This window comes from Sceloporus occidentalis, unplaced genomic scaffold (genome assembly GCF_023333645.1).
Source record: "Sceloporus occidentalis isolate IW3139 unplaced genomic scaffold, rSceOcc1.0.p SCAF_2, whole genome shotgun sequence".
NCBI classification, from domain to species: Eukaryota; Metazoa; Chordata; class Lepidosauria; order Squamata; family Phrynosomatidae; genus Sceloporus; species Sceloporus occidentalis.
Genome location: NW_028316982.1, coordinates 62241428 through 62313516, shown reverse-complemented (window position 1 = coordinate 62313516; position 72089 = coordinate 62241428). Strand labels below are relative to the sequence as shown.

Below are 72089 nucleotides of genomic sequence, written 5' to 3'. Positions count from 1 at the left end.
TAAAACAAGCAATAATAAAAATTAATGAAATAAAATAAAAACAAGCAATAATAAAAATTAATAAAATAAAATAAAAACAAGCAACAATAAAAATTAATAAAATAAAATAAAAACAAGCAATAATAAAAATTAATAAAATAAAATAAAAACAAGCAACAATAAAAATTAATAAAATAAAATAAAAACAAGCAATAATAAAAATTAATAAAATAAAAAATAAAAAGCAATAATAAAAATTAATAAAATAAAATAAGTATTTTATATTTTTAAAAATAATTTAAAAAACCCAAAAAACCAAGGCAGACCTAATGGCCACTGACTCAGCTTTCCTCCAACTCCTCCTCCTCCTCCTCCTCCTCCTCCTCTGCCCCAATTCTGCCCTTCAAGGCACCCTTCCTCCTCCTTCTTCTCCTCCTCCTCAAGGCTATGGAATCCTGGGAACTGTAGCTCTGTGGACTATTCAGCCTCCTTTTGTCAAGAAAGCTCTGGTGCCACAAGAAACTGCAATTCCCAGAATCCCATAGCATTGAGCCATGGATGTTTAAGGGGGGGGGGTCAAACTATTTCTGCAGCCTTTTGCTACCCCAAAGCCCTTCCTATTTACAAGCAAGGCAAAATCTCTTTCTTCCGAGCCATTGAAAACCAACCCAAGTGGAGGGCTGATTGCTTCTTTCTCATTGGTCAGCTTCGGGAGAAATTTGCATATTACCAGTAAAGGTGTTTAGGGCCTCAAAAACAATCCTGTGATAAAGAATTACAAGAATACTGAGGCAGTATACATTTAAAAGATGAGCCATTTAGACTCCCAGTGAAACATCAACGATTTATGGCCTTTTTTTTCCCTCACTGTAACCTGGAAAGTAAGGCCTTTTGCAAGACATATATACCAAGTGGGCTGGCAATAGCTCTGAGTGGCAGGTCTCCTGAAGACCTGCTGTCTAGGCTAAGCCAGGCAGGGAGGCAGGGAGGGTGGCACACAGCCATGGGGAGGGAGGGGTGGAGCTGCCTCCAGGGCCTCGCTGGGGGGGGGGGGGAGTCCTGGGGGCGGGGCCAAACTGGGGCAGGACTGTGTGGCCCTGCCCCAAACTGGGAAAGTCCCGCCCCCAGGCAGGATATGGCAACCCTATCCACAAACAACAGTCCCTCATCAATGGATTGAACAAAGACAATGGTTTCCTGACACACTAGACACACTTCAACACCATCTGACCCTATCTTCATGGGGGTGCTCTACATTCATCTAATCCCCTCACCACAAGCTAGTCCCATTGCAAAACTGGATCTGCCAGTTCATCTTCATGCACAAAGACCAGTTTCCTATGTCTTTGTGCACTACCATCGTTAAAACTGGACCTGCAACTCCATTACCATACAAAAAGGATTTGTAATTTGAATTGATATCCTCACATACCAATGGCATATATATGTCTGTACCTGGCTTCCACTTCACCAAATGCATCTGAGGAAGTAGACAGAAGTCTACAAAAGGTCATGCTGCCAATATCTTCCTTTCAGTTAGACTCAAAGATAAGGTGCTACAAGGTCTCTCTACCTACTGTTTCCACTGTTGTCTAGTATGCTAAAACCAGGGAGTTCCTTCTGACCAGTTCCTTGGGTTCTTTGCTGTTGTTGTGTGCCTTCAAGTCATTTCTGACTTAGGGTGACCCTAATGTGAACCTATAATAGGGTCTGATTTTCAGAGTCCTAGTCCTACACTCAAACCACTACACTAAGCTGGTTTGTTAGCCCTAGTTTAGATTTAATAACATTCATATAGGGGGAAATCTTCATAGCTAATCCATGGAACAATCAGGGATTTTTCTTGTAGCATATGTTTGCGGGCATACTCTAATATAGGATAGCCATGTGTCCTCTTTTACATGGACAGTCTTCTGTTTTGAAAGGCTGCAAGCAGTCAGTCCTGCTTTTTTAAGGTACCCTCTGTCTAAAGGACTTTCTCATCCAAGTCTCATTTAAAGATAAAGAGCCCCAATGAGGGAGATCAGGGACCTTTAAGCTGCCCAGCCACAGGTATCACATGGACAGATAACCCAGAAGACATCCAGTTTACCTGAACACAGTTTTACCATTGAGATGTTATTCTGTTTAAATTATAACAATAATTTCTAGTTTTGCATATTTTGTGTGAATCCTCTCTCTTTTTCTGGTGATGTTTTACTCTTTCTTTAGACAATGTGCAAGTGCTTACCCTGCTTTCCATGTTTCCAGCAACTGCTATGACCACAGAGTCCTGGCAGGGCTCATTGCTGCTGACAACTACCTTCCCCTTGCCTGCATAGTTGAGCTTGGAGACAGCCATCTTTGATTCCTACTATGCTCCAGTGTGGTGCTTTGTCAGAGGCAATTTATCAAAATGGTTGGCTACTACTAACATGCCAGCCTGTAGCCAGGAACACAACAAAGAGCTAAAGGTCCCAATAAACCTGGAAACAACACTGAACTGCTTGTATGAAGCGGGCCTCAAACTCATATAATCCCAGTTGAAAGATGTGTTTGCACAATGAGGTACATGTATGGTACACACAAGTAATCAGACATTAGGATTATAGCACCATCAATGGATATGACACTTTACAGCAGTGTTTCCCAACCTTCCTAATGCCGTGACCCTTTAATTCAGTTCCTCATGTTGTGGTGACCCAAACCCTTGAAATTATTTTCGTTGCTACTTCATAACTGTAATTAAATAGGTGTTTTCCAATGGTCTTAGGCAATCCTCATGAAAGGGTCATTCGACCCCCCCAAAGGGGTCCCGACCCACAGGTTGGGAACCACTGCTTTACAGAGTTTTAGGTTCTGCTTAACATCATTGTGTAAATATATATATCCCACAGATAACCTGTTACAATAACTTGTTTAAAACAACTCACTGAGTCTCCTATGTAATGGAATATAAGACTATGGCTAGAATCCTTTTGTTTTTGTTTTTGTGTGCCGTCAAGTCATTTCCAACTTATGGCGACCCTAAGGCAACCCTACCATGGGGTTTTCTTGGCAAGTTTCTTCAGATTGGGCTTGTCGTTGCCATCCTCTGAGGTTGAGAGTGGGAGTTGCCTAAGGTCACCCCAGGGGTTACATGGTGAGCCAGTATTCAAACCCAGGTCTCCAGAGACATAGTCCAATATAGTCAAACCACTCCACCATGCTGACTCTCTAGAATTCTGTCAGTGAGTCCTAACTAAAGTAGACCGTTTGAACCAGTTTTGGAATGTGAGTCAACATGTAGCTATTGATCTTATGAGCCTACTCTAGTTGAGGCTAACAATAAGATTCAGATCTATGCGCTCCATCTTTGACACATTAATCTAGAAGAGATTAATCAGTCTAGCGCTCAGTAAATGTTTTGGACTACAGCTCCCATAAATCTTGAAAATGGACCATACTGATTAAGCCTTAACACAGCTGTAGTCATAGAATCACAGAATCGTAGAGTTGGAAGAGACCGCAAGGGCCATCCAGTCCAAACCCCCCGCCATGCAGGAAATCACAGTCAAAACATCCCTGACAGATGGCCATCCAGCCTCTGTTTGAAGACCTCTAAGGAAGGAGACTCCACTACACTCCCAGGAAGGATTGTGTTCCACTGTTGAACAGCCCTTACTGTCAGGAAGTTCCTCCTAATGTTGAAGTGGAATCTCTTTTCCTGGAGCTTGCATCCATTGCTCTGGGTCCTAGTCTCTGGAGCAGCAGAAAACAAGCTTGCTCCCTCATCAATATGACATCCCTTCAAATATTTAAATAGGGCTATCATATCACCTCTTAACCTTCTCTTCTCCAGGCTAAACATCCCCAGCTCCCTGAGTTGTTCCTCATAGGGCATGGTTTCCAGACCTTTCACCATTTTAGTCGCCCTCCTTTGGACACGCTCCAGTTTCTCAATGCCCTTTTTTAACTGTGGTGTCCAGAACTGGACACAGTATTCCAGGTGGGGCCTGACTAAGGCAGAATATAGTGGCACTATTACTTCCCTTGATCTAGACACTATACTTCTATTGATGCAGCCTAAAATCGCATTGGCCTTGTTAGCTGCCGCACTGCATTGTTGACTCATGTTCAACTTGTGGTCTACTTGGACTCCCAGATCCCTTTCACACGTAGTTTCATTCAGCCAGGTGTCCCCCATCCTATATCTGTGCATTTTATTTTCCCACCCTAAGTGCAGTACCTTACATTTCTCTGTGTTGAATTTCATTTTGTTAGCTTTGGCCCAGTTTTCTAGTCTGTTCAGGTCATTTTGAATCTTGATCCTGTCCTCTAGTCTAAAATATCTGGATTGTGCCTATATCTAAAAGCAGGAGCTAGATTCAGGAGTGCCAGATTCAGAACCACTAGGCTGCATGCCAGTTCTTCTAATATTTTTTCTACCTTGGACATCTGATTAAGATAATAATAATCCTATAACAATAACTCTTCTTTACTAGCCTTCCTCAGGAAGGATGCATGCCTATTGTTAATGGATGAAAGAAAACTAGAAACTTCCTGGAATCTAGTTCAGAGGAAGCACACAAGCAGTTTGAATGGAGGCAAGGAAATACAAGATGGGATGGAAAGATCAACAGGAGTAGAAAAAGAACTCAGTGACACTTAAGTTAGGAAGGGCATGGTTGCCTATGAACTCCTATTCTGTATTTTGGATAGAAGGATGAGATTTATGACAGCTTTTTCTTTGCTCTCAGTGTTCACAGTTATACATACAGTATTATTGTTCCTGTAGTGGGGATCCAATGACAGATCTTCAAAATAGCATCCAGATGAATCAAATTTGTACAGAAGAACAATTGGGAGGGGGGATCAAATGGTGAAATCACTCTGATGAAATACAGAATTTTACTAAAACAAAATTCGCAATCAAGCAATAATTTAATTAGAACAAACTGTGCAGATGTTCAAGTTCTCTAGAACTTTTAATCAGGCTAGGACTACTGTATGTTGGTGAGCCTGTGGCATGCTCTCTCTGGCACGCAAAGCTGTCTCAGAGGCCATGCAGCGAGGGAGGACCAGGCCACAGCAAGGAGGGGTGGGGAGGTGCATGTGGCTGGCCTGGCGCTTTGCTGCAGCCCAGTTTTCTCATGGAAAACCGAGCAGCAACAAGGAGGGGTGGTGTGGCCCTTCTGGGCAGAAGCCCCACTCCTTCCATCCAGAAGTCCTGGCCCCCTGCACTGGGTGACACCAAACCCTGGTTCACCACTGCCTGCAGAGCTTATGCCCGTCCCTCTCCAGGGACTTTTGGAAGGAGTCTTGCTCCTGCCCAAACAGCTGGTTTTTCCAGCCTCCCCATGGCTGGAAGCGTCGTCCTCCTGCCCTTCCTCAGGCTCTCCCATGCTGCTGGAGTCTTCTCCCACTGGGCAGCGGAAGGGCTGCTCCAAGCCCCGGTCAAAAAACACCCCCGTCCTCTGGTAAGACATAGGGCTGGGGTTGGGGTTGTGTGTCTTCAAGTCATTTCTGACCTATGGCAACTCTAAGGTGAGTTTATTTATTTATTAATTTTTTTAACTGTATTTATACCCCACTCTTCAGCCAGAAGGGCTCTCAGAGCGGTTTACAGATAGTTAATTAGACATTTCCCTGCCCTCAGGCTTACAATCAAAAAAGACATCGCACAAAAGGAGAAAGGAATGGCAATGGGGAAGAGGAATAAGTCCAGCAGATCTTCTCTCCCTCCAAGGCCTGGACCATGGCAGATGGACTGGAGGGAGGGCTCTTCTTCTTACTTTAGGCCATGCTTGATGGAGCTGGCTGGCCTTTCTCTCCCTCTGAGGCTGGATGATGTCAGATGGACTGGAGGGAGGGCTCTTCTTCTTACTTTGGGCTATGCATTTGTCTTGACAAGTTTCTTCAGAAGGGCTTTGCTATTGCTTTCCTCTGAGGTTGAGAGAGTGTGATTTGCCCAAGGTCTGCCAGTGGGTTTCATGGCCGAGGTGGGATTTGAGCCCTGGTCTCAGAGTTGCACACTCAGACCACTTGCTCTCTTTGTTCTTGTTCTTGTGTTGTGCCTTCTGTGCTTTATTATGCTTGTTGTTGTTGTTGTTGTTGTGTGTCTCCAAGTCGTTTCCAACTTATGGTGACCTTAAGGCAAATCTATCGTGGGGTTTTCTTGGCAAATTTTCTTCAGAGGGCATTTTTGCTATTGCCTTCCTCTGAGGCTGAAAGAATTTGACTTGCCCAAGCTCTCCCAGTGGGTTTCATGGCCAAGCTGGGATTTCAGCCCTGGTCTCAAGAGTCACATGCTCCAACCACTGGCTCACTTTTTTCTTGTTCTTGTGCTGTGCCTTCTGTGCTTTATTATGCTTGTTGTTGTTGTTGTTGTTGTGTGTCTCCAAGTTGTTTCCACCTTACGGGCTCAGAGCACCCTCCCTTCCTTCTGAGTGTCTGTTTCTGGTGACCCCTAAGGTGAAACTATCACGGGGCAAGTTTCGTCAGAGGGGGATTTCCATTGCCATTCTCAGAGGCTGAAGGAGTGTGACTTATGTGTGTGATGCTTTCAAGTCATTTCCAACTTATGGTGACCCTATGGTGAAACTATCATGGAGTTTTCTTGGCATGTTTCATCAGAGGGGGGGTTTCTATTGCTAGTCTGAGGCTGAGAGTGTGTGCCTTGGGTTCCCACCTCCAGAAGGCAGAACTCCCGACCCCTGGCACACGTTCCAGTATGGGAATGCAACTGAGTTTGGACACATGGTCTTTAAAAGGTTCACCATCACTGGGCTAGGAGATACAAACAAGAACATAAACATACACATACCAGTATTTGGATGAGAAACAAAAATACTGTATGAGCAAGCGTTCACATTTCTTCCCCACCCTCTTCCCAAAACATGATTTACACAAGTTAATTAAGATACAAAAGCACTAACAAGTGCCAGTGAGTCAGGAAACATCATTCAGGATTTTGAAGCATCTTAAAAAGAAAAGAAAAAATCAAACAATGTTGGTGCCTGAGGGGGGAAAGTACAAATTACAACATCCCCATTTCCACCAAATTGGTAGTTATAAAAAATAGACTAAACAAAGCTGTTGACAGCTAGTGATCTTAATGATCCACTGACTGCTTCATCTATTTCCTTTGTTAGATAGATTAGTAGGTAATGATTTAGAAAGGTCAGTCAGCAACTTGCATAATTACAATATAGATACACTAAGGTGTATCTATATTGTAGAAATAATGCAGCTTGACACCACTTCAAATGTCATGGCTCTGTCCTATAGAATCCTGGGACTGCATTCTTTGATAAAGAAGGCTAAATACCTTGTAAAACTAAAGAACCCAGGATTCCATAAGATGCAGTTATAGCACTTAAAAGAGCTGTCAAACTGCATTATTTCTACAGTGTAGATGTACTCTCTAGTCCCATTAATTCAGTGAGTCTACTCTAGTTGGTTCTAACAGCTGGATTTGGGCTTCAGTCATATTGAAATTTAATAGGACTTACTTTTCAGCAGACACAATTCAAAGAATACTACATACAGCCTCAACCTATGTTTTTAAAGTCCTGTACACCAGTCAGTTATTAAATACCTATAGCTGGTGACCATTGTTCCTTCCCTAACTTTACACAAGGAGTTTATGGTGTGGTTCCCATTAATTATCCCAGAGTAAACCCACTGACTCAATTATTAAACACTGAGTCAATGTTTATGTAAATCGCATTAACTTAATGAGTCAACTCTATTTCAGATTACCAATAGAATTCAGCTAATGCAATATAATTACTTTCTGGAAAAGGAGACTTTATTGACCTTGTCAAGCAAAAGGAAGCTGCTCACAAAATCAGGCCTTACCATAATAGACAGAAAATGACAGGATGCTTCAGCCCAGCTATTTTGCTCTATTCTGGAGCGAAGGGGAAGAAAAGGGGTTTTCCACCTTACTTTCTTCTGCTACACTTCCCCGCACAGTTTTATTTCTTTATTTTTAAAGGAGAAGTACTTTCCCTCATATTATGGTGGCTTTTATTTCAGGTTTGAAGAAATACTTGGTAATTCCCCAATAGTCTGGAGAAATTCCAAAAATTGAAATGTGCAATTTGTTTTTGAAAAATGTAAGAACAATGCAAGGTTATTGTATTTGTATATGTTGTGGCACAAGTGTTTCATTTGTTGGGTTCATAATTTTGCTTGTGTGCACATTCAGAGTGCTGTTCACTATACAGTCGTCCCTTGATGTTTGCGGGGTTTAGGGGCAAAAGACCCCTGCGAAAGTAAAAAATTCACAAATAATGCAGGAGGGAGAAAAGACTAGTGTGCCTGCCCATCTCATTCCAAAGCCTCAAACAGCTCTAGCAAGCTGTCTGAGGCATTGGAAGGGCAGAGGAGCGCATAATGTGGGATCAGAATAAACACCAATCTGAGCCAGAGCAGACCCATGGAACTGGACAAAAGAAACACAACAGTCTTACACAGATTCCATTAGTTTTAGTGGGTTCCTGCAGAAGGATATTTAAACCAATTATGCTGTACATCTGTAATTGGAAACAAGGTGCTATCTGGATTTTCTGTCACCAGCACTAGAGGTTTCTGGGTTTGCTAGTTTAATTCCAGATTCTCTTTCCCCGTGTTTCTGCCTCCTTCTCTCCTAATTGGCTACTTAGCCTGTACATGACTGCACCTCATTTTGATTTGATACAAGTAAAAGCTGATGTATATGTCATCAGTGAAAGTTATCATGATGAAAATGGCTATATATTTTTAAAGAAAATACTGCAATATTCATATGCATTCTATGTATATGTTAGAATATAAGCAGCCAGTATACGCATGGCATTCTGACCAACAGATTTGTAAAGGTCCATACAGCAACCTTCAAAGTTTGTCTTGGTATGTTGCCATGTAGGAATGATGGCATATCCTTGTCAAACCTGGAGATTTCCATATATAGTAATAACATCATCAACAACAATAACAATACACTGGAAAATTTAAGAATGTGTGGTGTAGTGGTTTGAGTGTTGGACTAACACTCTGGACAGTGGCATCACTAACAATGGTGTCATTCTGTGCAGGAAGGGCCTGTGTGTGACCCTCTGTTCCAGGGTTTTCTCCTTGGAGGGGAATCCCAGGAATGGAGCCACTGATACATCCCTCTTGCTCCTTCGTTCCTGGGCTTTCTCCCCGGGGAGGAAGCCCAGGGATGGAGCAGCAGGCAAGGGCACACGTGTGCCCCCTCCTTTACCGAAGGGGGAAGAGGGCATAACCAAGTGTTACTCCTTTTCTGGGTGTCACCTTGTGCTGTCAGCACCCCAAAAAAATCATACCTGTGATGCCACTGATTCTGGAGACCAGGGTTTGATTCCCAGCTTATCCATGAAACCTAATGGGTGACCTTGCTCAAGTCACATGCTCTCTGCCTGAGGGTAAGGCAATGGGAAATTTCCTCTGAAATATTGCCAAGAAAACCCATCATATGGACTTAGGGTCAACATAAGTGAAAAACAACTTGAAGACACATAACTACAATCATAATTATAATGATTGGGACACCATATTTTATAATAATATGCAGTCATGACAAAAGCACTACTTGTAATTCTTCCTTAGTTTCCATTTGCAATTGCAGAATTATTTCTGTCTGGCTGATGAGTCCCTTGGGCTTCTGTTCCACATATTTATTTGATCCACTGATCACTTTTACTCCACAATAATCACAATAATCCAGTAGATATTTTTCATTGGTGCTTAAAAATTGAGCAATTTCACGCAGGATTTAAAGGATCTCCTTTAAATGTAATGCTTGTAGAACACCACAAAAGGCTAGATACCAGCTATCAGAAAACTAAAGGAGATTGTAATATATGGGGTGTATATATATATAGTATCTGGCTTAATCTTTCTTAGAAAGAGAAAGTAGTAGATAAAATATTACCAGTCTGAAATATTGAGGGCCAATTACACATTACAGGATTGGAGAGCCCTCCCTCCACGGCCAACTGTCATCGTCCAGCCTGGAGGGAGTGAGAGGGCGGGTCCAACACCATTGGGACTGCCCTGAAGGGACAGAGCCCTCCCTCCACGGCCAACTGTCATCGTCCAGCCTGGAGGGAGTGAGAGGGCGGGTCCAACACCATTGGGACTGCCCTGAAGGGACAGAGCCCTCCCTCCACGGCCAACTGTCATCGTCCAGCCTGGAGGGAGTGAGTAGGGGCTAATATTGTATTGCAATTTTTATTGTACACCACTATGATCATTGCGGAATAGCGGTCTATAAATAAAACTTTATTATTATTATTATTATTATTATTATTAGTGGTTTGAGTGTTGGGCTGGGACACTGGGAGACTAAAGTTTCCATTAATCATGGAAACCCAGTCGATGACCTTGGGCAAGTCACAGACTCTCAGCCTTAAAGAAAGGTTTCTGCCAAGAAAACCCTGTGACAAGTTCGCCATAAGTTAAAAATGTCATGAAAGCACACAACAATACTTAAAATAAAAGGCAATCCCTGTAGAACAAAGAACCACAGCTGAGGAGGCTATACTTAATTCACCTTATCTTTTAGGCTATTTTTTTTCTGTGTTCTCCATTTCCAACTATGGGTTCCCCCACATGGAACAGGAGTGGTGGGGATAAATCCACTTATATTTTTTTACTCAGCTATTCTGTCACTGAGAGAGTAACTGAAAAAACAATGTTCATAGTAGTGAAAGGGTTAAGCAACTCTTTCTTCCTCTCTGCATTGTGTCCTCCGGCAGCTGCTTTTCATTACTGAAAGTAGTCAGAATTCCACGTAATATGTAGTTTGACTTCAAAACCAAGAGCTCTTACTAACTCCTACAGGGACGTAGCCAGGATTTTGGGAAGGGGGGGTCCAGACTAAGTGCCACCATTATAATGGGGCTTGGGCACAGCAGCACACACCATTCATTGTATCTAATGGAAGGTGGGGGTCTGGCCCCACGCCACGCCCCCGGCTACACCCCTGACTCCTAAAGCAGCAGTAGATATTGATAATTAATAATCTCTAATAGAAACAACAAGCTGGCAAATCTTTTTAAAACAACTGATCAAACATATTGGTAAGAAACATACTCTAGCAAAGACGAAGCCACACAGCTGAATAACACATTCCAACGGTAATTATTTTAGATGGCATTCAAACAAACCCTTTTGCAAGTCTTCATGTTATAGGGAAAGTGATGCAAACAAGGATTTGAATCAAAGTTCTCAAATGCATGGGACTCTAGCCTTTTGGCCTATCACCCCGTGCAGCTAATTATGCTATAGGAGGTTCAGTTTGACACTGGATCTATAGTATTTTTTAAACAAATCCAGGAAGCTTTTGTAAACGTACCTTCTTTCAGTGTAACTCATCCTTTAAAGCAGAACTGAAAATTATGATTACAACATAAAAATGCCTTTACAGCACAGGAAGAGGAGTGTGATGGATCCCATTTACCAACAGTAGCGTTATGAAGCTGGAATCTGTACAAGCAGCAGCAAGATGCAACATGAGAGTTGGCAAGAGTTTTACTTTGTTGAAACAATTAATCATTTTTCATCATACTATGTACCTTTTGTCTGCTATTCTCTTCCGAAAAGAACTTGTTTATGTTGATGGCAGTTTATCAAGGTAGATCTGGCAGTTAACAGTTGCTGTATTTTCTTTTAATAGCAAAAATGTTATCCATTAATATTTCAGTGCATTACAAGCACAAAAATAGTTTTGCTCTAATGGTCACACATCAAGGATATCTTTCCTCAACTCTGGGCCCGAGCAGACAGGCCAAAATAAAGCTGCTTTGGGTCACTTTGGAGGTATGCTTTTAAAATGACACACACATTTTAAGAGGCCAGAAGCTGCGCCAAAGCTGCACTCCAGTTCTTAGGACTTTAGCATGGTTTCTGACCTCTTAGGACGCATGTAGCATTTAAACGGCATACCTCCAAAGTGACCTGAAGCAGCTTTATTTGGGCCTGTCTGTTTGGGCCCTCTGACATTTTAATTAAGGTATTTCTGTATCACCTTTAATTTATTATTATGATTATGCTTTATTTATAATCTACAGAGCTATATATATATATAAAGCATAATAATAATAATAATAATAATAATAATAATTGAAGTTGCTTTCAGACATGCTAACCTCTAATGTGTCACACCAGAGGAAGAGGATTTTTTGTCACCTATAGATGAGATTTGAGGATATGTTCCCTCCAACCACTAGGTAATGCAATTCAACATGGTTCCAGTTGACTACTTAGCAACCAGTGTAATTTGCACTCTACATATCATCTAGAAGAGCTTAATCCAGTTAGGTTATTTGGAATGGCCTCCAAAAGGAGATAAGATAAATATTAACCCTTTAAGAATACCTAATAGACATTTAAATAACCAGGATTTCAATTTACTGATTGCTATGTTTTGGTGTTGAAGTATTTTTGTGCCTTTTATTTTGTAATTGTGATTTTATACCTATATATATATATATATATATATAGCCCCAAGATCAGTATAATGAATATAGTGCCTGAGATCATTTGTTGATCTTCCTCAATCATATCTTAAGGCTGTGACCAATGCAGACTGTATGGCTTCATTACCAAGGCAAGTAGGTAGTTTTCTCCCTGTGTGTTCTTGGCAGACTTTAGCCATTAGGCAATATCAGAACAATTAGTTTTGTTTTCTTCTTGAAACTGTACTATCAGTAACCCTGTTCAGTGTTTATTATGTCCTACTGTATGTAGCTGGAGAACCTCAGGCCCTGCGGCCAAATCTGTCCTTCTGTGGTTCATTGAACAGTCAGTCTTCTCCAAGACGTTGGCATTTGATGGTTTCTCAGCTTTGTTTTCGCTTTGTCTCACCCCACCTCCAATGTCTCATCTTCAGTTACTGGCAACTACAGCTTCAGGGTAGAATGTGCTAATATTTTTTGGTCTCAGGAATTGGTTGGCTCCCAACAATCACTGGAAACTTTTCTTTGCACCTGACTTTATCTAAAATTTGCTCCCTGAACTGAAAGAGGTTCCCCCTGTTGTTGTGTGCAATTGATAGTTTTCTATAATTTGTTCTTAAGAAAACAAATACTATTCCTATTGCTTTTCTTTCCGTTGCCCCAGGAAGAAAGAAGATTAATCTTATTTCATCCACCTGAAGTGCACAGATGTGCGTATTGGGGCCAAAAGCCCATAAATCCTGACTAAAGTAGACCCATTTAATTAATAGGATTTACCTATGTGTTGACTCACTCAACAACAAATTGAATAGGTCTGCTCTAGTCGGGACTACACAGCCGGTTGCTAATACGTGCTTTACTGATTTAAAGTATAATGGGCTGTTTCTTTAACATGTGCTACTGTTCTAGGCTGGCATGTATTTCTGGATAACATGACCATGACCAACTTCTTCCCATAAATCCAACCTCTTCCCAGAAGAACTGCCATTTCTGGGAAGAAAGGGGAATTAATTTTCTATCACCTCAAAGGGATGGAGACATATCAGCAATGTTCGGAGATTATAAACAGAGTAATGTGAAGAGCTGGCAAGTAAAACTGTCATAGTTCCATGCTATGGAATTCTGGGGTTTGTAGTTAGATGAGTAGCACTCTGGCTGAGAATTCTAAATACATTTCCTTACACTGCAAATCCCAGATTCTCTGGGATGTTGCCCTGGCAGCTAAAGTGCAATATAGCACTACAGTTGTACTGTATAGTATAAACCACATCTCTATATCACTCTACCTGAAAGGAATGCACCACTAATTGCACCAGAAACTCTCACAGAAGTAGTGAGGAGATATTTGGCAAACAAGAGCATATAGTAGTTAGGGACAAAAGTTACTTTGATTCAGAGGACTCAGTGAAAGAGAGAGGCAAATATGCAATTTAATACTGGTAGACTGGAATGCCCCGCTGTTGCTTGCTGTTGCACATATGATAATATCTGTTTGCTTGTGCAACAGGTTTTGGATGGCTCCTTGTGCAGGCAGTGAAAATGTCAATTCATTCTTGGTACCATCCATTGTGGAAGTGGTTTGATGCAACAAGAACCTGGTGTAGGAAAGGCCTAGCATAGGAGCACCGAAAGACTGCAATTCAGACTCCATTTCTGAACTAGGCATTTCATGGCTTTGTCATGTTTACCCTATACCATGACATTGGAGGATATCACACAACTGAAATTGGAAGTATAATTTAGTGTCATCCAGAACGCAATCATGCATATTCACGTTATTGCGTGAAAGGTTACCACACGTGATTGCTGGCAATCCGAACGCAATCACGCGTCAAACCACAGTTAAGTAAATTTGGTGAACTAGCAAAGTCACAAACCCTGTTCCTAGGCAACTTCACACTCAGTGTGCTGTTGTTTGGTGTGATGTGCATGTCTCCTTTGGTCCTGGTTCCCCCCAAAAAAAATCTGGAAGGGAGGGTGTTCTCATGAAGCCATGCTGCAATTCCGCTTCAATTTTGCTTCTGCGGGTCCTTCAGCATTGCTGAGAGGGGCTGCTGCCTGCTAAGTAAGAGACATGGACCCGGAGCTATTGGATAACCATTATATTCACGTTTTAATCATGACAAGAGTGAATATATGCTCATTTTAATGTGAATAGAGCATGTTCTTTCAACCATTCTTCTGGGGGCCCCTCCAACCGCTTTTGTAAATTGTGAGGTTCCTTGGTTCCTCTCTCTCACTCACCTAAATATGCTATGCTCCAGTCATCTGAAGTCTCACTGAGCATGTGCAAGGGTGCCAATTCACAATTAATAACCCACCGATGTGATGGCTTACTTTGCACAGAATCTGGGTCGTGTTCATGGAGGCTGTTACAGCGAATAAATAATCACATAATTGTGTGAATTTTCGAATTGACCTCACTATCTTCTCTTTCGAAACTGAGAGCCTCCCGTCCCATTTAAAAAATTCCTGAAACAAAATTACAGTTTTATTCCATAGCTCTTTCGTAGAGTTGTAGATAATTAAGAACACACTAGATGAACACACTAGATGTAAGAAAATGTGTAGATTTGACTAACTTGATGCTTGGAGTCCCTGACCACTCCACAATGCTGTTATTCTAAGGAGTTTAGCATACATGAAATTTGAACTAAAATCCAAAGCATATCCAAGGGGAAGGGGAAGCAGAGTCAATTCGAATCCAAGGCAATTCACGTGATTAATTATCTCACATGAAGAGTGGAATTGTGGTCATTCCTGAGGCAAAGTGAAGCGAGTGCAAAATGAATTAGCACACCAGTACATACCATGCGGAGTCACCAATTTGAATTGGCACCCTTGCGCATGCTCAGTGGGGCTCTGAATGCACAGTGAACCTTTTCACTTCCGGGGTGAAGAAGGGGGCCACTTCCTGGTTCCATTTTCACGTGAATGCTAGCCTCATGTGAATGATTGCTTCATGTTTCTTCCTCCCTTTTATTTTCCCATCCCTGGCAGCCAAATCCAAACGGGTCCTTGGTGTCAGAGCGCCCATCCATTTCAGCCACATCTGCATCTATCCTCTGTGCCAGAGCCCCCATCCATTTATTATTATTATTATTAAGGAATTATTATTATTATTATTATTATTATCATCATCATCATGGAAATATTATTATTATTATTAATAATAATAATAATAATAAATTTCTTTCACTGCAAAATAATCAGTGTAGAAGCTGCAGCTTTACTTGGAAGTAAATCCTTTGGATCTGAAGGAGACCCATTTTGGAGGAGTGCAGAAATGATCCAGTTTCCCTTATTCTCCATGCTCCCTAAAATACCACCTCCCTGAATCCAATCCACTCTCCTTCCATTTGTAACAGTTGCCTTCTCTTGGGTTGCATCCACACTGGGGAAATAATATGGTTTGAGTCCATTTTAACTGTCCTGGCTCAGTGCTATGGAATTCTGGGAACTGTAGTGTCGTGACACATTGAGCCTTCTCTGCCAGAGAGCTCTGGTGTTTTAGCAAACTAATAAATTATTATTATTATTATTATTATTATTATTATTATTTAGCAGTGCCTTGTTCTCTTTTAGGTACCCTGCCTTGAGCCTTGAGAAGAGCAGACCTTCACCTACTGCGCATGTTGCATCAGACTTCCCATGATGTACAGCTCACCAAATGCAGACTCATGCACCTGCCACTTGGACTGTAGTAACCTCTGCTCCAGTTCCACCTAGTGGCCACATCCATGTCATTTTCCAGTCCAGGAAAGTGTAAAGATATATCACCATGGTGGCGAAACGTCAGGAAGAAACTCTTCTGGAACATGGCCACATAGCCCAAAAAACCCACAAAAAACTGTCACCATGATTTTGACATTCAGAAGCATTCCATGGATTGGCAGGTGACCAGAATTCAAAGACAATCAGTTATGTTTGTACTTTTCCTTCCTGCTCTTTTATCACTGCATTTTAACTATACTACATAAAAGGCAATCCTGTCATAATAATATATGTGTGTATCACTTTGGGAAGTGTCAGCGAAGATCACTGAAACTGCACAGAGAAACTCTGTTCAAAACTTGTGCATAAACTTTTGGAAGATGTTGGCAGAGTCTCTCAGGAGATGCAGATTATTTAAAGAATATATACAGATTATGTTTTCTTTGAATGATATATGCTTCTCCCCCCTCCCCCCAGTACATCCAGGAACATAATACAAATAAAGTTTCCCTTAGGAGTCATATTATCTAGAGCACAGACTGATTTTATAGGGGATTAGGAGAAGCAACCACCATTTAGACTGATGGTAGGCAAAAACTTGTTCTTCCTGTAGCTTCCCCTTGAGTTGAGAAAAGACACAGAGCAACGTTTATACCGTTGTGGCAATGTTTTGTGGTATTCTTTACCTTAAGAAATTTTCCATACCCTTTATTCTTTACTCATCAGATTATGCATTTTTATTACTGAAGGCTTTTTAATGGATTACTGATGGATGGAAAAACTGAGTTTGGCTTTAAACCTGCAGCAAGGGCCGTTGTGGGTGCGAGGTGACCTCAAGTTGGCCAGGTAAATGGTGAAGCAGCAATTATGGATGTGAGAAAAAATCATCTTTATTTCTACAAAATTATCAAATACCAAAGAAGGTAGGAGACACACAGTCAGATGATGTCTACATTCAATCCCCATTGTGAAGACTCGCAGATGCTCATCAGTGGGATCACTCATAACAAGGGTGGACATCAAGATCAAGAAGATCCAGTTTTCCAAACTGGGAAAGGAAAAGACACTCAGAGAAATATTGCTTCAGTGATGTAGAATCCAGATAAGGGCAAGAATGTCCTGAAGATGGAAGTAGGAAGAAAATACACAAAGACACAGCTTATAACTGATGCTAATTTATTTCACGGTGTCAAGTTGCAATCAGATCAACAAACCTCATCGTCTGTTGACACTGCAGAGATATGGCAAATATTAAGTCCACTTCACAAAAGCCTTTTTATATCTAAAGGCAACCCAAAGTTATCTTGACAAATGTTCTGAGGACAAAAACAGGAAGAAAATACATGCAAAGGCACCTTTTAACTGATGCTAATCAGTCTTGATGCTAACAAGCTGCAATCAGATGAACAGGCTTCCTCACCTATTGCCACTCTAGAGTCATGTCAAAAAATAAGCTCTCAACAAAGGCGTATTTTATTTAAAAGGTATGGAAGATATCGAAGAAAGCCAAATGATCAAAACCAATCAAAAGATGCAGAAAGTAATAATGCTTTGCTTTCTATAAGAAGATGTGATGTGGTGCTAGAAGGTTTGTTATCAAGAAATAATTTGATACATTATAATATCTGAATCAGTCAGACTAATAGGGTTTCCTGAGATAGTGTTCTCCTTTGTCCAAGCAGAGATGCAGTCCTTGTTTTCTGTAACAGAGTACAGAAATAAAACCAAGATAGTTGTACTTTTCCATTAGAAAAGTGATACAAATCCACAGTTGAGCAGTATCTTTATTTGAACCAGATGTAGCTGTTCTCCAGAATACTTCATTAGTCTAGGATTTTTAAAAAGCAGAGAGTTTTGAGTCATAAGATTAAAAAAATGATATTTTACCAAAATTTCTTTCTGATCATAATCCAATGCATTAACATTGTTAAATAGAAAGAGATTATTCAATCAGAGGTTCAATGAATCGTTGTTAAATAATGGATCATTGGTATTAGTAGCCAAGAGCAACTTACTATAGCGAATAAGACCAGGCTTGCTGCAGTTACCCAGAGGACCTTCTCATTGGCTGCTTCTAAACTTTGGAATGACTTGCTGGAGGAGAGCTGCCATATTACAACTCTTGATGCCTTCAAGAAGGCTATTAGGACAGATCCCTTCCGGTGGGTATTCCCAGATTGATAGACGGGCTCTCCCATTGTCCCATAACCATGGTTGCTTTACTCATCCCACAATACCTCATTTTCATGAGGGTTAATTTTAGATTGATTTTCGTAAATTGATTGTATTTTATGATGTTTTCTTTTTTAATTGGAGGTTAGGGAAATGTTTAATTTATGATTGTTACCCGCCTTGATCCTTCGAGGAGAGGTGTGCTATAAATAAATTGTATTATATATTATTAAATGAGTGATCAGAATTCACCATATAACTAGGCAGACTGAGGTGACATCTCATCAAACAGCTTTAGGGGGCAGCTCCCCCTTTCCCAGCTGTTCCCTTCTATTGGAAGACAGTGCTGTGTATGCCATGCTATTATTTCTGAAGCCCCTAAATTAAGGCTAGTGGATTCAGTTCCACTGGAAAAGTTCAAGTAAATTTAAACAGCCACACCAGCTTTATGTGCATTGCGGAGGGGAAGGAAATGCCCTCTTGTTCTTCAGGCAGCAAAACGTCTTGGACCAACCTTGTGAGTATTTTATGACTATTGGCTTAAACTGCACTAAAATTTATGACTATTGGCTTAAACTGCAGTGAAGTTATTTTTATTTACTGCACTTTTATACTGCTCACTAAACGAAATTGTCTGGGTGATGGACAGTCTATTAAAATATAAAATACAACACACATCAATACAATAAAACAGTCACCAAATGAGGCAAAATATACAACCGAGATAAAACCCAGCAGATGACAATAAAACATTATAGCATATGAAATCAAGTCAAAAACAGCAGGAGGTTAGAAGTGCAAAGATGGTGAAGCACTGTAACAGTTAAATATTGGCTGAGGTCTCTTGCAAGAGTTCTGCATAATGTCAATGGTCTGTGTCTGGCTACGGGAACATTGGCAGATTATTCTCCAGTCCCCTCTCCTCTCCAGCAGCAAGAGAACAGCTGTTTGGGGGCTATGGGAGCAACATGGCGTGATGGGAGGAAGAGAATACCATCCTCCACACACACACAAAATACGTATGCAAGCACTTACAGGATGTTGGTCATTATGTTAAACAGTATGTTAAACATCTGATTATAATTGCTTTTTAGAAAGAAATTACTAACGTAATTTATAAAGAGAGCAATAACGTTTTAACAGTTATCAAATTACCACTGCCAACTAAGGTTACTATTATAGTAGCACTAATTAGAGCCAGTGTGGTGTAGTAGTTTGAGTGCTGGACTACAACTTTGGAGATCAGTATTTGAGTCTCAGCTCAGCCTACTAAGGTCCAAAACGCACTGCAGAAATAATCCAGTTTGAGACCTCTTTAACTGCCCTGGCTCAGTGTTAGGGAATCCTGGAAATTGTAGTTTATTGTGGCACCAGAGCGCTCTGACGGAGAGGCTAAACATCTCACAAAACTACAGTTCTCGGGATTCCCTAATATTGAGCCAGGGCAGTTAAATGGACTCATACTAAATTATTTCTGCAGTGTGTTTTGGACCTTGGGCAAGTCACACACTCTCTGCCTCAGGGGAAGGCAATGGCAAACCTCATCTGAACAAATCTTCCCTAGAAAACCCCATGTTAGGTTTGTCTTAGGGTTGCCATATGTCGGAAACAACTTGAAGGCACATAAGATCACATTGGTTCAAAGGATCAGTAAGATTGATTTTTGGCAGTGCTACTCCAAGTGGTGGTCTGTGGACTAATGCTAGTCTGAAAGCTATTGGTGCCTGGTCCATGGTGAGTTTCCAGGACAGAAATAAACATTTGTGCCAATGAACCCAAATGTGGGGAGCAGGGGAAGACCCCACTGGGGTCCCACATCAGATAGTTAAGTACTGCTTTGCAAATCATTCACTTGTTGTTAACTGTCATCAGGTCATTTCAGCTTATGACAACCCTCTATGTTCTATTAGCACATTTAGAGCTTTCTGTCTAAAAGGACAGGATCTCAGTAAATGGATCTTTCCCCAGTCCTAGTTATTATAGTATGCAGTTGAATTAATGACAGGTACTCTTTCTGTCCTCACATGATGCCTAGATAAACTTCCAAGTACTGTACCTAGTAAGAGTCCTACATGGATCTCAAGAGACCCTTTCCTTCAAGAAATACAAGGTCGAAGGGGGGTAAAAGCCAGCTAGCAACACCAAGAGCCATATCCTTTGAGAAATAGATAAGGTGATCAGTGTACATTTACATCTCATTTTAAAAAGCACAAGTGTTCCTGGACATTACACATAATTTGGTACTACAAGCAGAAATAATGGAAAGAATAGGGAACAGGTTCCTATACCACAGAAAAGGAGCGCATCAACAAGTGGCAGTTGTGGGACCGGCAATAACTCAAACAACTGATTAATGTAACTGCGTGACTCAGAGTCAGAACGAGTGCCAGGATCATGGGAATCACTAAAGTCATGGAAATCACAGAAAGAACAAACTCACACAAAAACATGCGTGCTTCTCGGTCATGCTCAAAGTGGAGGACGTGCAAAGAAAAATGAGGACATCACTAAATGATAACTAAAACAGTATAAATATAAATCCCTGCTTCTTGGTCGTGCTCAAAAATGGAGGACATTATAAAATTAAAAGCTGAAAGCGACATAAATATAAACGCACGCTTCTTGGTCCTGCTCAAAATGGAAGGCATGCAAGGAAAAATGTAGGACATGCCCAATAAGAGTCATCCAAAGAGGGACAGGGAAGTCCTGGTTAAAGAATATATGTGAAAGTGAAGGGCATCAGTAACAAAGAAAACATATGGATGGAAGCAGTTGGTTCCTAAGAGATCTAAGCCACTACTAAGTCTAAGAATAAAAGAGTGTAAACGTAACTAACACAAGGAAAAACTATAATGACACAACTTCATGTCACTGATACCTTTGCAGAACTCTGTTTTTACAATAAACTTTTGTTATTGTTTCAAGAAACATGTGGCCTGAGTTTTGGAAACACAAAACGCGCAACTGAACGCTAAGAGCTTGGAGAGTTCTCCTCATCACAGGATCCGGTGGCAGCAGCAGTGGGTTTATGAAAGCCCCACAGCCAGAGGACTGCCATCTTGAGGAGAAGGAAGAAGGTGGTTGCTTTGCAATTGCAACGGCTGAAGGAAACCCAAAAGCACTCCTCCAAATGTAAACCCGTGCTTCTTAGTCCTGCTCAAAATGGAGGACATTATGGGAAGTCCTCCTGGAGAGAAGGTGGACATGGAGGACATGGCCAAATAAAAGCTAAAAACACTCATAGAAATAACAATAGCAATAATAAGATTTATTGATATATATATATATATTATTTATTTATTTATTTATTTATATTTTTATATACAAATATACATATATAATATTTATATATTTATATCTATATATCTTTACTCAGAGAGTAAATATATAAATCCATGCTGCTTAGTCCTCAAAAATGGAGGACATTTTGGGAATTTTGGACGGAAGGTGGAAATGGAGGACACGTCCTGGAAAAGGAGGACGCCCGGCCTCCCTGGCCGAAAGCCCTTCCCTCACCCAGGCCACGCCCCCTTTTACAAAATGGCGCCGAAGAGGCTCCTGTGTGAGGCGCGCTTTCCGATCAACCAATCAGAGGCGGCGCGAGGACAGGGCGCGAGAACGTCTCCGCCAATGTTTTCATTGCGTAAGGAGAGGGGACGTTCCGCGCTTAGAAAGAAACAATTCCCTCTGCCCCACAGTCAATGGAGATGGCGCTTCCGTTCCTAAGCCCCGCCTCAGGGTTTTACGTCAACCTATTGAAAAGAACGTCTCAAACAATTCACTCTCCCCACAGCCAATAGAGATGGTGCCTCCGTTCCTAAGCCCCGCCTTGAGTTTTACTTCAACCTATTGAAAAGAACGTCTCAAACAATTCACTCTCCCCACAGCCAATAGAGATGGTGCCTCCGTTCCTAAGCCCCGCCTTGAGTTTTACTTCAACCTATTGAAAAGAACGTCTCAAACAATTCACTCTCCCCACAGCCAATAGAGATGGTGCCTCCGTTCCTAAGCCCCGCCTTGAGTTTTACTTCAACCTATTGAAAAGAACGTCTCAAACAAACCATTCTCTGTCCCCACAGCTAATAGGAATAGCGCTTCCGTTCCTAGCCCCGCCTCATGGGTTTATATCAACCTATTGAAAAGAGCGTCTCAAACAGACCATTCCATGTCTCCCACAGCCAATAGGGATAGCGCTTCCCGTTCCTAAACCCCGCCTCATGGGTTTACGTCAACCTATTGGAAAGACGTATCCCCTGAGCTCGACCAATCAGGACCTCCGCCTTGTCCCCTCACAGGTGGCGCAATGTTATGGGGTTTGGTTTCGCTTTCCCTCAGGCTGAGCCCAGGAGTCACCAGGAGCCATGGCTGAGTTCCTTAATGGCGGGAGCGCCGGCTCTTCTCCTGAGAAGCCAGTGGGCCGAAGAGACGGCGGCGGCGGCGGCGGCAGACAGAGCAGGTGAGGCCGCTATAGAAATGTGCTAGTGATTGCTGTGTGCTTTGTGAGCCGCCTTGGCTCCCTTCTGGGAGAAAGGCGGCATGCAGATTCAAGCAGACCCGCCCTGTCTGGGAGGCTGCGCGATCTCCACCTCCCTCGCCCGCTCTGTTCTGCTGAGAAGGCATCAGTGTGCATGACTGCACTTGTCCCAAAGAGCGCAAGCCAGCCCCGCTGTATTTCTGGGCCTTCCCCACTCAGGGGACCGTGCGTCCTCTTTTTCGAGGGCTTGCCCTCCATTTCAGTCTTCTGTCCGGGAGGAGTGCTCAAATGTCCTCCATTTGGAGCATCGCTAAGAAGCACGGATTTGCATGTCCTCCATCTTAACCTTCTGCCCGGGAGGAATTCTAAAATGCCCCTTGTACGGAGCGGGACATACTGTACTAGATTACCGCACTACGCTCTTCTTAACCGCCCTGGCTGCCTCCTGTTGCATTCTGGGACTTGTAGTTTAAGGAGGGTGCCTTTAGAATTCTCAGCCAGAGAGCTCTTAGGCCTCACTGAACTACAAGCCCCAGAATGCACCAGGAGGCAGCCAGGGCAGTCAGAGTGGAATAGCAGCACTGTAAGAGCCTAGTGCAAAAATGTGCTAAGAAGCATGGATTTATATTTATGTGGATGTTTGTAGCTTTTAATTTCAAATGCCCTACACTTTCTGAAGGCACTACGTTTTGCGATGCCTCGTCCTCTTGTGTTTAAAGGGGATGACGCACCCTCAGGCACCCTCTGAAAGCTGGCCGTGGGAGGAGGAGGATGATGATGATGATGATGATGTTGTTAACTGCCCTTGAGTCAACCCTTTCTCATGGCTACCCTGGGAATGAGGCATCTCCAAGACCCCCCTGTTTTTCACTGTTCTGCTCAGGTCCTGCAAGTTCAGGCCTCTCTGACTAAGTTATTGATAGTGATTAATATTTGAAGGGATGTCATATGGAGGAGGGAGCAAGCTTGTTTTCTGCTGCTCCAGAGAACAGGACCCGGGACAATGATGCAAGCTACAGGAAAAGAGATTCCACCTCAACATTAGGAGGAACTTCCTGACAGTAAGGGCTGTAAATACACTCCCCTGGAAGTGGTGGAGTCTCCTTCCTTGGAGGTCTTTAAACAGAGGCTGGATGGCCATCTGTCGGGATGCTTTGATTGTAAGTTCCTGCCAGGGCTGGGGAGTAGTGCTGATTTTGGGGTTACTCCTTGCCCTACTCCAGAGTAAGATATTTTTTCTTAATGTTACTCCTGCGCCAGTAAAAACCTTTCACTCCTTACTCCTACTCTAGCCCTGGGGAAAAGCCTTGGTTGCTTTCCAAGGCTGGCATAGACATGTGTGTGTAAGTAAATAAGTAAGTGTATTTTTTGCCCCCCAGTCCCTTCCCCAGTGCAATATAATAACATTGCTTTTTGGTGTTTGCATGAACAGTATAATAACAGGAATAAGGAACAACAAATATATTTTGTTACTCCTTATTCCTACTCCTGTAAAAACATCTTACTCCTTACTCTACTCCCCAGCCTAGGTTCGTGCATGGCAGAATGGGATTGGACTGGATAGCCCTTGGGGTCTTCCAACTCTGTGATTCAACTCTGTGATTCTAGCCTATCAAGCTGGCATGTTGTGGTCTTCTCTTTCTGTTGCCTTTGATGGACTCAATCAAGGAGGTCATGGGCATGAATCTACAAGAGCTAACCAGATCAGTGGAGGATGGGGGATGGGATTGAAGAGGCCCCAGGCACAGGGTCACCATGAGTCAGGCTTGACTCCAGAGCAGTTAGCAACAAACAACAACAAGTATGATTATAATGACCAAATATCTACTGTATATACTTGACTATAAGTTGAGAAATTTTTGCCCCAAAATAGCTCCAGAATCCTGGGTAGGGGCAATAGGTCCTTCAACCAAGTCTCTCCCCACGGGGGACAGCCCAGCTAAGGAGAGCTTGGAAAGGGCGAACGCTCGCCCTGGAGTCTCTCCCTGGCTGGGCTGCCTCCATGGGGGAAAGCTTAGCTGGGGACAGGCTTGCAAGGGCGAGCGATCACCAGCAGCCTCTCCTCAGCTCAGCTACTGCTTAAGTCTGACTCTTGACGTATCCATGGGTCATATAAATATAAAGTTGACCTCAACTTATACACTAGGTCGACTTATAGACAGGTATATATCGTATATTCCTTTAAAAATTATTTTCTAAGTTGTTGTTATTTCACTTCCTTTATGACACTTGAGAGACGACCTTGTTTTTGCTAATAACTGCCCTCAAATCAACCTCATGGCCACCTTCTGAATGAGACATCTCCAAGACCTCCTGCCCAGGTCCTGCAGGCTCAGGTCCATGGCTTCCCATGGCTTCCCTGACTGAGTCCAGTCATCTGATTTCTTTCTTTCCACTATCTTCTATCGGTGGTGTCCCTAGCATTGGTCTCACCTGGTGCAGGTGCCTGGAACATAGAAAGTGTGCCTGCACTATTGGAAGTCTGAGAAGAAGTAGGGTGGACTCTGAAGGTGTGAATACAGATCAGGGCTTCTGTACTGGCATCTGGTTCTAAGAACAGAAATTGGACTAGAGGGGACATTTTGATTGTTTCTAGTCTCTAAGCCCGTGATCAGTCTATGGTAGGACTCTCATTCACAGATCCGAAGCAGTAATGCCATTGGATTTATTTTTGTCATATACAGAGGCATACATATAGGCCTTCCTCTCTAGCAGTGACTCATTTGTGCAAGCATCATGTTTATTATGACTTTTGTTTTTTCCTCTTACAGAAACCAGTGTATTACTGACTTCTTTAAACCAGCTGTAAAACAAGGTAAGTAGACCTGAGTCCAAAACATACTGCAGAAATAACCCAGTTTGAGAGTACTTTAAGTGCCCTGGCTCAATGCTAGGAAACTCAGAGAACTGTAGTTTTGTGAGACAGTTAGCCCTCTCTGTCAGAAAGCTCTGGTGCCACAATAAACTACAATTCCTAGGATTCCCTAGCACTGATCCATGGCAGTTAAAACGGTCTCAAACTGGATTATTTCTGCAGTGTGTTTTGGACCCTTGGTTCAATGAATTCTTGTAAGATTGTTCTGCAACCCCTTCATATGTTGCATTTTTCCATGAAAATATGTACAGCTATGTGCAACAGGAAGCTTTCTTCACTTTGCTGCAGGTTTGGAAGCAACTAATAATGCTTTAAATGCATGATATGATGCATTTTATCAGGCTCTTGTTTTATTGCTTCTCCTGTTTGGTAAATAGAACATAAGACAAATCCCAGTGCATTAAGAGTGTGATAATATCATATATTCCTTGGGTTCCCAAGCAGAGTGCTAGTTCTTGGTGTGGGTCCGTAAGCTTTTAAAGTATGAATGTTCAGGTTGGGATGTTAAACAGATATGAGGGATGGCCCATACTTAGAACAAACTCGGTAGAATCTATGGGACCTGTGCTAAGACTGACTGAATCCTCTTGATTTCAGTGGATATAATTGAACTGTGGTTAAGTCTGGAACCAATCCTAATCTTTTGAATTAAACTTAAAAGTTCAGTTCCATAATTTCATACAGTGCGTCCTTGGTATACGCGGGGGATCCGTTCCGGACCCCCCCCGCGTATACCAAAATCCGCGTATGCTCAAGTCCTGTTGTCCCCAATGGCGGCGCGCGTGCACGCACGCCGCCATTGGGGACAACTTCCCTCCCTCCCCTCTCCTCCCCCCAACTCTTTCCTTCCCTCCCTCCCTCCCTCCTTACTTACCTTTTCGTTGCCGGTGCCGCGTCGCTGCCGCCGCCGCCTCAGCCAGAGCCGGGGGGAAGGCCGGGTGGGGGTTTTGGAGGCCAAGAAGCCTCCAGCCTGCCAGCCGGCCCTTCTGCGGCGGCGGCAGCGGAGCACCAGCGCCAGTCCTCCGTGGCTGTGGAGGACAAGCCAAGCCGAGGATGCAGCCTCCTCAAAGAGGCCTGGGTGCCCGGCCCTGGCCTGTCCTCCATGGCCACAGAGGACAAGCCAGGCCGAGGATGCAGCCTCGGCATGGGCCCAGACCTCTCTTTCCCGGGCCTTTCCTCTCCCTCAATGGGCTCCCTGGAGTCCTTTGGGGGAGAGGAAAGGGAGGCAGGGAAGAAGAGGCCTGGGCACCCGGCCGGTCCTCCTCTTCCCGGACCTCCCCTTTACTCCAAAGGGTTCTTCGGAGTCCTTTGAGGGGAAGGGAAGGGAGGCAGGGCAGGAGAGGACTCGGCAGCTGTGGAGGAAGGTAAGTAGGGAACGAGGGAGGAAGGAGGGAGGGAGGAGGGAAGGGGAGGCGAGGGGCGTTGGATAATCTGGAGTGTCGGATAACCGAAGGTCGGTTAACTGAGACTATACTGTAGTATGTAGCCCAAGGCTGTTTTTGTGCCTCTTCAAACCATGCTGATGAAATTCAGCTGCAAATCATACCACGAAATTTTAGTGACAAACAAGGAATTAAATGGAATTCATTTAAAACAAGAAAAATGTTTGCTTTAAATGTTTTGTACAAGTTTTCTGTCAAGTTTCAGAAGCACATCACCTCCTTCTATTAACACAAGCAAAATGCTTGCTTTAAATTGGGATTTTGGTGACACAGTTTGCTGCTAAATACAGGCAGAGAGGCAAGGTCTAAGATCCAGTAAGGTTGCTGATCTCTGACATAGATGGTACCTGGTCTGTGGTATGAAACAGAACTAAAGCCATTAGGGCTGAAGGGCGGGATATAAATAAATAAATAAATAAATAAATAAATGGTATGTTTGGCAAATGAAAACTAAAATGTTCATAAATTGAGGAACATATTGCAACAGATCTCTAAACTGCAATGTCTCAGTGGCTTATTTAAATCCAAGGGACAAATTTGCCTTCAGGCTGTGTTTCTTCCCATAATATTATTTTAATTTTGGAAGACTAACCTTTAGTTTTGTTTTCTTTACATCTGTTTATAAAGACAGAACTGTGTTGTGTTCACCAGAAAAAAGAAATGGGAAAGGTGGCCTTTCAGTCATGTGTACAGAGCACCTTAGAACAAACATGTACTCTCCAAAGCAAAAGAGAAGAAGAAAATTCCCAACACCTCCGCCAAACAGGAGCCCTATAATTGAGGCCCTTTTCAAAGGTGCAAAGTTAGAGAAAAAGGACAATCCAGACAATGATGTTTGTATTCCAACAAAGGCTGCACATCCAAGCTTTGTTGTACGGAAACTCTTTGCATTGGATGGCTCTTCTGATCATTCTTTAATATTAGAAGATTACACTTGCACAGAAAACATTGAAAAGAAGGGTAAATGCCCTATTCAAACAAGATCACCATTAGTAGAAAATGGTAGAGAATGTAAAATGGACTGTATGGATCTGGAATTGACTGGCTCAGACTTGAGCAAATGGCGTTCCACCTCAGAAAATGACAGTTTGAACAAAGAGAGTGTTGCATCTTGCTACAAGCAAACAGTGTGTTCCAAGGCGCTGCAACCTGGTTCAGATAGTCCTTGTTCTCAGTTATCATTAGAAACTCATTGCAGAAAGAGACAAGTAAAGGAGAAAAGGAAGCAGTCTAAGCAGCAATCTTTTGATTCTGGAAAGAAAGACTTAGGAAGTACCTTCCCTAATCAGGTATGTTAAAGAAGTAGTAAGTATCAAATTTATGAAGTTTTAAAATCATAGTATATGTATAACCTTTTCTGTTATGTGAATCATTTTGTAATATTTTAACATAAAATAAGATATGTGGGTACCTTTAGCATGCTGAACTTTGGAGCATGATCAATTATACACAATCTTAAGAATTGGAAAGTAGTATGCCTGGTTGTGATGTGTCACTTTTAGTTTTGGCCAGAGCCTTGCTGCTTTCCTTATGTGGAATGGCCAACTTCTGTGATCTGAAAGTTGCTGTACTTTCCAAGAAATTGTCTGCAGGCTGAATGTATGTATATTGGTACATGAACCTATCTCACAGATGGAGAGTTCTCTAATAAAGTTACCACTGACTAGCAATACAAACTTCTCAAGTACATATATTACAACAACAAAAGGTTAATGTCTGGCATTTATATATACCTTTTTGGTTGGTCAGAGAATTTTAACTAATATATTCAGCTATGTAGAATAGAATCATTTCAGCTGTGTAATAAAGGAATTTCCTGCTACTCCTTTCCATAGCATTCGTTCTGCTATTATTCACTTAGCCCATATATTATATTGTGTATTGCGATAAGAACATTAGTAGAGGTTTCTGTGAGCATGAGATCTCTATGAAGTTTTCAATAAATTTTCCTGTAGCATGACAGTACTTATGGACATAGTTCAGTTGAAAGTTTTAGTGGCAACACAGCCCTCGCTGATACTTCCATTTTTTTAAAAAAAGTTTTCATTTATGGAAGAATTAAGTTTTCTTTTAACTTTTCATTACCAAAAGGGTTGAGTTTGCTATATAACTATAGGGAAATAAGTGAGGATCCATCTGTTGCTGCCTCTCCCTGGCATATGATATTAGGCTAAGGGAGCCTTCTCCATTTTTAGGCTAAGTGAGCTTGGTTCATACTTCTAGTGAGGAAATATGTGGAAATTGCTTTAAGATAATATGGCTTAAATCCAATTGCTCATCCTAGCTAGACAAAATGTATTAATGGGATTTATGTAAGTGTCGGCTTGTGATTTAGCATGCCAATGAATTGACTTTGGTTGGGATTATTAATTGGTTTTCGACCTTTGCCTATACAAATTGCATTTTTTATTATTTTATTTTTTACTGCCCAATAAATTATAATAAATTATTGTTTTCCAAATGATTCAAGCATAATTACTCTAAAAAAACTTGTTAAATCGTTTCTATTCTTATTTGTAGGACACAAGAAATATCTTGAAAGAAAGATCTTGTTTAACTTCGCAGGAATCTTTCTCAGGTACAAGCAGAACCAGTGATGTAGAAGAGATTACAAGTTGCTTGCTTCGCTATAGCATCTTCCCAATAGATGGCTTCACATGTACAGTTGGCCCTTTAAATCTGTGGTTCTAGGCCTCTTTGTAGATGTGAAAAAACACAAATATTTGCACCCCATAATTTCAGTGCTCACATGCATATCGCTGCAGTTGAATAACATGGGGTGTGATGGTCCACGAATGATTGAATTTGAGGATCCTAAAGCTGCAGATCTGAAGGGCCAACCTTAATTAATATACAGTACTATCATATATATGAAAGTAAGTCCGAGTATTTGCCATGTTGTGTGATTTGCAGTAGTTGTGCCAAATGAGCTATTTCTTACAACTACCTGATTGCAAGTAATGAGAAATGTTATTGGAGGGGATGTCTGGTTTTTTCTGATTCTAGATAGAGTATTTCACCATAAGATTCTACAGATAAAAGCATGCTTCAGCCATCCCTCCCATTTCTCTTCCAGTAATTTTTCTCATGATAGTTTTAGTTAATGGTAGAACACAACTGCAGCATCCAAATGTGTTACTTACCAAATTTTGACATATCTCTATAGTAACCTCTATTTTGGAGATGTTATGAAAGCAGTATACCATTTCTCATGTTATTCTGCCATAAGAATAATGAAGTATAAATATTATTTCACAGTTGTTAATGCATTTTGCTACCAGTAATTGCTATTTATTGTTTCACGTGAGAGGTCAATGCTTTTTTAAGGGATGCCTGTACAGTCTAATTATACTTTTTGCCATTTCTTCATCTTTTTGCAAGATGACATTCTCCTCTGCCTGTCACCAAGGCTGCATCCACACTGCAGAAATAATCTAGGCTGATACCACTTTGACTGATGTGTCTCAAAGCTGTGGAATTCTGGGAACTGTAGTTTTGTGAAATGTTTAGCCTTCTCTGTCAGAGAGCTCAGGTGCCACAATAAATTACATGGTATTGAGCCATGGCAGTTAAAGTAGTCTCAACCCAGATTACTTATGCAGTGCCAATTCAGCCCTAGTATTCATTGTAGGAAAGAGCAAAAATCCGAGGATATACTTGGTTTCCAGCATTTGATATCTTAAATCTGTTACTGCTGTTGTATAAGTGTGTGTGTGTGTGTGGGGGGAAACTCAAGTTCACTAGATGTAATGAAATAAAGGAAAATTATTACAACCTTTTTTATAGATGGCACTTGACGCCAGCCAAACTAACTAAAATATATGGCAGTTCAAGAAACAATTGCTGGAAATGTGAGGGAGAAAATGGCACTTCTACCACATGTGTAAAGGCTAAAAAATATTGGAAGAACATATGTAAAAAATAAAAAAACACTAAATATTAACTTTTCATTATCACCAGAAATGTATTTATTAAAAATGCTAATTGGAGTGAATCTGGAGGCAGAAAGAGAATTTGGACGAATCCTCTCACATATGGTGACGGCAGCTAGAATCATATATGCTAGGAAATGAAAAGAACAACAAATTCCAGCTATAAATGAATGGATTTTAAAACTGATCGACAAATTGACCATTTTTCTGAGTAATCAGTCAACACAATTCTATGAAAATGAATGAGGGGAAATATCTGTCCTGTGGGGGTAAATAAGGAACAATTAAGAAATAAGATGTTCATGGCAGAGAGAGAGAGAGAGAGAGAGAGAGACTCTATATATTTACTTTATATACATATGCATACAAAAGATGGATGGATGAACAGGGGTATGTGTGCATACACACACACACACACACATACATAGAGATGGATAGATATATACAAACACATGAGATCTTCCTAATCGAACTATTCACAACTACTTAAGGATAAGGAATGAGAATAAAACCCTGAAATACCAGCAACACAAGCAACAGCAAAGTATAACTAAGCAGAAATCAGGAAGTTTGACTTCTCGGAAGGATGTGGAATGAATGTAAGGATGATTGTATAAAAGATAAATGTGGAAGATGATGATGGTTAGATCTGTTTTATATGTTTAGGTTTGTTTTGTCACATTGAGGGAGTTAGTATATTAAGGTTTGTCAAGAAAGTAGTGACTGATTGTGTTTTCTTTTATTTATGTCAGTGAAACTCAATAAAAATTTATATACAAAGAAGAAGAACTTGAACTTGACAAAAATGAAGGGATAGACCAAGCATTAACCAGTTTTCTAGGGTTTCATCCACACTGCAGAAATAATCCACTATGGAATGCCTTTTTATGGCACCAGAGCAATCTGACAGAAGACTAAACGTCTCACAGAACTAGAATTCCCAGAATTCCATAGTATTGAACCATGACAGTTAAAGCTGTGTCAAACTGCATTATTTCTTCAGTGCTGATAAAGCCTACAGTGACCTGTTTCCCAATCAGTTTACAATTAATATTGGTATGTGCTATTGTTTAATTCTGAAAATGCATAGACATTAATTGCAATAAATCAAAGGGCAGTAATAACCACTAAGTCAGCTGAAACAATCAGCCCCATTATTGGGTGTTTTTCACTACATTAGGTTCTCGGTGTCTGCTGGGGTTTGGTTCTAGGACACCCCCACCCTCGGTGGATACCAAAATCTGTGGATGCTCAAGTCCAATTAAATACATAAATAAATAATAAAAATAATAATAAAACTTTTATTTATATCCCTCTTTTCTGTTACAAGACAATCAAAACGGCTCACAACACATTAAAATCCACATTTACAAAATTATGTCCCTAATTCCCCCCTTAAAACAGGATTAAACAAATTACAATTAAAACATCTATTAAAAACACAATAAAATACAGCGAGGACAGAGCGGTGGGCTGATACATGATGCGGGGGGCAGTCATTCTGTGGCCGGGCACTTTTATTCAGGAAAGGCCTGCCGAAAGAGATCCGTCTTGACAGCTTTTTTAAAGCTGTCTAAGCTGGCAATTTGACGGATCTCGTCTGGCAGACCATTCCATAGTTTGGGAGCTATTGCAGAGAAGGCCCTCTGGGAGGTAGCAGTTAATCTGGTTTTTAAAGGCTGCAATAGATTCCTCCCAGAGGACCTGAGGGTGCAGGGCGGATTATATGGGAGCAGGCGATCCCTCAAATAGGTTGGGCCCAAGCCATGTAGGGCTTTAAAATACAACGGCACAGTAACATGGTGTCCCTTGTATAAAATGGCAAAATCAAGGTTTGCTTTTTGGAATTTATATATATTTTTAATATATTTTCAAACTGTGGATGCTTAAATCTGTGGATAAAAAATCTGTGGATATGGAGAGCTGACTGTATAAATTTTTTAAAAAATGTTCCATTATTGTACTACCAAAATGCTTGTTGATTAGAGAGAGGCTCAGAGAAATTCTTCCTGGAGGGTGTTTTAAATTTCCTTGCCATTAGTCTCTATCAGTCTCAGCAAACACTGATGGAGCCAAAGGAAACATTCTTTAGTGGCATCTTATTGCACTGGCATTCTCTGTGATACTGAAGGGCACAATCCACACAGTATAAACATTCTAAGTAAGTATTAACTACTCATTCTAATCAGTGGTGCTGCAGATGTTTGCAGAATGGAGGCACTTGATGGCTTTAATGTCACTTGTCAACCTAAACACAACTTTTTCAGGGAACACTTTTAAGAAGCCTTATACTGTACAGTTATTGATTTACTTTTATTTTACAGATGAATCCTCATCAGTACAAGTTTCAAAAGCTGCATTTTGTTCAAGGTGGACCTCTGATAAAACTGTCAATAGAGGAAAAAGCCAGCCATGCCCATTAGTATATACTAACTCTACAACTTTATCAAGAGTATCCAAACATAAGGAGTGTCCTGAAAAACAGAAAAGCATCTCTTTAGAAGCAGAACAGACTGGGAACAACACTTTTCTTTTGTGTTCAAAAAACACTGACCAGGTTGTATCATCTTTACCTTTATCAGAAAAATGGCAGCATGTCGCTGCCCATGAATCTTCATCTGACTTGCATAAATTGAACAATAAAGGTTCTGGCTTAAAGGCTTGTACAATGAGTAGAAAACAAAGTGTTTTTAGTAGTGAAGAAGAACTCTCTGACAACAGTGATGAAGAGCTACTGCCACTTGAGAAAATATTGGCTCAGAGTTCCACATCATCTGGAAAAAGCCCAGGACAAATAAATGATGAGGATATTATAACAGACACTGTGAATCTATCACATAGTGTTTCTGTAAGTGGATAAAATAATCTTTTTATCTTAGAAATTCATTTAGCTATTTTCTTGGACTAAAAATCCTCCACGTTTTATCAACTGAAAAGGAGCCTTAGGCCTGTTACAGACTGCCAAAATAAAGCTGCTTGGGGTCTCTTTGGAGGTATGCTGTTTAAATGATGCATGCATCCTAAGAATCCGGAAGCTGCACCAAAGCTGCACTCCAGTGCTTAGGAATGGAGTGTGGCTTTAGCGCAACCTCCGGACTCTTAGGACCCATGCATCATTTAAATAGCATACCTCCAAAGAGACCCGAAGCAGCTTTATTTTGGCAGTCTGTAACAGGCCTTATACTTCTTCCCTTCTTGCCCCTTGCTTCTTCTATCCTAATTTACTTAAATTACAGTTACCATGGAATGCAAACTGAGAAACTTGTTTAATCTCTAGCAGGGAAGAGAAGATTAAAAAGAGTTGGATACGTAGACACAAGGCTTAATTTCAAGTTTTTACACCATAATATATTGACTTGGATGTTGTTATGTTTGAATTGCACACTGTCTTCATGTTGGATGAGGATGCCTTATGAAGGCTAGTATTGTACAGCATGGCTGGGGAAAGAAAAATTCTGTACAGGTTTCCATGGTAACTGCCAGGGCTAGCACACTTTTTACCAAATAGCAATACAGTCTCTTTCCAAAAACTAGTGAGATTTAGCAGCATGCACATACAACATGAATCCAAACCAGTTAGTGTTGCAGTTGTCCCAACCAGTGTACTGATCCAAGGGGATAATCAGAGTTTAGAAGCTATAATAGCTGTGGTGTGCGGTGTGCATCTGCAGGATAGGTCCATGAACATACAATGATGCAGAAATCTGGTGGTTTCTTGGCAAACTATCTGTTCATTTTATTTAAGGGTATACTCTACAGCCTTCATAAGTAATTTGCCATACTGCATATTAAGACCCTCAAAATACAGTAGTATCAAGCCATAACAAAAATATAAAATAAAGTATTGATATAAACGTATGTATACAAAAACCCCAGCCTTGCTTCTTATGTTGCAATTTTAAAAATACAAAATATTATGCTTGAGAGGTCTACTGTCCCTCTAACTTGCCAGCATATATTCTTGATCTTTACTAGGGGAGGAGCTATGCTGTAATTTCTCCAGGTAAATCCAGGTTTAGTTAATATATGATGATAGCTGCTATACATTATTGATGGCATGGGTTCCTGAGATACCTGTTTTAGACATTCACACTTTTCTACAGATATTTCCACTTGCTGTGCTGAAGAGAGCTATTTCTTAAGAGCTTCTCCCATCTCTTTTTTCTTAACTAGTTTAATTTTTCTCCTATATAGATACCTAAACAGTGATTAGAAATTGAAGTCTAATGGTATGAAATACATCATATAAAATCCTTTGAATTTTAAAAGTACTTCTTTTCTTATGTGTTCCAAACTTTCTTTTGAAACTCAGGTTTCCTATATGAACCAAATGGACCATCTCTTGAAGGAGAAAGAAGAATTCAGTAGGTATGCTAGCCTGTGTATTTTTCCTGTCCTTATTGCAGTCTGTAGTGATTACTCATAAGCATAATAGAAAGGATTCACCCATATCTTGACATCACACTGTATTTATCATTTCATATAACAGAACAGTGATTGATCCCCTGTTCAGGTTGGCCTTGCAATTCTAGCCCTTGGACTATTTATCACTTACCTTGTCCTTTTATCCTTAAGTTTCCTTCCTAGGGCCTGAGGGTGAGAAGTGTACTAGACAAGTGGATGTGTTGGCTGTTGGGTTTAGGTTGGTAAACATGGGCAGTTTTCAGTGTTAATTATTAAATTAAAATATCAAGACAGAAGCCGATAAAGAAAAAATAGTAAAGATTCATTGTGTAACAGACATCTACTTTTATGTTGGTTTCACATACAGTATATAGCAGTGATGGCGAACCTATGGCACGCGTGCCAGAAGTAGCACTCAGAGCCCTCTGTGTGCACATGTGCCATTGCCCCAGCACAGAGTTTGTCACTAGAAAGCCAGAGGGACATGGCACTTTGCAATAAATAAGTGGGTTTTGGGTTGCAGTTTGGGCACTCGGCCTCTAAAAGGTTCACCCTCACTGGTATATAGTAATGTCTCTGTTTCATTTTCAGAATAACTCTCGTAACAGCCTAAACTTAAAATAACATTCTGAGCTTCTCTCCACATTCTCAGTTCCCAAAACCTTGTTTGAACCTTATCAATTTATCTCTTTCTGACTGGTCCCATCTCCAGGCTTACAGAGTAATTTTGATGCTGGCTCTGTCTTTACTACCAACCCCCACCCCAAAAAACTGGAGTGGCATCTGGAATAGTTCAGCTATACTGCCAAATAGGTTTAGTGATTGTGGAAGATATAGAGGTAGCTTGAAAAGAAGTAATATTTGGTTAATTGCATTTTATTCCAGAAGTTTGGAAAATTGCATGGCTGAACCACCACCACCAGAAACATAGGCTATTGTATTGTAAGAGTTCATCCTTAGAATGCATATGCTGTTACTGATTCTTTTTGAAATAATCTTGTAAAAGAAAACAGAATATAGCGTTAGCATAATACCGTATAGTGATCAACTCTAGATGCTGCCTCAGGCTCTGGTAACAGAAATATCCAACTAGATTGTTTGTAAGGAGGGAATACTGTATGTGTAAAATTTAGAAACCACTGTAAAGTACTTTGTTATGACACAAGCCAACTGCCTTTTGAAGCAACTTTATATCCATTGCAGGATAAATGAACTAGAGCAACAAGGAATTAAATGGGAAACTGAAATAGAATTTCTTCTTGAAGAACAATCTAATGATGGTGAATTAACTGCTGAACACAGGTGTGTTCTAATGTTTTTTGTCTCTTTACTTTCTCATGTGGTTCTGTTTAAGGAAATGCTATTTCTGCAGTTGACTGTGGTGACCCTTCCATTTTGCTAGCTTTCTAATGGTATCTTTGATCAAGCTGTTTCCATGAAGGAAGTACAATGAAAAGGAACAGGGTGCGGCACAAACCAAATGATAGAAGCCAGTGTACCATTTCTATGGATGATGAATCATCCCAGTCACCACAATCTCTTGTGCTTCATTGCCTTCCATCCAGTCTTCATTTTCCCTCACAGTGATGCTTAATCTTTGAAATACAGGAGATGTTAGGTGCTGGAATGCATTAAGAGAATATGATGGTAGTCTATAGCCTTGGGTTGCCAAAATGTGTATAGCTCCTCATCTGATTCAGATCAGAAACCTGGACAGATCTCCCCAGCCTGGCAACTTCCAGATGAATTGAACCACAACTGCCACCATCCCCAGATAGCATAAATGACGAAGACCCCGTATCATCCACTGCTGTACTTAGGTTCTGTAATTTCAGGCCTGTGGCCTCCCTGGTTGAATCCAGCCATCTGGCATGTGGTCTTCCTCTCTTTCTACTACACTCTATTTTTCCTAGCATTGTTGGCTTTTCTATTGAGTCATGCCTTCTGATGGTGTGGCCAAACTATAACAGTCTCAATTTGATCATTTTGGCTTCCAGGGAGAGATCAGGCTTGATCTGTTCAAAGACCCATTTGTTTGTCTTTTTGGCTGTCCACAGTACCCTCAGCACTCTTCTCCAGCACATCTCAAATGAGTTGATTTTCTTCCTGTCCTCTTTCTTCACTGTCCAGGTCTCACATCTGTACAGTGGCTTGGACAATTCTAATTTTCATATTGTTGTATATCTTTACACTTTAGGATCTTATCCAGTCCTCTCAGAGCTGCCCTCCCCAGTTCTAGTCTTCTTCTGATTTCTTGACTGCGGTATCCGTTTTGGTTAATGTTTGATCCAGAGTACAAGAATTAGTTGACTATTTTGTTTGCCTCATTATTTAGGTTGAATTTATGTAGATACTCTGTGGTCATGATTTTAGTTTTCTTTGTGTTCAGCAGTAAGCCTGCCTCTGCGCTTTATTCTTTGATCTTCCTTAGTAATTGCTCCATGTCTGTGATGCTTTTTTACTACCAGTTTGGTGTCATCCACATATCTTAGATTATTGATTTTTCTTCCTCTTATCCTCACTCTTCCTCCTTTTAAATCTTAACCTGGTCTTCATATGATATTTTCTGCATACAAGTTGAACAAGTAGGGTTATAGAATACAACTGCCTGATCCCTTTGCCAAATGAGAACCATTCTGTTTCTCCATATTCTGTTCTAATAGGTAGCCTCTTGTTCTAAGTAAAGATTTCTCACCAGGACTATCAAATGTATTGGTACTCCAGTGTCTTTAAGATTGTTTTTATCTTATGAGCTGTCTTGGGTCCCTTTCTGAGTGAAAGATGGCATAAGAATGAAATAAATAAAACAATTTAAGAGCATTCCATAGCTTTTCATGATTTACACGGTCAGAGGCTTTGCTATATAGTCTAGAAAGCTCATGCTGATTTTCTTCTGGAATTCCTTTGTGTGCTCCATTAACCATTGTACGTTTACAGTGTGGTCCCCAGTACCTTTCGTGAAACTCACGACCACGTCTGGGATTTCTCTCTCCATATATGATTAGAATCTATGTTGCAGAATTTTGTGCATAACTTTGCTTGCATGGGAAATTAATGCTATGGTCTTCAAATTGCTGCAGTTTTTGTGTCTCCTTTTGTGTGGATGGAGTTGAATATTGATTATTTCCAGTCTGTTGTCCACTGTTTTGCTTTCCATATTTGCTGGCATATTTTAGTTAGCACTAGAATTGATTCTGTCCTTGTAGATTGTAGAAGTTCAATTGGAATTTTGTCTATTCTTGATTATTCTTCCCAGTTTCTCTTAGTTCAGCTTCTTCCTCGCTTTCTAGTTTTTGGGGTTCTTCTTTGTGGTCTCTGCAAATCACACAAATAGGTTATTCTGCTCCTGCACAGCAATTTCAGATCCTACTGGAATTGCTAGGGAAGACTTTTTGGCGGTAGCCCCGCCCACCTCCTATGTAGGCTCCATGTTTTCCCGCCCTTTCTCAGTTCCTTTTGTCCACCGTGTGAGCAACACAAACCTTGCTTGGAATTTGCTCCTTCCTTTCGGTTTCACTTTGACTACATTTTCGGCTCAAGACTTCTCTTTTGGATTGTGATTTGGCTCTTTTTGGACTCTGATTAACAGTAACATATGGCTTGTTTGAACCATCCCTCTGTCTTATCCTTCGACTTGAGATGTCCACAATGTCCTCACACTCTTTCAAAAAGTGTACTGAGTGCAGAGGCAAGATTCCCAGCCAGGAAGGCCACTCTTTGTCTGGGCGAGAGTCATAACATTTCAGCTTGCCCTCATTGTAAGGCCTTTACACCACAGACCAGGAAAAATAGGGAGAAGTGCCTTCATTCTCTGCTCTACATGCAGATTATGAAGCCTCTCTCTGCCTCCAGGGTCCCTGCTAAAACGCCCCAGAGCGAAGGCAAACCCTCAATGGATGTTCCTGGGTCTCCAGCCAGGGATGTAGCCAGGATTTTAGGAAGGGGGGGGGTCCAGACTAAGTGCTACCATTATAATAGGGCTTGGGTGCAGCGGCGCAGCAGCACACACCATTCATTTTTCTATTGGAAGGGGGGTTCCGGACCCCAAGATCCCCCCCCTTGGCTACGTCCCTGCTCCAGCCCCAGAGAAGTGCAAAAACTCTGAGAAAGATGCATCTGGCCAGCTGCCATCTCCTAAACAAAAAAAGTCCTCTGACTGCCAAATCTGAAAAAAAGAGGCATAAATCTTTGAAAGACAAGGACAGAGATTCTTCCCATCATAAGGATAAGAAATCTTGCCCCATCTGCTCCCTGAGATGCTACCTCGCGGCCATCTGTGTCCACTATCAGTTTACTGGCCGTCCCTCCCTCTTTACTGATCCGTTGATGAAGACGTTTCTCAAGGGCTTGGCCAAATTACGGCCACCGTCTATGGCTACAGCTCGTCCTGGCAGCCTCGTCGGCTTCACCCTTTGAACCTCTTGCCTCTTGTGACTTAAGGCTCTTGACCTGGAAGACAGTCTTCTTAGCCGCATTGACTTCTGCACATCGAACCAGTGAAATCTGTGCCCTCCATACCGATTCTCCCTACCTCAAGTTCTTCAAGGACAAGGTATATGGTGGGGGTTTTTTTTAACCAAAAATTGTTTTGGCCTTTCATCTTAATCAGGACATTGTCCTTCCAGCACTAGCCCCAAACCTGACCATGGACACCGAGCATCGACTCCATGGAGCCCTGGTGGCGCAGTGGGTAAATGCCTGTACTTCAGCCATTCACTCAAAACCACAAGGTTGCGAGTTCAAGACCAGCAAAAGGGCCCAAGCTCGACTCAGGCTTGCATCCTTCCGAGGTCGCTAAAATGAGTACCCAGACTGTTGGGGGCAAATTAGCTTACTTGCTAATTAGCTTACTTGCTGTTCACCGCTATGATCTTTGGAATAGCGGTATATAAATAAAAAATTATTGATTATTATTATTATTATTATTATTATTATTATTATTATTCCCTCAATGTCAGAATCGCTATGGCCTTCTATCTGGAAAGAACTTCACCTTCCAGATGCTCTCCCAAGCTTTTTGTCTGCTATTCCACCCAAAAACTTGGACTCCCTGTCTCACCACAGTGTTTCTGCAAATGGGTGGCCTCCACCATTCATCTCTGTTATGACCTCCTTGGAAAGACACCTCCTACTTGAATCTGAGCCCATTCTACCAGGGCAGTAACAACTTCCTTTTTCCCCCGGCATTCCCTTGGAGGACATTTGCAAGGCTGCTGTCTGGTCACAACCTCTCACCTTTATCAAGCACTACAGGCTTGATACCAGACACTGACTTGAGGCAGCCTTTGGCAGAGCTGTTCTTCTTTCTGGCATGCACTGTGGTTAGTAAATATTGTCTAATAATGGCATTTACAGTGTTTTCCTGTTATATTTATGTTATTTCCAGGACACTCCCTCCTAGAGACACACAGCTTGCCAGTCTAACCCATTTGTGTGATTCACAGAGACCTCAAAGAAGAAGAACAGGCTTCTTACTGGTAACTGTAATTCTTTGAGTGGTCATCTGTGAATCCACACAAATCCCACGCATCCTCCCCTCTGTTGTGTCCTGCTATCTTTTTCTTGTCTGGTATTTACGGTGGACCTTTGAACTGAGAAAGGGCAGGAAGACATAGAGCCTATATAGGAGGTGGGTGGGCCACCACCAAAAAGTATACCCTAGCAATTCCAGTAGGATCCGAAATTGCTGCACATGCGCAGAATAACCCATTTGTGTGGATTCTCAGATGACTACTCAAAGAACTACAGTTACAGGTAATAAACCTGTCCTTCACCATCGTATGGTTCTTTATTCCATGTGCCATTCATTTTTTCATCTCCTTTATATAGTTTTTCTGTGTATTGCATCCATTGTCCTTTTATGTCTTGTTGATCTTGAAGTATGTTCTTCTGGTCTTAGAGCATCCTGGTCCTTGGTTTGAACTTTCCTTTGAGTTACCAGGGCCTGTTACAGACTGCCAAAATAAAGCTGCTTGGGGTCTCTTTGGAGGTATGCTGTTTAAATGATGCATGCATCCTAAGAATCCAGAAGCTGCACCAAAGCTGCACTCCCGTGCTTAGGAATGGAGTGTGGCTTTGGTGCGACCTCCAGACTCTTAGGACCCATGCATCATTTAAATAGCATACCTCCAAAGAGACCCCAAGCAGCTTTATTTTGGCAGTCTGTAACAGGCCCAGATCTTGTGGAAAAGGTCTCTTGTTCTTCATTTTTTGTTGTTGTCTTCTGTTTCTCTGCTCTGATTATTATAATAGTTCTTTTTATCCTTGTGCACTAGTCATTAGATAGTTGGATTCATATTTTTTGTTTTTGTTTCTGTTACCCTTTTCTTTTGCTTCTCTTCTTTCCTTTACTGCTTGAAGTGTTTAATCTGTTATCCATTATTTCTTCTCTTTCTTTTTGGCCACTAATAGTGTATTTCTGTGTTCTTCCTTAAACTGATATTACTCCATCTGCTTTATATTGTTTACTTTTTGTTTGTGTTTTTATGGTCTATGAATGCATAATAAAGTTTGGAGTGGAGACATAGTGGCTTGAGATTCTGGGAGTTATAATGCAACACAGCTGGAGGTTACCTGTTTGGCGAAGGCTGCTCTAGGATAAAGATTTCTCAAATAATTGTAAGGGTCAAATATTTACAGATGCAATTTTGTGTTACAGAGAATTTTTAGAGAAATATTCAGTAATTGATGGTATTCCTGACCAGCATCCAGGAGAAAATATTTTTCAGATTGTATATGCTGGGAAAATCTTCCATCAATATAACCTTGATTTGCGGAACTTTGGATTTCATCCCCAAAATCCTATTGAAAAATATATTTTGGGGTAAGTTTCCATTAGTACTAGTTTCTCTGTTCTTAAAATATGATAGCAGCAGAAATATATTCAATAGGATATAGCCTGATACACTACTGGGTATTTAGTAGCATTGCAAAGACTTCATTTAGTGTGTGCTTGGCTTACACTGTGGTAATCTTCTGTTAGACATTTTGTGTTTATGAACGTGTGTGTCTGTAGACATAAATATATTAGTATTTGAGCTTCATGTTACCCATTGTGAGAAGTTCACTATTCATTTATAGATAAACATCTGTGATACTTTCTGACAAGCTTCATCTATGAAGTGTCTGAGATTTCTGATTGTATGGTAGGACAAAGATTAGCAAAGTAGAGCAGATGGGCTGCTTGTAGTTCTCCCAGCCCTTTTTTTGCAGCTGCCCAGTGCCCTTCAGAATTTTTATATTTTTAAAAAAATGATACTGTAGCTTGTCACCAAGCCTGGTGTCAAACCACCAAAAGCATTGTAGTCAGTGGGAAAAGGAACTAAATACACTATAGTCAATGTCATAGTTAATTTGTGACAGAACTGCCCACTCCCCACAGTTCAGTCAGCAAAACTTTATTTCAGTAGCTGGAGACATTAACAGTAAAACTTCTGCATACAGAACTATCATCATCCACAAACAAGCATGGAATAAGCAGTGCTCCACCCTATACTTTCATGGGCTTTATGTTGATCTGTTTACATGCTAAAGCATTACACCCAGCCTTATTTGTCCGCCCTCCTTCATACACTTTAACTTCTGTCTCTTATTTTCTTTACCCAGGAGAATATCCTGGGAAACTCCTGCCCCAGACATCTGTGCATTCTTCAGACAGGCAGTTATATTTTTTTGAACCAACAGTATAACATTATAACTTTCATCAATTCCAATTATACTATTTAACACTATTATAAAATTTAAAACATACAAACTTTTATAACACTACAGTAATATAACAGCAAAGCAGATCCCATGGCAGACTGCCAGAATCTGAAAACTTGTCTCCCTTTAATTCAATAAGAATAGTCTGTATCATAGCCAGTATCATAGTGATCATACTGATGTCAATATAAATACATTTAAGATTAATTTACTGTGGACTCTTTGTATTGGTGAGCTGGCAATCTGCTGATTTGACCACCTTCTAATCGTCACACCTCATATTATTCAATGGTGGCATGTGCACACTGACATGTCTGCACACATGTTGCCACTATTGAATAATGTGAGAGGCGACTACTGTTTTTGCCATCTGCCAGGGGTCTGGGGGGCAGATGGGAAGGGTTTTCTGTATATATAAATATAAATTTAATCATTCTGCGTGAGAGGGGGATTTATTTTGTTTATATTTAGTGGTAGGGTTTTAAAATTAATAATGATCAATTGTTAGTTTCAGCAAACTTTTAATCTATTTTATATATATGTAACCACTTGTAGTTTGACTTTAAAAAAATTCTGCCCTTACGTAGCTTTTGAGCACTCAATTGACTTGAAAAAGTGACTCCTGGCTCCATGGCAGTTGTTCACTTCTTTTGTAAGGCAATTTCACAATAGAGTTTGGTGTGTGGTAGCCAGCTGTCCCACTGTTCTTGCAGAAATGTTTCCCATGAACCTTACAGATGAAGGTATAGAAACAACCAGCTATATTTTGTAGTTTTGCTTCATCTTTGTGGTTTGATAGTTGATACCTTTCCAGGCTTGAAATCTTTGTGCTAGTAATGTGGTGGACAGAGGGAATTTGAGAACAACCAAAAGGTTGATTCTTTCCTACTCTTTCTACAGATCAGAGATTACACAGCAGCTTTTTGTAGTCACTGAAGGGTTACTGGTATCTGCTTATCATACTTCTCCTTGCCCTGCTGCAATTCTAAAGTGGATGTTTCAGGTAAGATGTAGCTCATTAAATGTTCCACTGGACCAGCAGCATTGTTAATGCTCAAGCCTTTCAAGATTAATTTTCTAGACTGCTTTTTCTCCTTTTTCTAGACTGCCTTTAGACCTCTTAACTACGTTTTCCCCCCCCACCAGTTTGTCCCAGGATTTACATATGATCTTTAGAGTAATTTAAGAACTAGAACTGAGGAACCCTGGTGGCACAGTGGTTAAATACCTGTACTGCAGCCACTCACTCACAAACCATAAGGTTGCGAGTTCAATCCCAGCCAGGGGGCTCAAGCTCAACTCAGGCTTGCAACCTTCCGAGGTCGCTAAAATGAGTACCCAGATTGTTGGAGGCAATTAGCTTACACTTTGTAAACCTCTTAGGGAGTGCTTAAGTGCACTGATAAGCAGTATAGAAATGTACTTGCTATTGCTTGCTATAGAACTGGATGGGCAGTGGTCGCTGTTATTTAAATTTGCCAAAATTCCATTTTATTTTCACCATAACTGGACTGTTTCAGATCCCTAGAATATCAGGAGGCATTAGTTCTATATTCCAGTAATTTGTTGGAACTGTCACTGGATATTTAGCAAATACTCTTGAGTTTTCATATATGTGGTGGGTTGTTTTTTTTATAGATGATGTCTGTTCATCCAGATTGCTCAGTTTCAAGAAAAGTTTTACATACATTGATGACACTAACAATTCAAAATTGTGAGTATTCTATAAGACAACTGCACTGGGGAAAGAGTCTAATTGTTATCCCCTTACACCTCTCATAGGCTGTACAGACAGGTTTTTTTTTTTTTTTTTTTGCAAACCAAAGGGTTTTTTTTTTGCAAACCACTTTTGCTTTTAGCTGATTTTGTTACTCATTTAGGAGGGGTGTGGGAAGCAAAACTGCCATGGGTCCAAAATACACTGCAGAAATAATCCGGTTTGAGACCTTGGCTCACTGCTAAGGAATCATGGGAATTATAGTTTATTGTGGCACCAGAACTTTCTGGCAGAGAAGGCTAAATGTCTCACAAAACTACAACACCCAGAATTCTCTAGCATTGAGCCAGGGCAGTTAAAATGGTCTCAAACTGGATTGTTTCTGCAGTATGTTTTGGAACATGGATAATGATTTTGCATGCCTTTGGAAGTATTGCCTCCCTGTGAAAAAATTCACTCTAAAACCTATTTAGAAATCGAGGGGGTACAGGGCCTTAGGAGCCACAAAAATTTTAGTAGGGCCACATGTGTCCCATGGGTTGCACTTTCTGTATCCTGCTGTAAATAAAGATAACCCAATATGTGAAAATTCAAGTTAAAACGTTATGACACTTCTCACGTACCATACATTTTAATCAGAATTAATATGATAAAATTTTACAGTCTAAGGTAATTCTCCAAGCATTGTACAAAAGCAGGTCTTGACTTAAAAGATTTATCATTAAAATATGTGGTACAATGGCTTATCTGTGGTGTTGAAGATGTACAAGGAAACTGGTAACTAGGCAGATGTGAAGTTAGTATTAAAACAAATAATGATAAGGTTGTTTATGCATACAAATTACATAAATATTTCTGTATTTTTAATGGGGATATACATAAATCTTTTCTGTTAACTCCCTCAGATTAATCATATTGACTGCTGGTTTGCTTCCGGAAAATTCTTTAGTTTATATGGAATCAGTATGCAAAAGTAGTGTTGAAGAAATGGTAACAGCATACTGTATGTTCATTTTTAAATGTTACTAATTCTGTTATGTTCAGAAATCATTTCCGGTAACACTTTCAAAGCATTGCAAACTCTGTGTGCTCATTCTCCATTCTGAGGGTTTGAGGAGTGCTGTCAAGTTTTCTCTGTCTGCAGCTTCCACTGGCAGTGATGAACCTAGGCTGTGGATTCCATCACTATTTGACATAGCAGTTGTGCTGATGAACTTGGGTGTTCCATTCAGTGTGCTGTTTCCACTACAGAATTTTCAACCTAGCTTTACTGAAGATGATATTAGGTAAGTATGTAACATAAGTTGTTTTTTTAAACATTGTGTTCCCAGATTTATGATAGGGAATGATGGAAGTCTTTGTTTTTGTGACTATCCTATATACAGAATAGTGTGTGTGTGATTTTTTTCTCCTATCCCAAGAAAGTTTGAATTGAGGAGAAGATCTGGTTGCACACTTATTTTTGTGTTTTAACAGAACATGCCTATCTGTTTAACAAAGAGACAGATTTTCTCACTTGAGCACTCTAAAAAAGCATTCATGTGGCAGTTTAGTGCAGGTACACAGCTACTATCTGTGGTTATAACTCTTCACTTTCTGCACTTATTTTGGGGTTGTGGCCAGAATAGCCATGAACCCATGCTTAAAACTGATACAGATTTTGTTAGCTTGCAACATGGCATGCTTAGGAATGAATTTCCTGTTGCATTTTATAATCCTTTATGTACTCACAGAGTATAATTTCTTCTTTCCCAGAGGCTTCAGGGTGTAGAACCTGGTGTAGCTTTATGCTTCATAATTTCCTGCAAATGATCTTGGTAGAGCCATCTTGAACAGAAGCTTGTTCTTGCTGTGCTATAGTAAAATAAATAGGAAAATATCTCATTTTCCTTAGGTCTGAAATTCCTGAACCAGCGAGGCAACAGCCAAGTGGAAATATTTTTGGAGACTCTTTTCCTTTCTTTTTTCTAATAGAAACCAATCTTTGCAATATTGCTAAGGTGAGACTTCTTCTTCTCTTCTTATTTTGAAAAATTATTTCTGAGCAATAGAATTTTCTGATGCAGTAACGTAAGATGTAGAGCCAAGCTTTGTGTAATAAAAGTAATACAGGATCAGTATCCCTTATCTGAAATGCTTGAGACCAGAAATGTGTCGGATTTCAGATTTTTTCAAATTTTGGAATATTTGCAGATACACAATGAGATGTCTTTCAGATGGGACCCAAGTCTAAACATGAAATTCGTTTATTTCATATATACTTTATGCTCGTAGCCTGAAGGTAATTTTATGCAATATTATGAATAATTTTTTGCATGAAACAGTGTTTGTGTAAACTGAATCATCAGAAAGCAAAGATGTCACTATCTCAGCCAAGTGTGAAAAACGTTTTGGATTTTTGAGCATTTCAGAATTCCAGATAAGGGACACTGAACCTATAGTTATTAACTAGCAGTAACTGGCAGGATTGTTCCTTTTAAGTTTTCAAATGTTGAATGTTCAACCTGTGATTATTAATAGCATATCAGTAGTTTAAAATTAGGAGGCACAGTTTGAGCAAAGATAAACACAGTTTATGCTTCAAAATTCTCAGTGTAAAGCATAAACCATGTTCATCTTTGCTCCTGTTTTTTGACTGGGGAAATAAGCAGTGATAATTTCAAAGTGAGGGTAAAATTATTGTCTGCAATTTTAATATGTACCTGATGCCAGAATTAATATTGCTAAAATCTTCTGATGCTGTTACCACTTTTCCTTTTCTTCCTAGTTTCTGCGACTATGTATAAGCATATGTGGGGAAGGTTACACACAAAAAGAAATATTTATGTTACTATTGCTGCTGTTTAAACTGAGTTTGGAAAAGGAACTGAAACGATTTCCACTAGTAGACCTGCAGTGCCTTATTATAAAACTGCTGGAAAACATAGGAAAGTGGGATACAAAGGTAATTTTATTGGCAATTATTTAGAATAACCTATTATTATTATTATTATTATTAACCTTTATTTATAAAGCGCTGTAAATTTACACAGCGCTGTACATACAATCTTTTAGTCAGACGGTTCCCTGCCCTCAGGCTTACAATCTAAAAAGTCACGACCCAAAAGGAGAAGAGAGTGGTGGTGGGGAATAGGATCAGGTCCAGCAGATCTTCTCCACCTCTGAGGCCTGGACCAAGGCAGATGGACTGGAGGAAGGGCCTGGCTTCTTAATGAATGGTTAAAAAGAGTCTTCCTGGGTCAGAGAGGGGCTCGCCTCTGGGAAAGCTTCTCTAAACAATATAGTCTTTAACTCAGTTTTGAAACTGGGTAGAGAAGTGATGAGGTGTGCATGTGGGGGAAGAAGGTTCCAGGAGTAAGGGGCAGCAAGCGAGAAGGGACGAATTCGGGAGGGGGAAGTGGTAGTCCTACACTGTGACAGGAGACCTTGACTACCAGAGCGGAGGGTGCGAGTAGGAATGTAAGGAGAAAGAAGGTCAGATAAGTAAGGAGTAAGATCCTATCTAAATTGGATCTTAATATTACAAGAAGCACTATACTCTAGCAAAACATTACATTTTCTCCAATAGTTCGCTTGGCTGGGTTTCAAAGAATCAATGCTTCAACAAAGCACCTTTAAAAATGAGCACTTTAAACTCAAGCCATCTGCTAATAATTACTTATCTGTATTAGTTGCCAAAGAAAATCTTATGAAATTCATGAGATTGCCATAAATCAACAGGCACCTTGAAAGCATATTCACACACAGGTGCTTTGATTGGAAAACTTTTTTGTGTGCTGAATTGTAAAGATTAAACTACGGTATAGCTGCAGTGGCAACTGTGATATGATTACCATTTTTGTTTCCATATTAAGCATGTCTGTGATAAGAGTACAATTCTTTTCCTGTACAGTAATAAATTGGATTTTAGCAAACAATAAAGACTCCTGTGACTTGTTTTTGATGTGTGCAAACATACTTAGACTGTTTTAGCAATTGCTCTCAAACTTTACTAACCAGTGGTTCATTCTTTTCTGCAAAGATGTCTGAGTTATGCCTGGCAATAAATTCCCTGTCTAGTCACCATCATGATCTTTTGTGGTTGGTTCAGTTTGTCCCCGACTGGACAGCACGTGGAAGGTAAGCTATTACTGCAGTACAGCTCATTATGCAAATCACTTCAGAAGAAATGCAGAAAGCACATCATCCTTATTTAAACTTTATTTTTCCAGACAAGTAAGGAGACATCTTAGCTTGGTGATAATCTCAAAGCTTCTTGAAAACCATGTTGACATACCCAGTAGTCATGATCAGCAGGTGCAGTATAAAACTCCTTTATTTTAATATAGCCTGTTAATGTAGCACTTGTTTTTCATCACTGGTTTTTTAAAACTAGTTTAGCTTTTCAGTATTTTGAATTTCTGAGACAAAAGGGAGAGTTGTTAGCATAATGTCCCCAGGTCCTCATTTCCAGTGATTCACAAGTTCCAAGGGTTGTTCATGCTTTCCATTTTTGCCTTCCCCCTCCTCATTTTTCTCTGTTTGCTTTTACTGTCCTCCACAACATGCAGCTTCTAAAATACTGCAGTGTTGTCTGGGGTTAATTTATAAAATAATCTCTGAACAACATGCACCCACCTTCTTTGGATTTCCCTTAATCAAAACAATTTGACTCTATATGCTATTACAATTTATTCTATCCATTTTCAGGTCCATTATAACCACCAATAAATGACCTGGGGGGGAAAAATATATATATATATATATATATATATATATATATATATATATATATATCTCACACATGTAACACATGTGTAACGTGTAATTTCAAGTTTAATCTAGAACCTGAAATGTCTCAGGATCTTGATGAGCCCACATACCAGACAGATGTTTCAGATGCTACATGAGCAATGATAGGTTTTTATTTTCAGAATGGTTAAAATAGCTATTTTAATTTCGCCAGAAGTCAATAAGTAATTGCTAATCTATTTTTTCCTTTGGATTTAAATAGATGTCACTTCTACGCAAGGAGCTAGTTATGATGAAACCTTCAAATTTGATAAAGAAACACTTGGAAATTTCAGATGATGGCAGTGAACTTAGTAAAGAGTCTTTTATTTCTGAATTGGAACCCAAGGTAATGTCAGATACAGTTATTGAAAAAGCAAGCTTGGGGTGGGGATGAGGTGTTTCTTAGTTGTCTACTTGCACAAGAGATACTTTTATATCAGAGGATTCTGAGGTGACATAATTATGAATTTGATAAGCCACAGTAACATGAACAAGCATTTTTTATTATATTTATGCTGTTTTATGGCATCCCTTTGGATGAAGAAGTCCACCTATATATTTTACTATCATATGTTAAATGTTACTGGATTATTCTGAAGTATTCCTTCCTTCTATGCAGTAGAAACTAATTAAAAACATGCTCAAGATTTGAGGAAGGCACACAATACATATTTAGAGCCAGAATTTAAATCATCTTAGATCATTTCAGACAATGCTTTTGTCACTTTTTACTTTTCTCAAGTGTCTTTACATGCTGAAATAGTTGCGTAGTTGAATATTGCTTCTGGCTACACCATGGTCTATAACTGCTACATAATTACTTACTGTAAGGCTGGTACCTCTGCATCTCTCAGAGACCTGTAGTTTGTCCATGCACTTTAAGAACAAAATTAACTGAGTCTAGAATTCAAAAGCATAGCTGTGTTAGTCAGGTATATCAGTACACAAAGAGATCTTGTAGCACCTTTGAAACTAACTGAGAGAAAGCAGTAACATAAGCTTTCATAAACTTAGGGCCTCAACAGACTGGCATAAAGAGCCGGTATGGGGGTGTAGTGACTGCACGCCAGCCGCCAACTCCTCCAGATCAGCCACCTGATCAGACGACGGGTGATGTCATGCTGCGTCTTCAGTGCAGTGTTTATATGTGCTGTGCCAAAGAAGCGGCAAAAAACTGCCACCGCTTTTTGCAGCTTTCCCATCAGAGAAGGGGGCCGAGCATCCTAACTATGGGTGGCTCCACCCACTTTGGTTCCTGATAGGCAGAGAAGAAAGGTAAAAGAACAAGGTTCTTGACAAACTAAAGGTCGCTCTGGTAGATGCCCCCGTATCAGCCTTGGTGTCATCCACAGTGTTAGTTGAAGGCAAAGACAAAAAGAGGACCTTACCTTCAGCAAAAAAGAGGGACGATAAGAGGCAGTTCAGAAACCGTTCCTCCTTTCGCTCCTTCCAACCTTTCCCTTCCTCCAGTTCCAATTCTAACTCCTTTTGAGCCAGAGAGTCCAGGTCTAACAAATCTCGTTGGGAAGACTCCAAATTCTCCAAATAAAGCCGGTCCTCCTTCCCCGCCAAGGATGGTGGAGGACACAAATCTGGCCAGAAAAACCAACAACAACGACGGGGCCCCTCCAGTAGGAGGCAGGTTTCAGGGATTCAGCCAAGCTTAGGAAAAGTCCACCACAGACAGGTGGGTCCTGGACACAGTTCGACGAGGCTAAAAGATAGAATTCCATCAACTTCTTCGCGATATGTTCATACCATCCCCCAAGTCAAGCGACCCTGCAAAACACCGCCTCCTGCTGGAAACCATCGAACGTCTACTGTCTATCCGGACCATCGAACCTGTTCCCACAGATCAGAGAGGAAAAGGATGCTATTCCACTTTTTTCTTGGTGCCCAAGAAGAACGGAACTTGGAGAGCCATCCTCTCAACCTGAGGGCTGTCAACTGTTTTATCCCCCAAAAGAAGTTCAGAATGGTGACCCTCAAGTCCATTTTAGACAGCCTCCAGCCTGGAGACTTTCTCTCATTGTTGGACCTACACGATGCTTATCTTCACATTCTTATCCGTCTGTCCTCACAGCATTTTCTCCGATTCAAATATGGCAAGCTCCATTTTCAATACAGGCCACTTCCCTTTGGCCTGGCATCGGCCCCCAGGGTCTTCACCAAGATCATGGTAGCTCTAATTGCCCACCTAAGGTCACTACGTCTCCATGTCTACCCTTATCTGGACGACCTGCTGATCCGGGCCCCCTCCAGACAACAGTCAGTTCAGGACACCCTCACAACCCTCAAATCGTTAGAGACCCCTACAATGGCTCCTCTTACCACACCAACGAGCCATAAGAGCCCAAGAGCCCAAGAAAATACCACTTGACAGCGATGTGCGTCAGTCACTCCGCTGGTGGACCTCCAATTCAATCCTGAAGGGGAGGCCCATCTGGAAGCCCCCGAAGATTCAAATCACCACAGATGCCAGTCTCCGGGGATGGGGGGCTCACTGCGGGACTCACATAGTTCAGGGCAGGTGAAATTCAATGGAACGATCCCACAGCATCAATTGGTTGGAGCTACGAGCAATCCATCTGGCACTACAGGCTTTTCGTCATCTGATCTCACACAAGGCTGTCCTGATAAGGACAGACAACATTACAGCAAAGGCCCACGTCAATCGACAGGGCGGAACGAGGTCCAGGTCTCTAATGCAAGAGCCCCGACTGCCCCTGACATGGGCCGAAAACAACCTGATGTCTCTGGATGCTGAACATTTTCAAGGAAAGTTAAACTCATAGCCCGACTGGCTAAGTCGAACAAACATAGACCAAGCGGAGTGGAGCCTTCACCCAGAGGTGTTCCTCACCATAACGACACAACTGGGACTCCCAATACTAGACCTGTTTGCTTCCCTGATCAATGCCAAGACTCCGAGATTCTTCTCCAGCTTCCAGACAGAGGGAGTGGAAAACATAGACGCCCTCAATTGTCGGTGGCTGAAGGGCCTTCTTTACGCCTTTCCTCCAGTCCCCCTCCTCTCCAAGTTCCTGTCCAAGGTACGGTCAACCAGATCAGAGGTAATTCTGGTAGCCCCGGCATGGCCCAGATGTCCCTGGTTCTTCAAGATCCTCAACCTCTCAACTCTGCACATACGGCCAGACCTGCTGTCCCAGGGCCAGATCCATCATCCTGACCCAGCCTGGCTTCAGCTACACGTCTGGAAATTGAGCGTCACATGTTAAGCAGATATGGATACTCACTGGGGGTGGTCGAATCCATCCTGGCTTCCCACCGTCAGTCGACGCTCAGGGTCTACGAATACACATTCAAGGCCTTCAAGAGATGGTGTAAAAGAAAAAAGAAAGATTTTATTCAGTTGTCAGTTTCCACGATACTCCAATTCCTCCAGGATGGTATAGACCAGGGCCTTTGTCCCAACACGGTCAAGCGACAAGTGGCGGCCATAACATCTATCCTTCCACACAGCGAGGTGGCCATGATCTCCCACCATCCCCACATTCGCAGACTGCTCAAAGGAGTGGCTAACAGGTCACCGCGGACTAAACATCATTTTCCTTCCTGGGACCTCCACAAGGCCCTAACCATCCATCCCTTTGAACCATTGAGGGAAGCTCCCCTCAAATTTCTCACTTGGAAGACGCTGATCTTCACAGCACTAACATCAGCTCGCCACATCTCCGAGCTAGGCGCCCTCTCAGTTCGAAAAGAATTATGCATAATCAGACCTGACTCAGTGCTTCTCAGGTCGGACCCAACCTTTATTCTCAAGGTGAACTGAGTGTTCCATTCTTCCCAAGACATCATTTTGCCTTTCTTCTGCCCGCGTCCCTCCAATGACTTAGAAAAGATCTGGCACACCTTAGATGTCCGGAGGGCCATCAAGATTTACCTCAAGAAGACCTCGGCCTTCAGAAAGTCAGAAGCCCTCTTCATATCCTTTCAACCAAATTCAAAAGGAAAAAAGGTCCTCATCCACACTGGCAAGGTGGATTAAGCAGTGCATTGTCACATGTTACAAAACTCTCAATCTTAATCCACCTCAGGGTATCACTGCTCACTCAACTAGGAATGTGGCAACATTGGCAGCCCTGGCCATTAATGCCGCTCTGGCCGAGATTTGCAGAGGGGCCACTTGGATGTCACCATCCACTTTTGTCAGACATTACAAATTGGATCTTTTCCAGTCATCACAGGCGGCCTTCGGCTGGAGGGTGTAACAAAAAATTCTCCCTATCTTGCCCTCCGCGCCAGCCGGCCCACCCTGACATTCAGTGGCTTTTATAAATCCCATAGTTAGGCTGCTTGGCCCCCTTCTCTGATGGGAAATGGAACATTAGACTTACCTGAGATATGTCCCTTTCCATCAGAGAAGGTCCGAGCATCCTTCCCACCCTGTATTTGTCGCCTACTGGCGCGGGTGGGCTCGCTGTCTTTTCCCTTTCAGTTGTTGTTGTTTTGGCTAGTCATCGACTGAGGGTTCTTGGGAGGCTCCGCCCATGGGGCAGGGCCAGACCCCTATTCTTTTGTCTTTCTTCTCTGCCTGTCAGGAACCGAAGTGGGCGCTTCCAGGGGTGGGACCCTGGTGGCGTAGTGGTTAAATGCCTGTACTGCATCCACTCACTCAAAACCATAAGGTTGCGGATTCAATACTAGCCAGGGTTCAAGCTTGACTCAGACTTGCATCTTCCAAGTTTGCTAAAATGAGTAACCAGATTGTTGGGGGCAGTTAGCTTACAGTTGTAAACCGCTTAGGCACTGCTAGTTTGGTATGAAGCAGTATATAAATAAAGCTGTTTGTTTTGGCACAGAGCCACCTCTTAGCGGCAATCTGTTCAGCCCCTTAGTCTATTTCCTCCATCTATCTAAGGAAGTAGTCTAAATCTACAAAGTTTATGCTACAATTTCTTTCTTTTAGTCTCAAAGATGCTACAAGATCCCTTTGCATACTGACTCTGAAGCGACCTTGTTGCCATGATTGTAGTCAGGAGTGGCAAGTGTGGGCCACATGGAGCCCCATCAAATGCTTTCCCCCTCTAAATTTTTCATGCAAAAAATTACTCCAGACATCTTAAAATATCATCTGGATCTACACTTAAAACAACTGCCAAAGCTGGCAAGAAAGTGTGGTGGTGACACAGCCACCACCGATTTTGGCTGAAAATCAGGATGTACAGCCAAATCAACAGGGTGAAAATCAACCTTCACTTGTAGCGGATCGTAGTGAGATGTCTAGTGCTATTTCTAACCTAGTTTTGGGTGATCAGGTTCATTTAATGCAAACTGATGTGATATGGACAGTGTATTCATAGTGGTCCATACCCTTGTAGACACTATCATGCAAGTTGGCATCTATACCTGCAGATGCACCCTATAAAGGGAATAGGGTCCTATTTGATAAAGAATAAATGTTGGACTACTTGGAACATGGGGTTTAAAACCTCTCTCTCATCTTGGTTTAGAACCATTTTTAGATAACTCTTGAGCCCAGTGTTATTTCAGTAGCATACTTAGGTAAATATGCTGACAAACATCTAGGTTCTTGAGTTTCATTGAGATTCTGCAATATGGACCCTCCCCACAAAACGATAGTAGCACCCAAACTATTAACTGTACTAAATACATGTGACTGCCCTTGAAATGTGTTCAGAAGCAGCAGCTACGTGCAAAATGCAACAGGCACACTGGTGGCAGGTGTGCATTTTAAAGACCACATAATACTAGTTTTCCAAGAACTGCACTGGTTTCCAATTTGCTGCCAAGTGCAATTCAGGGTGCTGGTGTTGACCTACAAAGACTTAGAGTCAAGATCTGAAAGACTGCTTCCTCCCATATGAGCCTGGCAGACATTTGAGTCTTTGAGTAGGCCGTGCTATGTGTGCCAACACCTTGTGACATTAGGGTAGTGGATATGTGTAACAGCTTTCTCTGTAGCAGTGTGTTGATTGTGGAGCTCTCTACCTAAGAACGCAAGGCTGTCCCCATCTCTTTTTTTTATTAGTATTTTTTTTTGCAACAATAAAGATTCAATATAAAATGATAATACAAATAAATATAAACAGTAACATTGTTTAGTTTTAAAAAACACTATAGTATTTAGATATTTTATATTGTTGTCTACTTATTTGTAATTAATAATCCCCCTGCCCAAAAAATGCGGCAAATTAACAATTTGGTGTAAACTAAAGCAGATTAATGACTTATTATTCTTCTTGAACTATATTATATTATTATTGATCCATTTTCTTTATGAAATATTAACACAAGTGTAAATCCGTGCTATTTCAATTAACCCGTATAACATAAAACCCTATCTTATCATATTTTTAGATCTTAACACATTTTCATCAACCATCCTTGTGTATACCACATATTATTGTTTAATAGTAAACCATTTTTTCTGGTTATTAATTTTGTATTAGCCGGCAGTCTAGTAATGATCAGTGAAGTGACCCATTTGTTTTACAAAAATTAAAAAACAATTTCCAATCTTTATCCCATCCTTCTGTCAAATTTTCATTTAAGATCATTGTCATTCTGTCCGTTTCAATCGTTTCTTAACATTTTAAGAGCCATAAATGTTGATATTTCTTGCTCCTTCCATTTTTTAGCAAAAACTATTGTTGCTGCAGTAGTCGAATATATAATAAATTTCAGATGTTTCTTCTTGTCTTTCCCCTCAATGATATTTAGCAAAAAACATTCTGGGGGCATTTTAATTGAACATTGGAGGATCTTTTGTAGGGAGTGGTGGACTGTTTTCCAGAATTTAACTGCAGCTGGACAAGTCTACCATAAATGAAACAGTGTTCCTTCACCTCCTTTAAGCTTCTGGTGGGTAACCAAACAGTGCTGTTCTGTATGGCATTCAATGTTTATAATTGCTGTTTTGACTGTTTTGAAACTGGATTCTAGGATTGTTTTTAAAAAGTATATTAATGTGTTTAAAAATATTTTTATCTCAGTATTGTTTTTATTTTCTCATTGCCTTGTGCACTCTTGTGGACTGGGAGGCAATATAGAAAGACTTTAAATAAATAATAAAATATTTTCTGTTTATTTTCTAGGCATATTATATGCTATATGTTCTTCTTCATTTAGTCAGGGAAGCTAGCAGTTTTGAGAGCACAAACCTCATCCAGAAAGTAAGTAACTGTCTCAAATTACTTGACAACATGTAAAGTATTTTTTTCATGAGGATGTCTGTACTATGAAATGTGCTTCTTTATAACATGGAGGTAGACATTCAGTTTTGGATGAAGACCATATCAAGAATAGGTTAGCAGCTTGTGAATACTTCTGCATGAAAGTGGAAAACTGTTTTTGCCTCCATGATGGGCTACACTGTCTGACTTTTTTCAGCTGCAAATTAGTCCTGGAAGTGACCAGAAATGTTCTGGTTTTTTTAGGTTAGTGTTTAGGAGTTTGTGGGGATTGTATAGATTCAGAAAGCCATTCCAGACAACATTTTTTGATGTTATTTTTCACCAAAACCTCAAAAAACATTTGATAAGTGAAGGTTTTAAGGAATGTGGGAGTGGACTTGGGGACTATACGCAGCTCATGGTCCATGCGATAGTTTGCACCTTTGTTCTAGATACAGCTTTCCCCTTGAAAGCTAGTCATGATGTAAAATCCTTTCAAACATTTTTGATTCATTTGCTGTGCTTCTCTTTTAAAATAAAGATCTAGCTTGAGATAACCATGCTTTGGTAATATCTAGACTTGATGTGCTACAATGCATTGTATGTAGACTGTTCATAATATGACTGCTTCATCCCGTTGTAGAAATCACATTTCACTGATTACACAGGCCTGCGAAATTGAGGGTCATAAAACTTCTTTTTAAATGTATGCTGGTTTTACAGGAACTTGGTGTTCTAAATCCAAAAATCACTTCTGATTTGCTCCATCACACAGTATTTTCACAACTTGTTCTGTAGTATTTATGTTGTTCAGTCGCCCCTCTGTTTGTGTGGCCTTGGAATTCGCATCCTCGCTTATGTGTGAGCGGAAAACGGAGGGAGAACATAATGGGCCGTGTGTCCGCGGTGCGCACTTGCATGCGCCCACAAGAATACATCACCATCCAACCCTCTACAGGTTGAATATCAGAATAAGATCAGAATATTGGAATAAGATCCAGGACAGACGAGTTTCCATTTTCGCGGTGGGGATGGTCTGGAATGGATCCCCCAAGAACATGGAGGGTCAACTGTAATATGTTAGAAGATCATGAAAGAGGGGCACCACTAAATGTAACATCTCTATGGAATTGACCCCTATGTTTTTGGAGTCCTATTGAAGTAGTAAGAGGAGGAGAATAACACATTAATCCTATACCTTTCTATTGGTGATATAGTTTAGCTTAATTGTTAACTATCTTAATTATTTCTTTGATAATAGTGAATTCCTTGAGAACATCGTTACTGTTATAATTTACTTATGGAAAATCACATGACTATAGAAAGGGATAAAGATGAGGCTAGATTAGTTTGTAACGCCGCAGACTCTGACAGAGGGAGACCAATTTGAGTAGTGTGGGGCAATGGGAGATACAGCATTAACAGAGTGGAAATGAAATATGAAAGGAGACAAGATTGATATCTGAAATCTATCCCGTCTTCTACTCAACCTGTTAACCCGAAAGATCCAAGGGTCATTCCAACCATACCACAGACCCTTACCTTGCTCTAAAGAACAAATCTCATATCATCTGTGATTTGTTAGAAGAAGAGAATACCGACCCGGCCTGCTTTACCGAAACTTGGCTGGGAGAGGACAGCAGCGTAACCTGGGCTAAGACTCTCCCTGCTAGGTATGCTGTTCAGGAGCAGGTTAAGGAAAGTGGGCGAGGGGGGGGGAGTGATCTACAAGAATACCATCACTTTGACCAGGAGACCTGTCCAGAAGAAAGATTACATTGAATGTATTTACCTGTCCCTGAAGGCTAGGGACAGTCTGGGGATTCTGTTGGTTTATCGTCCACCCCGTAATCTAGCAGACTCCCTGGCCGAGCTGACACAGCTAGTGTCGGAGCTGGTCCTGGAGTCCCCCAGATTTCTTGTCGTAGGAGATCTCAACATCCCCTTCGGGGTTGGCTCATCAGATCTTGCAGGGGCGGCTCGGGAGTTTATGACTTCCATGACAGCCATGGGCCTGTCCCAATTAGTCTCGGGTCCGACACATTGTGCGGGTAATACACTTGATGTGGTCTTCTGTACGGAATAATAATAATAATAATAATAATAATTTGTATCCCGCCCCTCTGAGAACAATTGCGGCGGCTAACAAAGTTAAAAATACAGAACATATAAAATCCCTAATACCCTCCCCTCCTTAAAAAAGTATTAAATCCAATACAGTATTTAAAAAGCACAAAACAAAAAAACACAAACATACAAGTTAAAAACTGATCAAAAAGTCAGCAACATCACACCCGCAAACAATCAGTTGGAGCAGCAGTATCTTTGCCAGACGTTCTTCTAAGGCCGGGTTCTCTATTCTGGGAAGGCCTGCTGGAAGAGATCCGTCTTAACAGCCTTTTTAAAGCTGTCTAAGGATGTAAGTAGACGGATCTCATCCGGCAGGCCGTTCCACAGTCTGGGGGCGACGATGGAAAATGCCCTCTGGGAGGTAGTAGAAAGCCTAGATTTTTGTGGTTGAAGTAGGCCTCTCCCAGAGGAGCGGAGTGTGCGGGGAGGATTGTAGGGGAGAAGGCGGTCCTGGAGATAGCTTGGACCCAAGCCATTTAGGGCTTTAAAGGTGATAACCAACACTTTGTACTGGTTCTGGAAGCTAATGGGCAGCCAGTGGAGGGACTTTAGAACCAGCGTAATATGGTCCCTCCTGGATGTTCCAGAAATTACTCTGGCTGCCATATTCTGTACTAACTGCAGTTTCCAGACCAAGCACGAGGGTAGCCCCATGTAGAGCGCATTACAGAAGTCTCGACGTGAGGTTACCAGCGCGTGCACAACAGTCTCAAGATCCCTTACTTCCAGAAAAGGGCGCAGCTGGCGTATCAGCCGACGCTGATAACAGGCGCTCCTGACTGTCGCATTTACCTGGTTCAACATCAGGAGCGACGAGTCAAGGAGCACCCCCAGACTGTGAACACAGTCCTTGACGGAGAGTGTGACCCCATCCAGGACTGGAGATTGCAACCCAATTCTTGGTTTCTGGGCCGTTACCGTGAACACTTCTGTTTTGTCTGGATTCAATCTCAATCTGTTTTTCCTCATCCAGCCCATTACTGCCCAAAGACATTCATTGAGAGAGGAGACGCCATCAGAATTCGAGGCCAACGAACGAGACATGGAGAAATGGATTTGGGTGTCATCAGCATACTGATAACACCCAGCTCCATAACTCCGAATGATCTCACCCAGCGGCTTCATATAGATGTTAAATAACATCAGGGACAGAATAGCACCCTGCAGGACTCCACAGGTGAGCTCCCTTTTACTGGAGCAACTGTCCCCAAGCATCACCCTCTGGGATCTGCCCGAGAGAAAGGAACGGAACCACTGCAATGCAGTGCCTCCAATTCCCAGCCCCCTCAGGCGATCCAAGAGGATGCCATGATCTATCATATCAAAAGCCGCTGAGAGGAGGTCTAGGAGCACCAACAGGGTCACACAGGAACAGGAAAGCCCGTGGGCAGAGGTTATCAACAACACTGCCCTGTCATGGACGGACCATTTCCTGGTTAAGGTTGGCCTAAAAGCCACTACCCACACCCCTCTTGGGGGTGGAGGATCCATTAAACTGATCCGCCCTCAAAGGCTGATGAAACCCAAAAGGTTCCAGGAAGCCCTAGAGGGTTTTATGGTTGGAAATGACAGCAATTCTGTCGACGCCCTAGTTGATACCTGGAATAAAGACCTAACCAGGACAATAGACAGCATCGCTCTCAAGCGTCCTCTCCGGCTTGCTTCAAATAAAAATCCATGGTACACTCAAGATCTTCAGAAAATGAAGCGAGCCGTGCGACGACTAGAGCGCCGCTGGCGGAAACACCGATGCTTATCTGACAAGACACTCCTAGGAAACCTTTCAGTTTCCTAGAGTGGCAATCGATGCAGCAAAGAACTTGTTCTATGCTGCACGTATTGCATCCTCAGAGTCTCATCCAGCAGAGCTATTCAGAGTGCTCAGAGAGCTAATCCAACTGCCTCCCACTCTGAACGTATTATTAGAACCAACAACAGCCTGCTGTGACGCATTCAATGACTTCTTTGCCGATAAGATCTCTCAGATAAGGGTCGATCTAGATGCCGGCATTAAAACAGAGACTATGAGAGAGGTATCCAGTGACTCCGCGGACTCCATTAGATTGGATCATTTTGAGCTTGTGAGTACCGATGAAGTGGACAAGCTCCTTGGATGTGTAAGGAGGACGACTTGCCCCCTCGATTCCTGCCCATCTTGGCTGACCGTTCAGGTAAGAGATGCTGTAACATCACTGCTTCAAACTATAATAAATGCATCCCTTAGAGAGGGGAAATTTCCATCAGCACTTAAACATGCAGTGGTTAAGCCACTCTTAAAGAAACCCTCTCTAGATCCCCTGATAAGGAACAACTATAGGTCAGTCTCTTTACTACCATTTTTGGGCAAAGTGATCGAGAGGGCAGTCGCCTTCCAATTCCAGGCTGTCTTGGATGAAGCCGATTATCTGGACCCATTTCAAACTGGCTTTAGGGCGTGATACAGAGTTAAAACTGCCATGGTTGCCTTAGTCGATGATCTCCGTCTGGGCATCGACAGGGGAAGTGTGGCCCTGATGGTGCTTTTAGACATCTCAGCAGCATTCGATACCATTGACCATGGTATCCTTCTGGAGCGCCTGAGGGAGTTAGGTATTGGGGGCACTGTGCTCCAGTGGTTCCGTTCCTACCTCTTAGGCAGATTTCAGATGGTGATGCTGGGAGATAGTTGTTCTCGTAAAAGGGAACTGACATCTGGTGTCCCTCAGGACGCTATTCTGTCCCCCATGCTTTTTAACATTTACATGAAGCCACTGGGAGAGATCATCTGGAGACATGAGGCGCGGTGTTATCAATATGCCGATGACACCCAAATTCACTTCTCTATGTGTCTGACTGCTGCAGCGACTAAGGATGGCATCTCTCCTGTGAATGCCTGCCTTGAGTCTGTAATGGGCTGGATGAAGGGAAACAAACTCAAGCTGAATCCAGGGAAAAAGGAGGTGCTCGTGATAGGTGCCCCTGGTCCAGCGGGGGAGATCTGCCAACCTATCCTTGACGGGGTCACACTCCCCCTGAAAAATGAAGTCCGCAGTTTGGACGTGCTCCTGGACTCATCTCTACAGTTGACATCTCAGGTGGAGGCGATAACCAGGAGTGCATGGTATCAGCTTCAGCTGATACGCCAACTGCATCCCTACGTGGCTCAGGGAGACCTTGAAACAGTAGTACATGTACTGGTAACCTCTCATTTAGATTTCTGTAATGCGCTCTACATGGGGCTACCTTTGTACCAAGTTCGGAAGCTCCAACTGATTCAGAATACTGCAGCCAGACTTATCACCAAGACACCGAGATCAGAGCACATTACACCGGTGTTGAAATCTCTACATTGGCTGCTGTTTAGCTTCTGGGTACAATACAAAGTGTCAGTTATTAACTATAAAGCCCTACATGGCCTGGGCCTGAGTTACTTAAAGGAACGCCTCTCCCTACATAATCCAGCCCGCACTCTCAGGACATCTGGCTCAAAAATATTAGAACAACCCAAAACCTGGTTGAAAACCACCTCTTGTAGAACGTTTTCTGCAATGGCCCCTAGACTTTGGAACATCTTACCGGAAGAGATCCGTCTTATACCTTCTTTGGAAGCCTTCAGGAGGGCATTGAAGACGGATCTCTTCTGGCAGGCCTATCCAACAGATCTCCTCGAATCTGATTTTGAACATCTGAATATGATGACTCCATTCTTATAACTGTCAGCAGCACTGTAACAACTCTTCCCCTTTTTATTTTATTTTTTATTTTGATTGATGTATTTTGTATTATCTATGGATTTTATTATGTTTTTACTGTTGTAATCCTGCTTCGATCCGAAGGGAGAAGCAGGAAATATAAATAATAATAATAATAATAATAATTATTATTATTATTAGAATCATAGAATCATAGAGTTGGAAGAGACCGCAAGGGCCATCCAGTCCAACCCCCTGCCATGCAGGAAATCACAATCAAAGCATCCCCGACAGATGGCCATCCAGCCTCTGCTTGAAGACCTCCAAGGAAGGAGACTCCACTACACTCCGAGGAAGGAGTGTGTTCCACTGTCGAACAGCCCTTACTGTCAGGAAGTTCCTCCTAATGTTGAGGTGGAATCTCTTTTCCTGTAGCTTGCATCCATTGCTCCGGGTCCTAGTCTCTGAAGCAGCAGAAAACAAGCTTGCTCTCTCTTCAATATGACATCCCTTCAAATATTTAAACAGGGCTATCATATCACCTCTTAACCTTCTCTTCTCCAGGCTAAACATCCCCAGCTCCCTAAGTCGTTCCTTGTAGGGCATGGTTTCCAGGCCTTTCACCATTTTAGTCGCCCTCCTTTGGACACGCTCCAGTTTCTCAATGTCCTTTTTGAATTGTGGTGCCCAGAACTGGACACAATATTCCAGGTGGGGCCTGACCAGAGCAGAATATAGTGGCACTATGACTTCCCTTGATCTAGACACTATACTTCTATTGATGCAGCCTAAAATCACATTGGCCTTGTTAGCTGCCGCATCACATTGTTGACTCATGTTCAACTCATGGTCTACTTGGACTCCTAGATCCCTTTCACACGTAGTTTCATTCAGCCAGGTGTCCTCCATTCTATATCTGTGCTTTTCGTTTTTCCGCCCTAAGTACAGTACATTACATTTCTCCGTGTTGAATTTCATTTTGTTAGCTATGGCCCAGTTTTCTAGTCTGTTCAGGTCATGTTTAATCTTGATCCTGTCCTCTGGGGTTTTAGCTACTCCCCCTAATTTGGTGTCATCTGCAAATTTGATTAGTATGCCCCCAATTTTGTCCTCCAAGTTGTTGTTGTTGTTGTTGTTATTTATGTGACTGAATGAAATGATCCTGCAAGGAATTATCCTGCAAAGAGTAAGAAAAGGGTTAAAGTCTTCTAATAGACTTTCAAAACACTCTTAAGTCGCTGATTTGAAACACATAAATCCATTCAAAAGTGCTAAAAAATTGCACTGGAACATTAACGTCCACACTTAATCAAGGTTGAGTAACAGTTGATAAAAATATTGAATTTGTGAATGAATTGGGTGTGGGGCATGACATTCTGCACCCAAGAAAACATTAAAAACAGCTACAATACTGAAAAAAAGTTTTTTTCAGCACACTGTGTTGTTAGAAGTGTTATACTGATTCCTCATTTATTTCCAATTCACAACTAATCCTTATCTGTATGTATGTGCCTTCATGTTGCCCATCAATTTATGATGACCCCATGAATTTCATAGGGTTTTTTAAGGCAAGGAATACTCAGAGGTGGTTTGCCAATTCCTTCCTCTGAAATATAGCCTATAGTACCTGGTCTTTGTGGGCAGTCTCTCATCCAAGTACTAAGCAGGGCTGGCCTGCTTACTTTCCAAGATCAGATGGGATATAGTTGCCATTGGGATACTTAGGGCCCATACAGACAAGCCAAAATGAAGTTGCTTCGGGTCACTTTGGAGGTATGCTGTTTCAACGATGCATGCATCCTAAGAGGCCAGAAGCCATGCCAAAGCCATGTTCCAGTCCTAAGGACTGGAGTGCAGTTTTGGTGCAACTTCTGGCCTCTTAGGACGCATGCATCATTGAAACAGCATACCTCCAAAGTGACCCGAACCAGCTTTATTTTGGTCTGTCTGTACAGACCCATTGATTGCTTAATCCTAAGGAGCCCCGGTGGCACAGTGGTTAAATGCCTGTACTGCAGCCACTCACTCATAAGTGAGCCTTGCATCCTTCCGAGGTTGCTTGTTGGGGGCAATTAGCTTACAGTTGTAAACCGCTTAGAGACTGCTTAGTTCAGTATGAAGCAGTATATAAATAAAGCTGCTATTGCTAATCCCTGCCTATAAGACCCTATTTTATGCTTTAAATTAACAGGAACTTTTGAGGGCTAGGATCCTAATTTTTAGCTCCAAGAAAGGAAGGCAGTTCAGTTTACATAAGGGGAGAGTTGTACTAATGGATGGATTCCTTCTATAAGCAGGTCTTCTGTTCACAGAAATAAAAAATAAGATCCAGGACAGAATATTTAAATAATTTTGTGCTGCTTTGTTAGTCTCTTGTTCTATTGCTCCTTTACATTTTTCGGATGTTTACTGATTTAATTTTTTGTTCATGGGTCATACTAAACATTTTTTTAATGGAAAAGCAGGGTGTAATGCTTCAGTGTGTTATTTGATAATAAAGATTACCTGTACTACAGAATTCTAGCCCCAGATATAGGGGTTATTGTATAAATTAGATGTGTCTAGTATTCATACTTTTGGTCTGGGGAAAAGTAATTTAGAAATAATGGAGTTAATGTTTGTTTTTGCTTCAATTTAGAAATGGCTGTTGAAACTCTGTAGTACCTTGGAAAAACATATAAAATGTAATATTAGAGAAGATGCCAGGCTATTGTATAAAACTAAGGTGAGTTATCTCTTGAGTTATTTCTCCCCCTCTTTCCCAGACTATGTGAATAGGAAAGAAGTCTTGGGATGACTCACGTATACAAACACAAACATACACAAACATGAGTAAACCTGAAAAATGAAGGGCTTTATTTTCATTCTAGCAATTTATTTTAGTTATACAGTGGACCCTCGTTATACCGTGTATAAAAAAACCCGCGTATGCTCAAGTCCTCAGTTAAATTTACCTTCAGTTGATGTCAGCGAGGCTGAGAAGCACTCTCATGGCAGGGGGGAGGCTTTGGGGAAGGGCTCTAGCACCAGTGAAACATTCTCTCTTCGTCCTCAGCAGTTTGGCTCGGGAGAGGAAGTTGGCGCTGCTCCCAGGAAACAGGAAGAAGGGAGGCTTGGGGCTTGGAGCTTTCCTCTCCTGAGTCCCACAGCTTATTGAAATCCCCCACCGCCCTTCCCCATAGGAATCAATCCAAAAACGAGTTTAAAAGGAGCAGAGGAGAGCCCTGTGGATCTGCATCTCGGGGGGGGGGGGGGGGGAGGGCGGCAGTGGTTGCTTGGCTATGGGGATGCCCTGCAATCTCTCTCTCTCTCTCCTCCTTTTCCCATAGCCAAGCAACCCCTGCCCCCCCCCCACACACACACACAGATGCAGACCCATAGGCCTCTCCTCTGCTCCTTTTAAACTCCGTTTTTGGATTGATTCCTATGGGGAAAGGAGAGAGAGAGAGAGAGAGAGAGAGAGAGAGAGAGAGATTGCAGGGCATCCCCATAGCCAAGCAACCCCTGCCCCCCCCCAGTTGCAGACCCATAGGGCTCTCCTCTGTTCCTTTTAAACTCCGTTTTTGGATTGATTCCTATGGGGAAGAGAGGTGGGGGATTTCAATAAGCCGAGGGACTCAGGAGAGGCAAGCCCCAAGCCTCCCTTCCCTTCTTCCTGTTTCCTGGGAGCAGCGCCAACTTCCTCTCCTGAGCTAAACTTCTGAGGACAAAGAGAGAATGTTTCCTTGGTGCTAGAGCCCTTCCCCAAAGCCTCCCCCCTGCCATGAGAGCGCTTCTCAGCCTCACTGACATCAATTGAAGGTAAAAAAATGTTCCTTCATTTCAGTCCGTGTATGCTCAAATCAGCGTATACCAAATCCGCGTATAACGAGGGCGGACTGTAGATTTATTTTGGTATTCTTCAATGCTGATTTCAAGATCTACTTCTCTTACCTTTATTAAGTAGTAAGAGTGCATCTTAGGTCAATCCAACATAAATTTGAGAGTTGGTCTTAAAATCTGATTGGAATAGTGATGAGACAGGTAATTTTTCAAGAACTGTGCCTGTAAAAAAAAGGAAAACTTACTTCATTTATAATTATCTTTCCTCCTATCTTCAAACGGACACCATTAAAGAATACACAGTAAATGCAATGTATACATTGAAAAGGAAATGCCTCACTACTCAAAGCAAAGGGTGGTGCTCCTTTGGTCCAAATTCAAAAGCCCTGTGCAGGAGCTGAGTACCTACAAATGGGGAGGAAGAAGCAGAGACAGAATAAGATTTCAGAAAGGGAGGGAGAAGGAGTGGGCATTACTCATTTTTTACTATGGCCCCATCCACTGTGAGCTTTGCAAGTGGTCCCTGGGCTCCACATATGTAGTTGCCCGCTATTCATTTACACATGTGTGAGCAACTCCTGTGGGACTGGCAGCCATTTTTCAGTTTGGTCAAGGGATCAAGGAGTGCATTTTTTGGCCTTTGATACTTGGAGCAGTTCTTAGAATTTTAAATAAATGTACATACAATACTTTAACATTATATATATATGTTAAGAGTAAAAATTAATAATTACTCATAAAATATTTTTAAATTCATTAAAGTAGGCTAGTCATTATTACTACATAAAATCTCCCTATGCATGCTTAATTTATTAAATTTGTATTTAATGATTTATTATATTTATCAATAAATTTCTATAATCTATATAGAATATTAAATAAACTTGACCTTCATATATTACTGGCAATTGATTCTGAAGTAAAAGGAATTAAATTGACTATCACTGACTATAGTGAATTTAGTTTCTTTTCTATAGTGCAATTGCATTTAGCAGTTTGCCATTCAATTTTTTTTTTACAACAGGTGATAATGTAATTTTTTAAAAAATAAAATTCTGGAAGCCTGCATCCATGCTGTACTTTGTCTACACTTGATTTACGCACAACATAGAATTATTGTCACATTGCAAAGGTAGAAAACGTAATGAAAATTGTGGTTAATGGTGACTGACTTTGGGCAAGATGAGGAAAACAGAAAACTGAGTTGGGCAGCTGGGAGAGAATGACATGGTATTTATGTAGGAGGGCATGGCTGGCTGGTTGACAGGTGGGGTGACCTAGTTAGAATAAGACAGATCTGCTGCATCTTTCATAGTTTCGTCATGCAAGCTACAGTTAGACGAAATTTCCTTTTTTACACAACTGTGAAAGATGCAGGAGGCCTACCCTCTGTTGCCTTTGGCTTCCCTATTGACTGTAACAGTAACTAGGAGTACTCCACACCAGTAGCATCACTGGGTGTGTGTGCGGATTGCATCGAATGACACCTCAGTGGGGGGTAATACCTGGTTGGGCCCCCGCCCCACCCCTTCTCGCTGTGGCTTGGTTTTTCTTGGGAGAACTGGGCCTCAGCAAGGAGCTGGGTGGAACACATGCACGCCGCTCCTTGCCACAGCTTCATTTTCCTCAGGGGAGAACCAGGCCACAGCAAGGAGGAGTGTGGAGGCACGCATGGCCAGCCCAGCTTGCTGCGGCCCGGTTCTTACATGGAAAATCAAGATGCAACAAGCAGGGGCAGGGCTTGCCCCTTTTGGTTGGAAGCACCCCCCCCACACACACACACACCAGGTGACAGCAAATCCCGGGACGCCACTGCTTCACACTACAAAATTATGTTGCTTGTTCCACTTATGGTCTCTAATTTATTTTCATTGAAATGTTTTATATGAATGAATTCAGAAAGTTAATTGCAAAGCTCCATTTACCTTTCCTCTATAAAGTGTTGCAAGATCATGAGTTACCCATTTTTTTTAGCTGTACACATGCTGGGCTGCTTGATGTTACTTTCTGGCTTATTTCTGCACTAATATTTTACTCCAGGCCTTATTTGCATTAAATCAAGGAAACTGAATACCTGTAGTACAATCCTATGCAATTGTTCTTTTCCTCACCAGGTGTCCAATCAATTTGTGTTATTTTCTTTATAGGTTAAAGATTTACTTGCTAGAACATACAGCAGATGGCAGCAACTGATAAACAGTTCTCAGCTTACTCAGGTACTGTGCAACTCAATTAGCTTTTTATGTTGCAATGTGCCCTTGCAATAATATTGCAGATCTTCAATTAATGGCAGTGCCACACATTTCTTACTATATCTTTATGCAGGTTATAAATAATCAAGTTATTTTGCTTAGAGGTATCTCCATGGATTAGTCAATAGAAATCAGCCAGTTGGGGGTGGAAATAAAAAAAAAAGGGAATTCAGAGTGTGTCTCATTCACCTGATGTATCATTCAGTTGGCAAGTCTTACAATAGTCATGAAGTAAAGTTAAACTATGCCATAGTGTGGAAGAGAATGAAGTATAATGTGCACGTTAACTATGAGAAAAAAGCTGTATAGATGTCACACAATTCTGTAAAAATATACATAAGCAGCTGGAAAGGTGATGGCTCATGTGCTTCTTAAAGCATCTGACTAATTCAGTAATAAAGTACTGTGCAGGCTGATAATATAAATGTCCTGTGTCAAGAATAGTACAAAAGAGAAATTTAATTTTTCAGAAGGAATCTATAGCTCAAGGAGGGAAAGTTTTTAACATGAAATCTTAAACTGAAATGTGAAGTCGAAGGCTTTCATGGCTGCCATCCATAGTTTTTTGTGAGTTTTTCGGGCTATGTGGCCATGTTCTAGAAGAGTTTCTTCCTGACATTTTGCCAGCATCTGTGGCTGGCATCTTCAGAGAATATTTGCCTGGAAAGGACTTGGGTATATATATTGTGTGACCGGGAAAGGCAGGAGTGATTTGCATGTGTATTGTTCTGTTGCTGATGGCTGGCCTCAGGGTGGGAGGGTCTGCAAAAGAGGATTAGTGTTTGCTTGATAGTGCTCATTGTCTGCTGGGAGATTTCTCATTTGCATTTGTTGAGTCTTTATCTTGCTATTTTTCAGGACTACTAGCCAAACCTTGTTTACATTAAGGGTTTCCTGTTTCCTGTTGAAATTGTCCAGGTGTTTGTGGATTTCAGTGGCTTCCCTGAAACCCACAAAAAACTATTAAACTGAAATGTTGCTTCACATATTCTCTCTTGCCTACAGTTTCTTTACCATAGTTGCATTTCTGAGATTCCTGGTGTTTGTTCTCATCTTCCTCCTCCAATTCTAGCGGATGATCCATGATTTTGTGGTCCCAGATGCTTAACAAGATGTATGTCAAAGTGGACGATGTGGCCATGGAAATATGAGGATGAAGACTTTGTGGTCTAAAACAACGAACCACTCTATAACCAGACATCATTTCCACATGGATCAATGAAATTCTCACACTTTCCTCCTTCCCCAGTAGCTGAATTAAGCAGCATTTACCATTAGGACTTGCTTTTCAAAATATCTTTTAGGCACTGAAAAGATAATCCCATTATACGTTATAAGAACATTTTGTTTTCCTCAAGTCAATCTGAATTCGATAGATGGAGTTTTTAAATATCTTAGTAGTCTTAAAATTCTTTATAACCATTCTCTATTGTGCTTTTATAAAGGATACTACATTTCCCACCATGTTCATGTGTGTATGGGTTCTCAGATTACATCTAGCATATCTGCTGATGGCTTTGAAACAAAATGAACAAAGTTCAGTAAGTGGTTGATTGTATACTTGAGCCAAATCCCCATTCACATTTGGAATATAGTTTTCATGATTATACAGGAGTTACATTCCAAATAGCTGAGACTCAGTTTACAGAGGACAGCAATCATAACTGTGAGCCCATTAATAAGATTCACAGTGGTTCATACTTTGTGTTCAACTAAGCATAAAATGCTATTTTGAAATGTTACTGTTAAGTAGTTGTCTGGAGAGTTGTTTGTATGGAAAAGTATATAGATTTCATTTCAGAGAAGTTTATTCTTCAGTGTCTGGCCATCCCATTATGGGCTCTACACAATATAAGTTTATTTGAATATTTTGTAGACAAGTCTCAACCTTATGCTAGTTAATATAATACTCAAGGTGTATAGATGTATGTTCACTAATTTAATCTCTGTATTTTATTTTGTATGCACTTTTATATTCTAAAAACTTGCACTATCATGCCTGTGAATAAACATAAATATTTGGAAGCCATAACAGAAATTGAGTATAATGATATATACTTAAGTCTAAAATATTTGATTTTTACATGAAGATATTTTTGGCACTGAATTTAAATCAAGTAATGAATTTCTAGCAGCGGGGTGTTTTCATTGATTTCAGCAGAAGCTGATTTGTATCCCAAGTGTATTGAAAATATTTCGTACTTCCAGTAATATTAAGAATTTTCCTTAATCCCACTGAACCATAAATTGAGTGGAAAATGCTACCTCAAAAGGAATAGATTTCTTATTTCTTTTAAAGACATGAGTCAATATCATGGTCAGTATCCAGAGAACACTGATGTATAGTGAAAAGCACTTTTGCTCTGACATATGTTGGGGCGGGGGGGGGGAGTTTCTTATTTCCCCCCTCTTTCAGCTGCAGCACCTTGCACAACACTGAAAGCTAATCTAGAAGGCCCTCTGAAGTCAGAGAACAGCTTTTCAAATAAGCTGCATGGGAATAAAGACTGGAAAAGCTCTGGTGTTCTTGCACACCGTGCACAGCTCTCTGGGTCCTGCCTTATATTCAAAATCCTTTGGTTAATTTCTATCTTTCAGTATAATTTTATATACAACTTCAGGGTTTTTTTCTAAAAAATAGCATTTTCTTACATTAAAAGTACAGAATATACTAACTCTCTCTAATGGCATTTTACTGTATTTGTGTATTATTTTTGTAATACTGCTTTGTAAGTACAAATATCAGAATTTGCTTTACATAAAACTATAAAGATCTCAATTTAATCAACTTTTTTTAATGTAACAAAACCAAATGCAAAAATAAAGTATTAAATAACATTCTTTGTGTCTCTATCTAAATTGCACATGTATGTTAAAAAAAAAATGGGCACTTATCTACACAATCCCAGAAAGGAAATTTAATGTGTTATGTAACACTTCATATGCATCATGTGTTCTTGCTCTCTTGACTTTCCTCCTTAAATCAAACATAAATTCTTAGCTAACGCATCAGTAAAAATGCTGCTGGCTAACTGGTACTAGGCTCAACTCATCCTAATTTTGTGCGTGTGGTTGATAAGTGCTGAGACATAGCATGGCATTGCAATGTGAATTCCTGAAAGCAGGGCAAGAAAACTTTACAAATATTGCTTGGGATAACTTAAATAAAGAGCCAATGTGGGATAGTGGCTTGAGTGCTGGAGTAAGACACTGGAAGACTGCACTTCGGTGTCCTTGGGCAAATCACACACTCTGTCTCGGGAAGGCAGTGGCAACCCCCACTCCAAACAAATTTTACCAAGAAAAACCCATGATAGGGTTGCCTTCAGAGCAGCATAAACTGGAAATGACTTGAAGGCACACAACAACAAAAACTTAAATAAGGATTTGATTTTTTCCCCACAGGGCAGATTTTACATATTTGTGATTTCATTCATTGA

General features: G+C 41.2%; 1 protein-coding gene across 4 annotated transcripts; it reads left to right on the top strand.

Moving 5' to 3' along the window:
- The first annotated feature begins 22600 nt into the window (after positions 1 to 22600).
- On the top strand, positions 22601 to 71487 carry SLF2 (SMC5/6 complex localization factor 2). 4 transcript variants are annotated; one of them, XM_089509748.1, is made up of 20 exons: positions 22601 to 22749; positions 25539 to 25582; positions 27712 to 28373; positions 29605 to 29662; positions 33341 to 33864; positions 35329 to 35384; positions 36624 to 36722; positions 42079 to 42243; positions 44025 to 44127; positions 44763 to 44838; positions 45986 to 46127; positions 46736 to 46841; positions 47609 to 47785; positions 48863 to 48960; positions 49053 to 49137; positions 49835 to 49960; positions 56697 to 56774; positions 65214 to 65300; positions 68545 to 68613; positions 69722 to 71487. In XM_089509748.1, exons 1-20 carry the CDS (start codon positions 22655 to 22657, stop codon positions 69755 to 69757), a joined length of 2886 nt encoding a protein of 961 aa, XP_089365874.1. In that variant the 5' UTR covers positions 22601 to 22654; the 3' UTR covers positions 69758 to 71487. The 4 variants fall into 4 exon arrangements, with proteins under 4 accessions (XP_089365874.1, XP_089365876.1, XP_089365875.1 ...); XM_089509750.1 differs by lacking the exon at positions 42079 to 42243; XM_089509749.1 differs by lacking the exon at positions 65214 to 65300.
- Positions 71488 to 72089: the final 602 nt, after the last annotated feature.

Coding starts and splice junctions, on each gene's coding strand:
- SLF2 (XM_089509748.1), top strand. CDS start 22,655: ATGGCTGAGTTCCTTAATGGCGGGAGCGCCGGCTCTTCTCCTGAGAAG. Junction 47,786..48,862: donor TAGGAAAGTGGGATACAAAG/GTAATTTTATTG, acceptor TTTTCTGCAAAG/ATGTCTGAGTTATGCCTGGC. Junction 49,138..49,834: donor CCAGTAGTCATGATCAGCAG/GTGCAGTATAAA, acceptor GGATTTAAATAG/ATGTCACTTCTACGCAAGGA.